Source organism: Gigantopelta aegis, chromosome 3, assembly GCF_016097555.1.
Source record: "Gigantopelta aegis isolate Gae_Host chromosome 3, Gae_host_genome, whole genome shotgun sequence".
NCBI lineage: Eukaryota > Metazoa > Mollusca > Gastropoda > Neomphalida > Peltospiridae > Gigantopelta > Gigantopelta aegis.
In genome coordinates, this window is record NC_054701.1 from 45,753,272 (window position 1) to 45,825,360 (window position 72,089).

At 35.7% G+C, this 72,089-nt stretch overlaps 1 protein-coding gene across 1 annotated transcript; it reads left to right on the forward strand.

Annotated features, from left to right (window-relative positions):
- Window positions 1–918: 918 nt before the first annotated feature.
- Window positions 919–58,249, forward strand: LOC121368117 (breast carcinoma-amplified sequence 3-like). The gene is made up of 21 exons (XM_041492690.1): window positions 919–1,075; window positions 6,499–6,553; window positions 8,064–8,139; window positions 9,080–9,180; window positions 9,983–10,064; window positions 10,598–10,661; window positions 11,219–11,329; window positions 12,099–12,175; window positions 12,686–12,762; window positions 13,394–13,477; window positions 14,178–14,345; window positions 15,504–15,828; window positions 17,314–17,457; window positions 18,064–18,351; window positions 23,529–23,688; window positions 24,398–24,498; window positions 25,334–25,434; window positions 26,078–26,274; window positions 27,286–27,422; window positions 28,379–28,552; window positions 57,741–58,249. Exons 1-21 carry the CDS (start codon window positions 1,008–1,010, stop codon window positions 57,884–57,886), a joined length of 2,736 nt encoding a protein of 911 aa, XP_041348624.1. The 5' UTR covers window positions 919–1,007; the 3' UTR covers window positions 57,887–58,249.
- Window positions 58,250–72,089: the final 13,840 nt, after the last annotated feature.

A 72,089-nucleotide genomic window follows, 5' to 3' on the forward strand; every position in this document is an offset into this window, starting at 1 on the left:
ATGACCGAAGACACTGTCTAAAGAATATTGGTATAATACAGTATTAAAATATTTAAAGTCACATCAATCACATCAAGGTTATACAACAGAGCAGAAATAATATATTTACCAAAGTCCAAACGGACTAACGTTCCCGGGAAGCCTTCCTTGTTTGGTTCTCCCCGATATCTCTAAAACTCTAGCTATTTATTATAAAATCGAATATCGCCTGGGGGTACATCGCGGCACCGAATCTTATCATGTGAGTTTCCACCACGACCACGCCGGCATATTTTTCTCAGATGGTCAGACTCAATGACTAGTGCCCAAAATCACGGTTGTAAAAACCGCACTCGCGGAGGTATTACGTAACTACTGGCCACAAGGCCTCCGCACCTGCGCTAAGTGCATATTGGAATGTACGGTCGCGCGAAGGTATTACGTAACAAAGTGTCCACCTGGGCTTAAGTGCTTATGGAACTGCACACGGCCCTCTAACACAATTAATATCGCCACAGGCGGAAACAAAATTACGAGCATGTTCCGTCACAAGCTGCCACAATGATGGTTGGATTTTTACACTAGGACTGACAGTAAAATTATCAGTGTCATATTTGATAAAACTCAGAAGAATGATTAAATTACTAGGAATGCACACACCGATTTGAAAGTGCATTAAAATCTAGTATTTGGCAGGTGAATACAAAATATTTATTTGTTTATAGTTGTTGACATGGAATTGATTTGGTGGTTCTCTGGAACACTGCCACTAACATTTATATTAATTTTAAGATAGTGTTATGGTCCGTGGGTTAGGCTCAGCCAAGTCGATTTGGTAGAATTATTGATTAGAGTTAGTTCCCCTATTGCAGGTGCTCTTTCGTAAACATTTTTACCAAAGCAAAACATTTGACGTCACATCCTAAATAAAATCAGCTGCTGTCAACACTGACAATGGAATCAACATAAAGCCCAGATTTATCTGTATATAGCTTAATTAATTTGTTGTTTAAAACCATTTTGTTAGAATGGCGGCTGAATCTCCTCGAAGAGGAGCCCGTTATACCTGCGTTTCTGTTAGACCACAAGCGTACAGGTATTTTTAAAAACAATTATCAAGTCACTGTCAGTGTCACAGTGTGACTGTCTGATCTCACTGTCTCAGTGTCTGATCTAAAATTATGTCGCTAAATAGCAACAGATGACAAATGATGATAAATAATTGACTTAGCATTAGCCATAGGCATGTCAGTAAACTGAGTAAATATTGCTGTAGTTCCAGGATGGGAAAGCAGGGCGTCTATAAGTTTTTATAAAATCCACTAGCCATGGGATCAGTGATTTACAACATTTACTAGCCACGATTAAAAATGCACTAGCCCTACTTTACTTAAAGTTAATATAATTTTACTAAATACTAGTAATAATCAAATATGTTACCTTAGAGCTTTAAAACACTAACATTGGGGGGTTGGGGTGTGGATGAGATATTCATATTTACAAAATAGACAACTGCAACATTTGACCAAAAAATTCACTAGCCGTCGGGGGTGGCAATAGTAGTTATTTACTAGCCCAACATTGAATATCACTAGCCATGGGAGTGGGGCTACCATAATCTAGAAGCCCTGGGAAAGAGTTTGACCCGTACCCCTCTATATCAAAGTCTCTAAGACTAAGCCTAACCTTAAAACTAACCCTAAAACTAACCCTAATCATTGAAAGGGGGTATGGGTCGAACTCATGCCCAGGATGTGTTAATCTTTCCTTTTTAATTGTTTAGTTGTGTTTTAAATTCTAACAGTAATTGTCAAATGATATACAGCCATGTCCACTCCAGTGTATTGGGGCATCCGGTGATTCGGTGCAGTCGGTATTTTGCTTAAGTACGCTTAGGAAGTTGTCAGTGTATTTAGCGAATTAAAGCTCAATTCCTTTTTCAAGTATCAACATATTTATTATTAATGGTGCAATTAAACATTATTTGAATTATCAATAATTATATCATAATTTGAAGAAAAAAATTTAACGTGTTTTCATATATACATATAAACGCGAATTAGTTCAGCCTTACTGATATTAAGAATGTTAAAACCAGTCTGAAAAACACCTTTCACTGCATTTTTTAAATTATAGTAAACGATATAATTCTTTTTTCAGTTATTTTTATTTAAACTGAAAAGGAAAATACATAAAACTGCAAACAAAACAAAAGTTTTAACACCTTAATTTTACTTGACAGTCAGTCCAGTTCACAATTGTCACATTGTTACAAAAAATAAAAGTGAAATAAGATCCACGTGTGTGAACAATCTACCCAAGAAAAAAATCCATGTCGGGATCTCAGGCATACATGACAATTAACATCCATCTGCAGTACTGTACCACTAAAGAAAACGATTCTGAACTTAGCTTAGTAACTAGTTTAACGTGTCCATATATCACTAGCGTTTTGAACACGCCTATCCTGAGTCCGACCTCCAATAGGATCAGGGGTCTGACTCTGGATAGGGATAACTTAACAAATACGGTCAATTTAGAAATTTTGAATATTAACACCAAAAGTATTTTTAAAAAAGGGAAAATTGGGGTTAATATATTTTGACTGCACCCTTAAAGAGAAATATTAACATTCCTAACCTATATAAATTATTAATATAATATAATTTCAGTGCAAATTTAGATGGGCTGATCTAAAATTAATAATAATTATTGAACAGTATTCATTAAGCCCATGGGAGGTTAGGAGGAAAGGCTATAAAATTGGCACAAGTATGCAAAAAAAAGAAGATTAAATTAATTTTGGAAAAGGGGCTGCCAATCATATTCTAAACATTGGTGTGACCAGGTGAGGGTCGGGAGGGAGGGGAGTTCTGAAACCGATCTGAGATGTGTCATGTGTGATTGTTAATTTTCACCAGGGTATGACAATTTTTTTCAAAAGTCACTAGCCACAGGGCTAGTGGGTTTGTAAATTCCACTAGCCCACCAAAATAAAGCACTAGCCCAAATTTCTGATCAATTACAACACTTTATATAAGGCTGAAAAACAATGTTTCAAGGACCTACAGGTATAGTACCTAAAAAAAATGACTGACCTGTTTTCTTCTCCTTTTTTATGTACATGAGTATAACATTTTAATTTTTAAAAATATTATTAGTATAAGTATTATTTAGTGTTAATTTATCTTGACTTGTAGAGGTGAATTAAGTTTAAAAAAAAAGAGAATAATTTAAGTTTTTTTTAAAACTGCATGACCTATCCTATTTTGTCACGTTTGATCCTAAACCATTGTCCCGTTTTTGCTTTTGCAACCCCCCCCCCCATCCCCACCCCCTCATCTGGAGTGGGTAAGTAATTTAACAAACTCCTCTCTAAGCACCCAAAACAAAAGAATTTAATGCACAATATAACGCAACACGATTATACATGGTCTTGTTCAGTGTATTCAGTAGTGAATTGTCACCAGGAACGGTGATGTTAGTTGCTCAAGTAGCCTACAGGGCAATATATCCATTGTCAGACAGATATCAACAAATATATTGACAAGATTTAACTTGTTAATTGATAGAAAAAAAAAGAGAGTATTATCTTGTACAGATGTGAAACATTATTCAAACTGCTACACAAGCCGGCTCTGTTATTGCATTCCCAGATTGCCAACATCCCTATTGCAAATAAGCAAGGCATTAAATTAGAAGACAATAGATAAATAAGACAAACACAGTAATTCTAAACATGACTGGGGTTGTACTTCAGTTATACTAGCCTTTTAATTAATTGGGACAAAAACAAAACAAAAAAGTGCTAAAATAATCCTGGGACAACAGTGTAGCGTTTATGGCCTACAAAGTGAGGTCATGGACAGTCTATAAATAGTGAGGTCACCGGGCCACATCTAGTATGTTCTACTGCACCGAATCACCGGACATGCAAATCATTTTTGGTATAAGGGGTTGCCTACATTTATGCACAATTTTAAAATGTTTATTTACTACAGACATAAAACAATTTGTAGTGTATTTCAGATTATGCACTGCTTCATTGGTAAGAGACACATTTTATTAAGTATTTCACAGTGTTCACATAGAAAATGGTCTTTCAATGCTTAGGTGAGCCAATACACAAACAGAACTGTAATGATTATCATTTTGATGATGAAAGGTATTATCATCTATGGTAATGTTTGTTTTCTTTGACGTGTATTTGCTGAGATTCGAACCCTACGATCTCGGCTTGTGCTTTCTTTGCACTAACCACCACACTTTAAATTTTAGAAAGTAATGATTCACAATATAACCAATTAAGGTTGATGACAGTCATTCTTTGCACCCTTGTTTTGGCTTCGTACACAATAAATATAACATATTCAATGGTAATGTTTTGATATGATTTATTTGGCAAAAGGTATTTTTATTCCTTTATCTTTTAAAGTTAAACATAATATTTTGTCCAGAATTATGAAAAATAAAAACATACCGACCTGTAAACAGCATTGCCTGCTGGTTAAAGAATTTTGACAGGGGTCAAGGTTAGTAGACCAGTTTATTTTTAATTTGGCGAAGCATTGTAATTATACAGCTAATTTTGAATTTGAATGACGTCCAAGAACACTAAACTGGGTACATGATGTTTCCGTTTTCAGAACGCTTGAAAAATTCCAATGCAAAATTGATATTGAAATTTTGTGGTTATAACACATTACTAATGCACCTGGATGTGTTTGAAAAAAATCTTGTCATTAAAAAAATTGTACCATTTACGAAAGTTGGATTTCAAGTACATGTGAGATATGTTATATTTATTGTGAACGAAGCCAAAACAAGGGTGTGAAAAGTGACTGTCGGTGACCTAAGTGGTGCATGTAAATTTGAAGTTGTGTAACAGACACGCAAACAGAACACCAGTTCACATGAGATATTGTACTCTGTGGCATAATTTTAACTTTAGTGTCATCAAGCCATATTCTGTTTTATGAGAATACAGCAACATTGTGCTTAGTGTTAAAAGTAGTCCATTTTGAAATTTGTGATGACCAAAGGATCATTATGTACCATACTGTTTCTCAAATACATATATAGCTTCTTAAATCTGATGTCACAAACCTTTTCTTTTCAGCTGGTTTTGGATAGGGGTGTCAGGGTTCGTCTTGTAGTGTTTGTGTTAGTCACCAATTAGTGGGTTTAATGTTATGGCTAAATTCGAAAAGGATCAATCCAATGGTCTGTGGTGTCAGATTTAGGAAAATATATGTATATTAGACTATCTGGTAACTTCTGTTTGTCAAAAATGGACATTCTGTTGCATCTAGAGTATTTACACAACACGGGTAGAGAAAACTTGAGCTAGCATAGAGTTTAAGCCATTTGTTCGATGGGTGATGTTAGTCGTAGGTGTTGGATTAATATCTGTCTGTGACAGAGCACAATTACTAATGTTCAGTGAAAGACATGTTGTGGTGGTGGTGGAATTACACATCCCAACAAACTTCTTTAAATAATACACACGTAGATAGATCATGCATTAAAAAACGTTTTGAAGAATGCGCAGTATTATTTTGTTGATATTTATAATGCAAATCACTGATACAATAAATAGAGAATAACTAGTTAATGATGTCGGATATCTGTTTTATCCTGTGAATGTAAGAATGGGAAATTTCTCATGCGGTCTGAACAGGATTCTGGATAAAGCTGATATCTGACGTCATTAACTAGTTATCTTTATCCTGCATACCATAAAAATTAAGGGGAAAATCTATTATTTCTGTTATTTCAGCCACATTGTACAATGACCTAGAGGTCAAATGACTGATTTTATAATGTAGCTAAGCGTGTGATGTCAAAAGTCATATCCTGCTACTATACGTGTATAACTTTGCTTTATTCATCATTGTAATCAGTTAATAAAAATGGTGCTTGCACTTTAATAGTCGGAGAACTTTTTGTTCAGTATCGAGTCCCAGTTTGCTTTCAAAATTTTCAGAGATCACTACACAATCAGGGCTTCTAGAATTTTAATAAAATCCACTAGCCATGGGATCAGTGATTATTTTTTTTTACTAACCACAATTAAAAATTCACTAGCCATACTTTACTTTAAGTTAATACAAGTTTACTAAATAAAGTAATAATCACATATGTCACCTAAAGATGGAGATAGAGCTTAAAAACACTTACATTGGGGTCAGGATATTCATATTTACAAAATAATTTTAACTGCAACATTTGACCAAAAGCACTTCACTAGCCGTCTGGCATGGCAATACTATTTATTTACTGGCCCAACATTGAATATCACTAGCCATGGGAGTGGGGCTGCCATAATCGAGAAGCCCTGACAATTTTGAAATGTTGAATAGCAGATGCTAATCAATTTACAACTATTGCCTGCTAATAATGTCACAAGTTTTGTTTGTCAGCTATCATTTACTTTTTATTTTTATAGCATTCTGAGGTACCTATAACAATTACATACAGGTATCACTGCATAATTATATATTTCGTTTTCTGTTTCAGTGACAAAACTGTTGTGGAAAGTGTTGTTGATTTCATCTCAGATGTTGTGCCACAGGTATAGATCATAGACTAGAAAGTCTTAATTTATTCAGTAATCTGCTAATAATGCTTTGTCTAGTTTAGTAGACTATATAACAATCGGATAAACCACAGTAATACTAATAAGGCAGGGCTCAAAACTCGCCAAAAAATATGGTGGCCCAAAAAGTAATAATGGATGTTGGCAAATTAAGGTAAGCAAACCATGAACCACGAGCAAGATTTTAATGTGGAATAAATATATCTAACACAAATATTAATAGTGGCTCATATGTTATAACTCTAAAAGAAGATCGCCCAAATAATAGTATTTGGGCAACTAATTCCATTATTTTTTAATATTTAAGTCGCCCAAACAGGACATTGGTCGCATTTGTCGACCTGGCCACAGGCCGTTTCGAGCCCTGTTAGGAAATGTCAGGCTATAACAAGTCCGTAATAATGATGATTATAAAATTAATCTACATTATTTACAATAAACTGAACATTGTGTACCTGTACAGATTATATTATGACACTAACTAGTAGCTTTTAAAGATTTTAAGTTTATTGTTTATGTAAATGATGTTTTATTGAATAACAAAAAAATAAAACAATAAGAATAAATGTTTGTTTTGGGGTTTTTTAACAGTATAAGGGAAACAATTCTGTTTAATGTCATGAAGGGACTTGACAAATTAGTGATTGACCATGTTTTTGTATTACATTCATTGTGTATTGATGTAATGTTTGTAATAAATAACGCTATGTGGATAATAAATAAATGTTACTCTTACACACAAATAAGTCGGACACAACATTTATGGAACTTATTTGGGAATTGTTTTATTCCTTTTGCTCGAGAAATGAAAATTTTAAACTCATTCAGTAAAGATTGTATGACACTCCCCCTTATTTAATAATCTATGTATATCACAAGTAACATATTAACAAGAGGAAACGGTTAACCAGAAACTGCAAAATATCTATGCCTTAAAGAAAAAACTTTAAAATCTGAATAGCAAATACCATGGCTATTCTTAAAATTATTTTCTGTAACCCTGTCAACTTTAAAATATTAATAGATACAGCTATATTGAAGAATTGATACATTAAGAACATTTATCTGTTTTGATTTCAAAATGTTTGAAAACCTGATACAATGTGTAAAATCATCTAGTAGAATCCTAAAATGTTCAACCCAAGTGTTAAAATGATGACTCATCTATTAATGGGAAGTAATTGAGCAAAACAATTTTTTGTAAATGTATGGAAATAATAGTGTATTGATACTGGTATATAAATGGATATATAGAAATTTGTGTTGATCAGAAATATTTAGGTTAAATGCAGAAATTCATATTCTAGGCGAAAAAAATAAGTATGGACATTTTTTTTAAATTATTAAAGTTATTCAAGATATATTTCAGAAGAAAACTATTTATGCTCCAACTAAGATTTGTTTTTTCATTTTATTTTCCTTTTATTGTTATAACATGTTTTGATATATTTTACACGTATTTTGAAAAATTTGAATTCCTTTTCAGGCTTACAGTGGAAACCAAAAAGCCGAAGATAAAGAAAAAATTCTTTGGGTCAAATTTGAAAAATGTGATGTAAATGGTAAGCATAATTATTTTAAATCTAATGAATATAATCAGGGCTTTTCTCACTTCTCCATAATAAAAGGCTACTTGACAAATTTTAATTATGAAAATGGGACCTTAATAAAAATGGGACGTTATTTTCTCAATGTTACAAATTAATGTTTTGTATTTACTGGATCATGGATGTCAGGGGCAGGACATTGTTTGATTTGTTATCGGTTTGGAATCGATTCCTACCGGTGGGCCCACTGGGCTATTACTCATTCTAGCCAGTGCCTCACAACTGGTATATCAAAAGCATTGATGTGTGCTGACCTGTTCGTATGAAGGTGCATATAAAAAATCCCTCGCTACTAATGGAAAAATGTAGCAGGTTTTCTCTGAAGACTATGTCAGAATTACTAAATGTTTGACATCCAGTAGCCTATGAATAATTAATTAATATGCTGTAGCGGTATCATTAACACCACAACTGGTATATCAAAGGCTGTGGTATGTGCTATACTGCCTGTGGGAAGATGCATATAAAAAAAATCCCCTGCTGCTGATAGAAAAATGTAGCCGGTTTTCTAAGATTATTATGTCAAAATTACCAAATGTCTGACATCCAGTAGCCGATGATTAATAAATCAATGTGCTCTAGTGGTGTCTTTAAACAAAAGAAAACCAAAAACTTCCAATAGGCTATGATTAATAAATCAATGTGCCCTTGTTGTGTCGTTAAGCAAAACTTTAATTTTCCCCCTAAAGACCATGTTTCTGAATTATGAAATGTTTTGTGATCCAATAGTCTGTAACTGTGTTGATAATCAAAACCATCTTTAACTTTTTCTAAGTGATGTTATAGGATGGGGAGGCTAGATTGCAGCTTGAAGTCATTTTATTTGTTGCAATGTTTTATCTCTGTTAGCTGTGACTCTACCTTTTGTGAACGTTATAAATCTTTTCCTTTACAGATTTATCTATCAATCCTAACTTCCAAGGCAGTGACCACAAAGGTGTTCCACTGGTTGTTATTCTTGGATACAGCAATGGGGTTCAGATATGGCATATTACGGTGAGCATGGTTTGTTGAAATATCAAAACCTCCACGCTGACCAATGAAATGTATTTTCTTGACCTTACTTGATGACCTATCAGGCCTCTGAGAATTGAAAATCTGTTTGACCCATTTATTGGTTACGCAGAAATAAATCCATATAACCCATTTCATTTTTGCATAACCCGTTACATCCATGTAAAGGGTGCTAAACATTTTGCACGAACAACAAATATATTATGCAAAATTAGATTTGTGCGAGCAACACGCGAACAAAATGACCATTCTTGCAATTTTCAGAGGCGTACATATTATTTGATAACACAATCCAGGAGTTCTTTTCTTTCTGAAAAGAGGAAAATTTACTATGGCTGAAGTGTTTTTCATTTTGATTACAATTACTAGTACAGAAAATGTGAATATTGTATTTAAATTATCATTATCACTGTCATCTGTTTGTCAGGAAGTGTGTTTTTTTTAATTGAATTTCGGATTGGTTGTTGGTAAGATCATTTTGTACCTTTTTATTCTTAACATTAAATTGATCATTACACAATTTTGTTACAATACAGAAACAAAATAGTGACATATTGGGAGATTTTAATTTTTTTTTTTTTTACTGATTTCCTTCAAGAATACATTGTTGAGTTTACAGGTAATTTATAATGGCACAAAAATTCCCGTTTTTTTATTAACAGTGTTTATTGACAGATTACTGATTAAATATTGTATTATACATTGTATACATGTATGTATATAATTATATATTATGTTGTGGTTAAATATCGTTGCTGTTACTATTATTATTATTATTTCACAGCACAATGGTGAAGCCCAAGAAGTGTTGTCACTCAGACAAGGCCCTATACGAGTTCTCAAAATTCTGCCAACGCCAACTCCAGGTAAAAAAAAGAAGAAGAATCATGTTATTATAAGGCCTAAATAGTACTGTAATCTTTATGTATTGTATATATTTCGTAGTCTACGGTCAGCATATAGAGTTCAAATTTAAATTCTAAAATAACACATTAATTTTACAATTGACCATAATTCATTTTATTTGTATATACATGTAGTTAAAAAAACGTAATTTGTAACCTTTTAGAAGTATATTGGGATTACTAGTATATATTTATGTCCTTTTTGGTCAAATATAAGGGCAGCATGCTGCCTGCTATCACATTTTGTTTCTTTCATTCATTACTGTTTCTTTTCTTCATCCTCACTATTTTGAAATGTGCATAAACTGAAGATTATTTTAGAAACTCAAGCATTCGGATTCAAAAGCATACTTACTTTAACTAACATAGGTATAAAACTTGTTTATTTCTAACACATAAATAACAAAAATGTGTTTTATTTGTGACTTTATCATGTTTCGAACCGAATGAATATGTTTGTTAAACAGTGTTTTTGAAATTTTCCATATTTTCAGTGTTTACTGAGGCTGATAGTTTTGTTGATAAAAGACCACTTGTTGCAGTGTGTGACTCATCCAGGTATTTTATGAATATTGTTTCATCTTTAGTCATTTTGTTTGTTTTGCTTTGATAAATTCAAGAGGTGACATATATATGTAGATATTACTTTTTCGATGTCAATGGTAGTGGCAGTTAGTGGCATAGAAAAAGTACACCCGAGGTGGTGGAAATTTTGACCTGGAACGAGGCTTGCCGAGTCCCATGGTCAAAAATTTTACCACCAAAGGTTTACAGTGCTGTGTATATGCAGCTTTTGGTCTCGACAGTCTTCAGATATTTTACAATTATTTGCAGTAAACGAGAGTGTTCTGGACAGGACAAAAAGGAGACCATTACAAGAAATGGCCTAGAAGCATATTTAGAATATTACTGAACCATTTCTCAACCACGGCTCAATTAGACAGACTTCTAACCTTGATATCTGAATTACAATAATTTATAAATGTCACCGTTAGCTTTTTAAAAAAATAACAATTCACAATTTTTTATTTTCATGTCTTATTGCAAAAAATATTATTAAATTTTTTTTTGCCAGATTTTAATATGTGATTTGATATTTCTTTAATGTTTCGTAGTGCTGGTCAGCCATTCTGTTCAGTGAAGTTCATCTCTCTGAAGTCTGGTGATGAAGTACATAATGTGTGCTTCAAAACTCAACCTGTTCACAACATTGAAGCGAATAAAAGGTAAACATTAACAGATACGATCTCACCTCCCCATCTTATAACATTGTTTACCAGTGAAAAATACAAACACAGTGGTGGTGAGTATGTTCTGTACTGTGATACGTTAATTCCATTGTTTTATGGGCATCAAATAGACAATTGCACCCACAAATTTAGGGATGTCATTAGAAAGTGAGGCCAGGCCATGTTAACTGTTCACAGGTCTGTAGTTTTGCTTGTAGCCAGGTATTTCAAGAAAAGCTTCAGTTTACAATGGACAATGGCCTTTGGTCTAAATGACATTTGCGGGCATGAAATAGACCATAACACCTGCAAATCTAAAAACTCCAAATGGTTATGTCCTAATTATAAACTTGTGTGTTTTCACAATGAATGGATATTGCCTTTGTGTAACATATACATTACACTGCTTTGTATTAAACAATTTAGGGGCATCCCATTGTGAATGAATGCATATTATATTGTCTTAAGCAAATTTAAACATGTTTTGCACTACCATATCCATTCAAGATCAGGCATGTTAACCCTGGATACATACTGACTGTTCACATATTCCAGGGCAAATATTATTTTTATGAAAGCAGCTAGATTTACCTATGTCATCTGTTACAATTACTTACAGATTGCGGTGAGCTGAGGGAGGGTGAGGGCAAGATGTCCATTTTTTAATAATCAACAGCAAATCTGTGGGGGTTTTAAGCTAAACAAAAGCTTTTCTTTGTAATGTTTTGTTTTATTGAATGCATATATTTTCTTGTTTTTCTTTCAGATTTCTTGTGATAGTTTTCAATGAACAAATAACCGTTTTCGAGACTTGCCAGTTTAGAAAACTTTTCCGAATTTCAGGTATATTTTTTTGGGGAAAAACTATTTTACTACTTTTGCTGTCATGTCAGCACTGCAAAGCGTCTTACAAAATACCTATGCTAAATGTTCCAAACATTATTTGAAAACAAGGATGACTTATTGTTATTTAAATGTGATGTCATTCTAGATCATTTTTAGTATGTGTGGCAGATAGGGAAAATCACACAAATTGTGTCATTCTTCAAGGGAGTTGACTCATAGTCATCCACCCCTTTAACTCCCCAAAAAGAAGATTTTAATTCTGAATTTTCAATAATGTTTATAAAATTAAAATAACCTTTATTGGAAATAAAAACATGTATAATGTCATTTCCTGATATTTCACTACAATATGGCATAAAAAAAATTTGTGGTTTGATTTTAACTTTACTTTATTTACTTTAAGGTCCAGTTTATTAATAGGACAGCAATGCTTGGCTTACCCCTTGTTTTGAGATTTGTTAAGTAACAGATGAGACATTTTGCACAGCAGTGATGTTTTATTTTCAGACTGCTACCCATGCCCAGGGCCAAGTGTTAACCCTGTTGCACTTGGTACGCGATGGCTGGCCTATGCAGACAAAAGAGTAAGTATATTTTTTTCTTGCCTTAATGAAGTCAGAAGGTGGTGATGATGGCAACAGCATCAACTGTTGCATTTAGCTTCAGTGTTAAGATTTCCCATTTAACTCACAAACTGTAAGTCCTATAGTCCTTCCCAAAAGGAACGCCTTTTTTCATACTGTGGAATTTACTATAAATTATTTACTTTTCTTAGCCGATTGTTTTATAAATTGCACACAAAAATAGTAAAAAAAATTGTTATTTCTAAAACACTTTAAATTTACTCTCTTTTATTACGTGAAACCAAACTGAAAATATTTACGAAAAACATATTTATAGCAGGATGAGACAGACTATAGACCAATTAAACGTGAACCCAACCAATCGATTTTCGACTGGTATGTTGTTACACAAACATTTCCTTCCTTTATGATAGCAGTCCTTGAAATTTAAATCGTGTGATTGCAGTTTAGTACAAATAATAATAAAGTAAATACCCAATAAAGATAAAAATGCTTTTGCTGATCAATTTTACAACAGCTTTTTGCAGTGGTATTGCTGATTGATATCACACATTTTGAGGGCTCTAATAGGGTGTTGCTGTATCATCACTTAGTATCTATAATCACAGTATTACACTCGTTTCTGTTTCAGCTGGTGTCGATGCACCAGTCCTGTGGAGGGATGTCGGGGGATGGCGCTCAGTCGTATGCTGCCACTGTCATCAGTGCAGCCAAGGTTTGTACAACCAAGATCTGCAGGGCCAATACTTATACAATTTTAGAGTATACACTCAAATCTTTAGTGACATAAAACTAAGGTAGTTTTGTATGCATTGCCATAGTCCTAGATTCTATTAGACTCTAAGAGTTTTATAAGTACGGGGCTTGGACCAAAACTTATAAAATGTAAAATCCTAAACTCTAGCTTTTAAGATAGAGTAGCACAGCATTTTGGTTATTAATGGCTAAACAGTATTGTCTGAAAATGTATACATTTAATTTGTACTGAAAATACTTTATTCATCCAGCTACACAGTCATAATATTCCTCTTGTTACAATCAAGTTTGAATTTCATGGTGATTTTCCCATTTTAGACAGAGTTGTGGCCCTTGAACTTAGGAGATTTAAAAAAAAAAAAAAAAAAATCCAGACTTTTTTTTAGAAATTGCCTATGATGGCAGCAGGTTTCTTCTTCTATTGTCTGGATCAAATGTCACATTGACCATATTAGATTCTAAATAGCCTTACTTTTAAAATGTGCTGATATTTAATTCTTTCATTTAGTTTTCTGTATGTACCCCACACCTCCAGCCCCACTCCACCCTCATTTGAATCTGCATACAGGATGCCTCTAAACAAGTTCTGTTACATTTGAGTTGCCGATATGCGAGGTTGTGCTACAACAGGGTTAAAAGAACTGCTATTAACTTAACAGGGAGCATTCAAAGGTCTGACGATGTTTGGAGAAGCCATGATGAGCAGTGTAACGGGAGCCAAGCCCAGCTCGGCATCCAAGAAAAGCGAGCCTGCAGTGCAGACTGACAACACGTACAGACCAGGCATCGTCTCCGTTGTTGATCTGCAGAAGGTCAATGGAGACCATGTAAGTGTTTGTGTGTAAGGCGAATTTCATATACAGCAAAAAAAAACATAAGTCGGGATTTATGACTATACCAACCATTGGATCTGGTCAGAGAAATTTCTTGTCTGAGTTTAATGAAAGTAATACTTACATATAGGATCCAATTGAAAAAAAAATGTAGCTAGTTTCCTCTGAAGACTACGAGAGAAAGTTAACAAATGTTTAACATCCAATAGTCGATTGTGAATAAATCATTGTGCTCAAGTGGTGTCGATAAACAGAGCACACTTTACCCATTACTGGCATGGTGGTTAAGCAAAACCATATACACTGAGCAACAAAAGAAATGCCAATATTTTAATATGTTTTTGTTTTCGTGGTAAAATTAATTCGTTAAATAGACCTAAAATGTTCGCAAAACATTTAATTATTATAATAGACACACAAATTAACGCAATTGAAACTGAATAATTTGAAATAAATTGCAGAAAACTGAATTAATATTTTTGTATTTCTTTTGTTGTTCGGTATACGAGTTGTACACCAAACAGCCATAGTTTATAATGTGCTGAGGTGTTGTTAAACAAACATCGGTTTTCTTTCCTAACACTTGTTTAATCTGTCTCTCTATAGTTTTGGGGGTGGGACGTAGCCCAGTGGTAAAGCGTTCGCTTGATGCACGGTCAGTCTAAGATCGATCAACGTCGGTCAACCCATTGGGCTATTTCTCGTTCCAGCCAGTGCTCCACAACTGATGTAACAAAGGATGTGGTATGTACTACCCTGTCTGTGGAATGGTGCATACAAAAGATCCCTTGCTGCTAATCGAAAAAAGTAGCCCATGAAGTGGCGACAGTGGGTTTCCTCTCTCAGTATCTGTGTGGTCCTTAACCATATGTCCGACGCCATATAACTGTAAATAAAATGTGTTGAGTGCATTGTTAAATAAAACATTTCTTTCTTTTTTTCTCTCAATATCTGTGTGGTCCTTAACCAAATGTCTGATGCCTTATATAACTGTAAATAAAATGTGTTGAGTGTGTTGTTAAATAAAACATTTCTTTTTTTCTCTCAATATCTGTGTGGTCCTTAACCAAATGTCCGATGCCATATAACCGTAAATAAAATGTGTTGAGTGTGTCGTTAAATAAAACATTTCCTTCTTCTGTCTCTCTATAGTTTTACGTGAATGACGATCTCGACTGTGAAGGACTCATAGGTCACTTCCACGCTCACGCTAACGAACCTGTCGCTGCGATGAGTTTCGATCCGAGTGGAACACTGCTGCTCACCGCCTGCAAACTGGGACACAACTTTCACCTGTTCCGACTGATGGCACACCCCTGCAGCTCCTCCCTGGGTGCGGTGCACCACCTGTACACCCTACATCGTGGAGACACAACGGCCAAGGTCGTCGACATGACTTTCACGCTAGACAGCCGCTGGGTGGCGGTCAGTACACATCGGGGCACAACACATGTTTTCCCAGTTACACCTTACGGAGGTACAGATTAAAATAGGTTTTATTTTATAAAATTCAGTTAAAGACTGATTTTGCTGAATTAATGTTTGTTATAAATTTAGATTTCTGTTATAAATATTGCTAGGAAGTTAGATTTCTGTAATAAATGTTGCTTGGACAATATAATTTAAATTATTAACTATGTATACCTATATTTTCTATGGTCTTTGCATGTTCAGTTTGTATGATAATCAGCCAGAAAATTAATAGGATGAACACTGTTTTAAAAGTAACATTTTAACTATAATTCATTATAGATGTGAATATTCCATCTCTGAGTCTTGAAAATCCATCAGCAAAGAATTGGTTATATTGGTTGCAAAGTAAAATATAAATTCCAAGCTAGAGATTTCCAAAGCTATCTTAGTTCCACAATATTGCAAAACCATTATAAGCTACATGTATGACATACCAATGATGCATGTCATAGCCTACGGCGGTTTTACAATATCGCAGCGCTAAAATAGCTTTGAAACTTTGGAACCTGAACATCCAACATGATTATGATTACCTGTATTTTACAAAATCCAGAGATTAAAATTTAGATTCTTTTACATTTTATAGAATAACCTCAAAGTGAGCTTTCTGAAGCATTAACATAATATTACAGAAAGTAATCTTTTTTTAGTTTTTAATTCCCACTAAATTCCCTGTATTTTTGTAGAACATTTTCTAAATTTTGAACTCAAAACTTGTATGTTTCCAATTTTAGCATTCCCTTGATACGCAGTTGGTCTGGGATCGATTCCCATTGGTAGGCCCATTGGGCTATTTCTCATTCCAGCCAGTGCACTAAGACTGGTATATCAAAGGCAGTGGTATGTGCTATCCTGTCTGTGGGATGGAGCATATAAAAGATCCCTTGCTACTAATGGAAAAATGTAGTGGGTTTCCTCTCTAAGATTATATGTCAGAATTACCAAATGTTTAACATCCAATAGCCAATGATTAATAAATCAATGTGCTCCAGTGGTGTCGTTAAACAAAACAAACTTTAACTTTTTAACTTTGTTTCCCATTTTATGAAAACTCTCTGATATTGCTAGATTATCATGCATTGTGTATAATATTTTATGTGTATAATATGACTGTGTATTTTAGGTCAGGTGAGCATGTGTATAATATGACTTGTGTGTATTTTAGGTCAGATGAGCATGTGTATAATATGACTGTGTGTAATTTAGGTCAGGTGAACATGTGTATAATATGACTGTGTGTATTTTAGGTCAGGTGAGCATGTGTATAATATGACTGTGTGTATTTTAGGTCAGGTGAGCATGTGTATAATATGACTGTGTGTATTTTAGGTCAGGTGAGCATGTGTATAATATGACTGTGTATTTTAGGTCAGGTGAGCATGTGTATAATATTACTGTGTGTATTTTAGGTCAGGTGAGCATGTGTATAATATTACTGTGTGTATTTTAGGTCAGGTGAGCATGTGTATAATATGACTGTATATTTTAGGTCAAGTGAGCATGAGGACTCATTGCCACTCACGTGTTGTGAACCGAATGAGCAGGTTCCACAAGAGTGCGGGTCTCGACGAGATCGGGCACACAGCTCCGGGTCGACACAGTCCCGTTCTGTCGGGTAGTCCAGGATCTACAGGTTAGTCATGAACATAGAGGTTTTAACATATTACTAAGAAACCATGAGTAGGCATAAGGAAAACAACGAAATGTATCTGTTTACTTACGTATGTATTCAAATTCACATATGTGGAGATATTTTGGTAGACTTTAATTATTGACGTATTCAAATTCACTTACAATGTAGAAATTGGCAAAGACTTTAGTCAGAAGCCATAAGTATGATGCCCTATAAAATACTAACCTATTATCTAACTGCCTCTAACCTTAGTCTTTTTTTAGTCATGGGTAATAGTTACTATAATAGTTTTTTCCATGGTCTGTTTATGCCATTTTATACTTTCACAACATGCATGGTCCATTGTCTACTAATCTTGTATAAACTAGGCTCTGAGATGTAAATTTTAATGTCAGCCATTGTTAGCACATACAGTATTTGAAACCATAAGTTTTCAAATTATGGCAATCCATGTAGTAAAATATAGGTTATAGTTTGGGTAGTATGAGTTCAAGTACATTCCGAAAACTTAGTCTTTATAAGAATCGTGCTGACTTTATATATGTTTTATTTGTTGTCTGTTTTTGAAGAAATTCTTTTCAAATTTTGTCTTTTTTTTCACCCCAGGTGTTCATGACCACTACCCCAGTCTGATCAGACACAATGCTCTGAACAACAACATGGGCAACCCCCGCCTGCCACCTTACCCACACCCCACCACCGTGTACCCCCTGGCACAGCTCAAGCCACAGCTGTGTCTGCCAGGCCTGGGAACGGGCGTGACCTCTGGGGTCCAGCAGCACAGCCCCACCCACACGACGACGGGCAAGGACAAGGTTTACAGTGTGTCGGCCTGTTTCTCAGCTCAGAGACTCTGGGTAGCCGGAGCCCAGACCCTCACTGTTGAGAGAAGAGGTAAGATATATGCCTATCCATCTGATGACGGTCATCCATCGACTCAGAACGGCTGGACTTAGATGCAGACGCCCGTACAATGGTAACGTCATGACACTGTGACATTGTAACCACCTACCATACACCCCTACTACCGGAGGTCGTTTCTCAGCTCAGACCCTCACTGTCGAGAGACGAGGTAAGATATATAAGCTTATTTACAGTGTGTCGGCCTGTTTCTCAACTCAGACCCTCACTGTCGAGAGACGAGGTAAGATGTATAAGCTGATTTACAGTGTGTCGGCCTGTTTCTCAACTCAGACCCTCACTGTCGAGAGACGGGGTAAGATATATAAGCTTATTTACAGTGTGTCGGCCTGTTTCTCAGCTCAGACCCTCACTGTCGAGAGACGAGGTAAGATGTATAAGCTGATTTACAGTGTCGGCCTGTTTCTCAGCTCAGACCCTCACTGTCGAGAGGAGAGGTAAGATGTATAAGCTGATTTACAGTGTCGGCCTGTTTCTCAGCTCAGACCCTCACTGTCGAGAGACGAGGTAAGATGTATAAGCTGATTTACAGTGTCGGCCTGTTTCTCAGCTCAGACCCTCACTGTCGAGAGGAGAGGTAAGATGTATAAGCTGATTTACAGTGTCGGCCTGTTTCTCAGCTCAGACCCTCACTGTTAAGAGACGAGGTAAGATATATAAGCTTATTTACAGTGTGTCGGCCTGTTTCTCAGCTCAGACCCTCACTGTTGAGAGACGAGATAAGATATACCGTATAACCAGACATTTTCGTGGTCTTAATTTTTCGTGATTTGGGGTATAAAAACATTTCAAGGTTTCTTATTTTCGTCGTTTGCCAAATCTAAATTTAAAGTGATTTTATTTTCGAGTTTTAGCAAGTCTAGTTGCAAGAATACTGTAAATCAGAAAATGTTGGCGAGCATAAAATATTCGCAAATTTAGCGAAGCCATACAAAACGCTAATATTTCATGACGCTAAATAAAAACTAAAGTCAGATTAAAACAAAAATCAAACAAGTCTTAAAACGTATACATATTTAATAACGATTTGAACAATGAAAACGAATTGTTACAGGCTTGGTAACTACTGATCACTGGTAAGCTCAAGTGCACCAACAATACCGGCTTTTATCCAACCTCTACGAAGTGCATCTCTCTTGTTTCGCAGCTTGTTGAAACTTTGCAACAACCAGTTTGCATGTAGTGGTTTTAAAGTTGATAGCTTCAAATCCAACTTTGATTTTTCCACCCCGCTCTCAAGATCTTTCTCAACGCATCCGGCATACCAGTCTGAGAAATGGTTTTTCAAACTTTCCTTCAACTCGCCATTTCCCGACAGATCAAGTGGCTGTAATTCACCTGTGCACCCAGCCGGGACGAAAACAGGACTAGCGTTAATTTCTCTCACCTTGTCAATTACGCTCTCTTGTTGGTGGGCTTTGAACACGTCAAAAATCAACAAGGCAGGGTAATCGACTGGCAATCCAAGCTGTTCCCGTGCTTTTCGTAGGTAGGGATCAATTACAAAGTACCGTAGCATTGATGCAGTATTCGACCAGTGATTAGCAGTGTGGAAGATGTCCCAGTCGTCGGGAAAATTAAAATTTGGATGACATCTCCCTGTCTTTCCCTGGTACAGCAACTGAGGGGGAACAAGTGACCCATCCATAGCACATCCCATGACAACTGTTATTTGGCGTTTGTCTTCCAGTCCAACAATTTCAACTTGCTTCGACCCCTCTTGCTCTAAAGTCCAGTTCGATACAGGAACAATGCTAACACCTGTTTGAGCAAAATTCACTATCAGCTCCTGGGGGATCTGTTTTTCTGTCACAACTTTAACAATTCGATCCAGAAACGTTGTTTTGATTTCTGTGAAATCAGTCGGCACTTTTCTGGCTGCTTTCATTCCTTTGCGTTTGACCAGTCCTAAACGTGATAAAATTGAATTGGCCCATCCTCGTGTTACCTCTATAGTTCCACCGTGTTCTTTAAGCAGGCCCCTGTTTCGTTGGGAAATCACCCCTTTGACGCTGTCGCCATTAATATTTGTCGATTGACAATACCACCTGCCATTCGCACAGCTCTGATTCTGTCAATGATTTTTTGTTCAAAGTTCTGGAGCATTAGCGGACGACCCAATTTGGCTTTCGGTAGTGCTACGATTTCTTCTTCTGGGTTGGCCTTTTTCACTTTTAAGTAAACACGTTTCATGTTTCTTACAGTACTTTCTGAAATCTTCTTATTCAGTACACCAGAGAAATGTCGGGCAGCTTTAGTGTTTCCGTTTTCAACTGCATAACGAGCAATTTTTGCCCTCTGCTCATCGTCATAGTTTTCATAAGTTTCTCTCTTTCGTTTTCTACCTGTAGCACCATTTAATGGTTTTAGGACCTTTTCGATCTCGGCGTTCACAGTAGCGCATTCTCTAGCCTCATCTTGTGACGGACAGGTGTTAGGACTTGGGAGTCCTGGACCCGGTTCAGGAAATTTTATCATTGGGTTAGTACGTTTTAACCAGTTGTACATCTTGCCGACTTGCTGTTCAACAATAAAATGGAAGAATGGTAGTCGGAACTTGGTACACATTTACTAACAACGGTATAACGGTCATTAACACTAAAACATTGTTTTCTTTATTTGACAAAGTGAGAACAGTACCAGAGCATAGAATACTAGTACGTCTCAGTGGAAAAACAGCTTACGACCCCTGTACGCACAATAGACTACTCCGAAAACATGTTTTCATTGGACTGATTATGTGTGGTTGTTTCGTTGGCGATTAACTGGACAACAACAGGCTATAAATTATGCAATAACTACAGCAAAAAATAGTAATTAGTTTAGATGTATAACACTGTAATGTTTTTATTGAAATTAAGTTGGAGACAAGCAGCGTCACTTGGATGTTTGAGGCTAAATTTCGAACTGGAAATAGTGCGCATTGCATAGCATCAAAAAGTGTCGAGTGTTCTTGTGACCAGTCAGCCGTCAAAACCCCCCAAAAACTGGCTTACGTTTTTTTTTTAATGTTTGATATGCCGACCTCGCTAAAGTTTTATGTCGTTAATATGTCACTGATATGGATTTCCCTAAATTTTTAGGTCGCTAATATTTTCTGATTTACAGTACTTGTTACTGTATATTAAAGTTTCACCTCGGCTGCCAGTTGTTCGATACCACCGACATGTAAAGTTAAACAATAGAACACTCAGCTGTAGCCTAATTGGCCACTGACCACTATTCGCCAGACAACTGATCACAGTCTTTGATTTTGTGTAAAGCCAATTATGACGTATGTGTGAACAAACCACTTAAGGACGCCATGAAGTCTGAGTTCACCACATGGTATTCAAAGCAGGTTTCCCTGGCTGTGAAAGACGGCGAAGGTGTAACAGACATCAAGATGGAAATGCGTACTTGGGCGATAAAACCAATTAATGCAAGGTGGATTATGAAAGTTATGGAAGAATTGAAAACACGCCAGGAAATGTTGAAATCTGCATTCATCCACACCGGAATCACTGATGCAGTGCAGGCGGTCATTGACAAAAACAATATACGAAATTTAAAAATATTTCATTATATTCTACACACAGTGAGATTCACACAATACCTTTTTTAAAATTCTAACTTGTTGTCTTGACTATACTATTCTCTTGTCGTATCCGGTGGACTGCGCATGACAGGAAATAAAATTTTCTGGTAAATTGTCAGTGTGTTATGGTTTTCACAATAAATATTTTAGATAGAATTTGTTGATGTTTTCAAATATTTTCAAGGATTTATATTTTCGATGCTGACTACTTACCCTCGAAACCCACGAAAATAAAAATCCTCGAAAATTTCCAGTTATACGGTATGAGCTTATTTACAGTGTGTCGGCCTGTTTCTCAGCTCAGACCCTCACTGTCGATAGGAGAGGTAAGATATATAAGCTTATTTACAGTGTGTCGGCCTGTTTCTCAGCTTAGACCCTCACTGTCGAGAGACGAGGTAAGATATATAAGCTTATTTACAGTGTGTCGGCCTGTTTCTCAACTCAGACCCTCACTGTCGAGAGACGGTAAGATGTATAAGCTTATTTACAGTGTGTCGGCCTGTTTCTCAACTCAGACCCTCACTGTCGAGAGACGAGGTAAGATGTATAAGCTTATTTACAGTGTGTCGGCCTGTTTCTCAACTCAGACCCTCACTGTCGAGAGGAGAGGTAAGATGTATAAGCTTATTTACAGTGTGTCGGCCTGTTTCTCAGCTCAGACCCTCACTGTCGAGAGGAGAGGTAAGATGTATGAGCTTATTTACAGTGTGTCAGCCTTTTTATCAGCTCATAGATTCTGGGTGGCTGGAGGTATGTATGTACAAACTCTTCAAAATATTGTCTATTTATTTACATAATTTGTCTTCTTCATATACAAATTCTTCAAATATTATATATAATTTAATGTATTATTTCTTGTAAATATAAAGCAAAACCATCAAAAGTATAAAGTTAAATAACTTATAGTAGTTCTAAAAGATTTAAATGCAATGAAAACAAAACTGAGTAGGAATTGTCGAATTGTCATACATGTAGTTGTGTAGTGTTGCAACACGGGATGTAGCTTAGTGGTAAAGTGTTCGCTTGATGCGTGGTCGGTCTAGGGTCGATCCCCGTCGGTGGGCCCATTGGGCTATTTCTCATTCCAGCCAGTGCTCCACAACTGGTGTAACAAAGGCCCTGGTATGTACTATCCTGTTTTGGAATGGTGCTTATAAAAGATCCCTTGCTGCTAATCGAAAAGAGTAGCCCATGAAGTGGCGCAGTGGGTTTCCTATCTCAATACCTGTGTGGTCCTTAACCATATATCTGACACCATATAACTGTAAATAAAATGTTTTGAGTGCGTCGTTAAATAAAAAACATATCCTTTGTACTTTGTTTTCATAAAAAGAGTAATGACCGGTGGAAGGTCATAGTCCCTTAAAGGTTATTGCATAAGTTAAGAATATATGCATCAACAATATAATTATTTCAATCATATATATCTATTTTTTAGAATTAGTGCTTGTTTACACATAGATAAAATCTAAATTGTCAACTTATATTCCTGTAGAATCCCATTAATTACACAGGTCCTACAAAGTACATCATATTTTATTCTAATATTTTTTTTTTTTTATACATATAGAAACTGGAAAGAAACCCATTGATTCGCTGTTTGTGGTTGGACAATCGGGTGTATTGTTGGAGTACAACTTGGAACCAAAGCATCGGACTGGAGACAAAACCTCAGAAGAATCACCATTAGATCTCGCAGTGACTGGACGACTGCAGTGGTTACTACAGAGGTACACATATATAAGTATTCAGTTACAGCCGCAGTGGTTAAGCCATCGGACTACAGGCTGGTAGGTACAGGGTTCGCAGCCTGGTACCTGGCTCCAACCCAGAGTGAGTTCTTAAGGGCTCAATGGGTAGGTGTAAGGCCACTACACCCTCTTCTCTCTCACTAACCAACTAACAACTAACCCACTGTCCTGGACAGACAGCCCAGAGAGCTGAGGTGTGTGCCCAGGACAGCGTACTTGAACCTTAATTGGATATAAGCACGAAAATAAGTTGAAATCAAATCAGTTACAGTGATGCAGTGGTTACTACATAGGTAATAATATTTCAAGTATTGCTTATAATAGGGATACAGTGGTTACTACATAGGTAATAATATTTCAAGTATTGCTTATAATAGGGATACAGTGGTTACTACATAGGTAATAATATTTCAAGTACTACCTAAGTAGTAACCACTGCATCACTGTAATGAATATTTCAAGCATTGCTTATAATAGGGATACAGTGGTTACTACAGAGGTAATATTTCAAGTATTTGGTAACATTGTTACTTCACAGGCAATATTTCAAGTATTTTATCACTAATTTAAAGATAAAAGAATGTAAGAATGCCCGTGTTCCATGGACATTTTCCAAAGCTAAGTAGATTTATATACTAAAGAATGTCAGTCACTTTGTTGATTAGTTGTTTTTTTTACCTTCTTTCAGAACAAAAACGTCTCTTGAAGTCCAGCCTCCTCTACTTAGCAACAACCCTCTTCTCCTAGCAACAGAGGCAGTGGTTACCCAGCAACCGACGTGCAATCCAGGTACAGTATTAACCAATAGGAATGATTTCAGTTTAATTTAAGGGTTACCTAAAAACAAATTGCCTTCATGCTAATAATTTATGTGTCATGTAGATGTTTAAGAATAATTTTAGATAAATAAATACTGGGAACGCCCATTGCACATTGATTTATTCATCATCAGCTATTGGATGTCAAACATTTGGTTATTTTGACATATAGTCTTAGAAAGAAAACCCGCAAGCCTCGTCCCAGGTTGAAATTTCTACCACCTTGGGTGTACTTTTTCTATCCCACATGACCACATATGATGGAGTCTTTTAATATATGACACCATTAGTGTGAGGAGGTGTAAAACCATATGCAGGAATTTTTTTTTTTTATTATTAAAGGCTATATGATGGAGTTTTTTAATATATGACATCATACAGCCTTCAATAAATGATTAAATAAAAAAAAATTCTGCATGTGGTTTTACACCTCATTAATCCTAATAACACTAATGAAACTTGTGACAAAGCTGTACCTATGGGTGTTCATTACAATGCATGTGAAAATTTTAGTTGATTATTATTTATTTTAGATATAAAACTATAGTCCATCCCTACATAAATGTTTTTTGTAAATAACAGTTTGGTTTGACGTAAGAACAAAAGGAAAATTGTTTCGGAAATAAAAATAAAAAGCTGATACTTGTGTGCAATTTAGAAACTTCGGCTCAGAAATAAATAACTTGTAGTAAATTCCATAGCATGAAAAAAGGCGTTCCCCGTTGGAAGGACTATAGATTACATGGACTCATAAATTTTAACTGTCTTGTTTGTGTAATAAATGTGTAAGATTATCTGATCGACAGATCAAACCGAATCAGCGCCAGTCTCTCGTCATGGATCTAAAGACAGCCTTTCATCTGACCACAGCAACAAGGATGATTATGATGCTCAGTGGCTCTCACAGGTTCGTCTTCCTCGACTTCGTTGTTCAAACAGTTGTTATCCTAACCAATGGATATTAGTGATGTTCCAGTGATCATTTCTAATTGATTGGTTTGGCTCAACTGAAATTTTTTGTTGTTATCAAATTGTAGTCAGATATCAAGAGATGACATTACATATATACATTGTATTTTCATTTAATAAAGGCTATTTCAATTACCGTTTTTTTTTTTAATTATTAAAATGCTGCATTACAATTGCTTTTTGGCTAAAAGAAAAAAGGACTAGTGATATGATTCATGAGGATATTTCCTGACTAGCTGTGTGATGACATACCGAAAACGATCATGAATGATGACACATAATGAATCCTTTTTTTTTTTCGAATCAAGTTTGCAATGTTTAGTATAGGTATTTTGTAAGAAAATTTGCAATGCTTACGTGAAAGGAAAAGTAGGAAAAACACTTTTTACTCTTTATTACAAATAGATTTAAACTGTACAGCACATAATTAATAATTTTATTATAAATTTAAAGGTTGTGTTCCCGATGGAACTAAAGGAGATCCTTATATAAATGACTCTCTGGGTAATTAATCGCCATTGATTAAAAGACTGTGCTGAGCTATCATTTAACAGAAACCTTCCTTTTCTTTGTGTCGTCAGGTTGAAATAATAACGCACATAGGTCCTCATCGTCGTTTGTGGATGGGGCCCCAGTTCTCGTTCAAGACGTACCAAAACATGCAGAACACGACGGTGCTGTCGTCCACATCATCGGCGCTGCTGTCACATAGCCCCGAGTCAAACATCGCCACCATGGACTACGTGTCGGACGACATCTGTGAACTGGAGAGCCTCAAGTAAGTTGTAAATAATTAAAACGACTCTCCCGAGTTTGCTACCATTATTTTTTGACGAACCGTTCCAAATCATGCGTCAAAATTACCTCGGGAAATTGCACAAACTATTTTTATCTTTAGACTCAATCCGACAGGACATTTTCAAATTCAGTAACATCACAAACACACCTGCTACCTGCTACTGACTATGGTCGGCCTGCTTATGCTCTCTTGCACATGCCAAGTGTGGGCAGTCCCCTTTCCCACTCACCGCAACCTCTTTCCTGTCTTGGATGGAGGAGCTGGCATATGTCGACACCTGCACCTATGACAGGCGTATGCTACAACAGCTTGCTCTGAATTTGCATGTTAAAACCTATCAGCTGACCTGACCTGACCAGTTTGCTACCATTATAACATATTTACAACACAAGGAGCATTTTTAAAGACTAAACTTGCGTGTTAATCATATTTTCTTGTTTACAATATCAGTGTTTGTATAAACAAGGTGTTTGTTGTCGTTCAAATGTCTGTAATAGCCCAAACCAGCTTTAAACTAGAGGTATAATGATGCACCTATCTCACGATACGATACTTATTGCGATACGTAGCCCATGATATGATATGGATCACAATTCTTGATTCATGGTGCTTTCCCCGAAAAACAAAAGGCTGAAACAGAGGTGAAATTATTTCAAAATAAAAAATAAACATGATACTGTTATAGATCAAGTTTGATTTTTATGACGATTTACCCATTTTTCACAGAGTTGTGGCCCTTTAACGTAGGAGATAGAAAATTTATTTTCATGACTTTTTTGTTCGGAATGCCTCGAAATAATGAGCTGACATTTTGTGCATAGCTTTACCATGTACTGTTACAGATCAAGTTTGACTTTCATGGCGATATACCTATTTTTTTCACAGAGTTATGGCTCTTGAACTTAGGAGATAAGAAAATTTGTGTCCAGCCCTGTAGGAGACATTTATTGCTTTGTCACTTTAGCAATACCCTGAAAATGCTTTTTTCAGACTGCACCCTGCTCGGTCCAGCCCAGTGGCCATAACGTCCGCTAGGCCAGCATATCGGAAGTCATCGTCTAACGAGTACACCGCGTCACCAGACAGACGGGGTCAGTGTGCCATGGGCCAGCTACTCATTGAGGCGGGTGAGAAATTTAGACTCTAAGTTTTATTGATGTGACTTAACTCTATGTTATTTTACCACTTCACATTTTTCCTTCCATATTTTTGTCATTCTTTCTTCTTCATTTCTATTCTTTCATTGTTGTGATTTTTTTTGCTTTTATTATCCTCCTTTATTTGTTCTTTTCGAATATTTTCTTCTGTTTCTTCTTTTTTATCTTTTTTCATTTTTTTCATTAATTAATTAATTAATTCATTAATTCATTAATTCATTCATTCATTCATTCATTCATTCATTCATTCATTAAAAAAATCATTAAAAATATTCTGTTCAATCTTCTTTTTTCTTTTATGTATTTTTCTTATTTTTTCCTTTTATTTATTTGTTTATACATTCATTTTGTCTTTCTTTCCTCCATTCCATGCATCCATCCATCCATCCATCCATCCATGCATCCATCCATCCATCCATCCATCCATCCATCCATCCATCCATCCATCCATCCATTTAGGGCTGGGGTGTAGCCTTAGTGGTAAAGTGCTAACTTGATGTGTGGTCGGTTTGGGATCGATCCCCGTTGGGGGGCCCATTGGGCTATTTCTTGTTGCAGCCAGTGCACCATGACTGGTATATCAAAGGACGTGGTATGTGCTATCCTGTCAGTGGGATGGTGTATATAAAAGATCCCTTGCTACTAATGGAAAAATATAGTGGGTTTTTTTTCTACGGCTATATGTCAATAATACCAAATGTTTTGACATCCAATAGCCGATGATTAATAAATCAATGTGCTCTAGTGGTATCATTAAACAAAACAAAGAAACTTTCATTCATTCAATTCATTCATTCATTCATTCATTCATTCATCTATTAAAAAGATTTCTCTTTAATCTTTTCTTTTTTCTTTTATCCTGTTTTGCTTATTTCTTCCTTTCATGTCTGCACACAAAACATGTATCACTATATTAAATATTTCAGGAAGTTTTGACCAGTCACCCAACCTGAATGATGTTCTGTGTGGCTGGGCGGAATCTAACGTTGCGCGGCAGCCCCGGGGCAGTGAAGAGGAGGAAGACAGACTGAAGGAGACGCTGGCTGACGCGATGGTGGAGTCGCCCATGAAGGACTGCGGCCCAGACAGTATGCGAGAAGGTAGAGTAGTTCACAAACTAATCATCTACAGATAAACATAGGGGGCCGAATTTAAGAAGCCTGGTTTTCTTAATCACAGGTGTTTAAGCATTGTAAATGTATGTAGTTACAAACGCAGGTGTTTGAGCATTGTAAATGTATGTAGTTACAAACGCAGGTGTTTGAGCATTGTAAATGTATGTAGTTACAAACGCAGATGTTTAAGCATTGTAAATGTATGTAGTTGCACACGTGAAAGACCTAAACAGGCTTTGTAAATTCAGACCATGTTTATTATCTTGTTTATGTCCAGTGAAAAAAAAAAAATTCATACAAATATTGAATTGATTTCTATTTGCAACAGATAAATAGTAAATACGAATTAAGATATACAGTGTCTTTTGTTCCATAGAAAAAAACACCCATCTTCCAAATTTAATTTATTCCATTTTGAAGTGGGGCGAGATGTAGCCCAGTGGTAAAGCACTCGCCTGATGCACTGTTTGGTCTAGGATCGATCCCCATCGGTGGTCCCATTAAGCTATTTCTTATTCCAGCCAGTGCATCACGACTGGTATATCAAAGACTGTGGTATGTGCTATCCTGTCTGTGGGATGGTGCATATAAAAGATCCCTTGCTACTAATGGAAAAAGGTAGCGGGTTTCCCCTCTCTGACTATGTCAAAAATAACAAATGTTTGACATCCAATAGCTGATGATTAATAAATCAATGTGTTCTAGTGGTATCGCTAAACAAAACAAACTTTATTTATGTCCCACAAACAAAAAATCTGCATACAAAATTGAATTTATTCCTTTTTTACAGCAGAGAAAAAGAAACAAAAATTGACACATGCAGGTTCTGTACATAAACATGATAGTAGTTGTGAAAGTTTATTCTTTTTATTAACCAGATTGATCATGTGATACTGTAAATCTTGAAATTATTAGTGTAAGATATTAATGCGAACAATGTGTCCGATGTATTGGGGCAGTAATTACTTGATGCATTATGATTTTAAGCAATATCATCTCCATTCTGAATTTTTTAAAAAGAAGAAAAACATTCCCAAAAACAAATGATAACTTAGCTGATGTGTGCATGGTTAAAATGATAACTCAGCTGATGTGTGCATGGTTAAAATGATAACTCAGCTGATGTGTGCATGGTTAAAATGATAACTCAGCTGATGTGTGCATGGTTAAAATGATAACTCAGCTGATGTGTGCATGGTTAAAATGATAACTCAGCTGATGTGTGCATGGTTAAAATGATAACTCAGCTGATGTGTGCATGGTTAAAATGATAACTCAGCTGATGTGTGCATGGTTAAAATGATAACTCAGCTGATGTGTGCATGGTTAAAATGATAACTCAGCTGATGTGTGCATGGTTAAAATGATAACTCAGCTGATGTGTGCATGGTTAAAATGAAAGTAAAAGGTTTATTTTGTTTAACGCCACCACTTGAACACATTGCTTTATTAATCATCGGCTATTGGAGGTCAAACATTTTCTTATTTTTGACTTAAGTCTTAGAGGAAATCTGCAACATTTTTCCATTTGTAGCAAGGGATCTTTTATATGCACCATCCCACAGACAGGATAGCACATACCCCATCCTTTGATATCTTTTATATGCACCATCCCACAGACAGGATAACATATACCCCATCCTTTGATATCTTTTATATGCACCATCCCACAGACAGGATAACACATACCCCATCCTTTGATATCTTTTATATGCACCATCCCACAGACAGGATAACACATACCCCATCCTTTGATATCTTTTATATGCACCATCCCACAGACAGGATAACACATACCCCATCCTTTGATATCTTTTATATGCACCATCCCACAGACAGGATAACATATACCCAGACCTGTCAACCCTCCCGGATTCCGCAGGAGTCTCCCGGTATTTGATCAAATCTCCTTTCCCCTGTGCGGGAGACAGTTTCTCCTGTTAAATGACATTTTTGTAAGCATAAAAAAAAAATCGATCCTCTTTTGTCAAAATAACATAAGGGAAGTAACTCTACCTTTTTTTTCTCATTCGGAAAATGTCGACTACTTTCGGTTTCTGAGAATGTAACAGGCCGAATTGTCCCGACTGTTTAACCTTTGCCGAAGTGAGAATTGTGGGATAGCCTATTTATATTGTTAAAAAAGCACATGAGAGTTTATAAAATGACGTGTTATTATAATGTTTGTTGTCATCGTAATGGCTACGAAGCGTGTTGCCGCTAATTCAACAGGCTGTGTATTGACATTCAGTGTTGCATATATAAAAAAAAAAAACTATCCAATTTAGTTCTAATAACACCTCTGAATTGTAAAATGTCTTCCCACTGGATTACATAATGCAACTAAGAATAATGCAACTAAGAATCTGAACTGCCAGTCTCCGAGTTGACAGCGATACACACGATGCATGTTAAAATCACATGTCACAGCAAGACAACGAAAAGACCAATTAGCTGTATAAACATACTTGTGTCAGTTAATTTTGTATGTTTGTGCAGTAAAATGTTGGTTATACGGGTACTCTTCAAGAAATAATTTTTGTACAATTAAAAAATGTTGTGTCTGACATTGACATAAAGTTACTCACGGAAATGGGTATAATTCCGGTATATTTCACGCGATGTCCGTAATGAGGTTTTACTTATGATTAATGAAAATACAATGTTTATTGCATCATTATAATGATTTTAAATAAGTACCACGCCACCGTTCCTCATTATAGTAACAACTGAATATTAATTTATAAGATTTATATAAATTTGTCTTTGGTACACTAACCACAAATAATGTAGCGCAACCTGTAACTGTAAGTGTAAGGCTGTAAGTGTAATACCGTAAATGTACTAATTAAATTTTTTATTTCTTGTTCATGTTCTTAACATTTTTGGATAAAATATTATAATTTTTTAAAATATGTATTAAATCATAATAATATTTAAACTTTAAAAAAAAAAAAAAAAAATTAATATTTTAATTTTAATTTTAATTTTTTTTATGCCAAGATCTAAGGTTAAGAAGTATATATGACATTATATAGTATTCATATAACTTATTGTAATAATGTTTTTTTTAAATCTTGCGATTTTGGGTTAAATTGTGTGAATTAAAAAAATCTCCTGCTTTTTGACAAAATCTCCTGCTTTTTCAACACACACCTCCTGCTTTCTCTTGACTAAAGGTTGACAGGTCTGCATATACCCCATCCTTTGATATCTTTTATATGCACCATCCCACAGAAAGGATAGCACATATCCCATCCTTTGATATCTTTTATATGCACCATCCCATAGACAAGATAACACAAACCCCATCCTTTGATATCTTTTATATGCACCATCCCAGACAGGATAGCACATACCCCATCCTTTGCTATACCAGTTGTGGTGCACTGGCTGGAACGAGAAATAACCCAATGGGTCCACTGATAGGGATTGATCCTAGACTGACCACACATAAGGTGAACCATGTTCCGTCCCTGTTTAGAATGAAAGTACTATTCTATGTCATTACAAAGTAATCATGTAATAAACAAGCCTAAAAGAAATGCATTCTGAACAAGTAAATGAAACAGTCCATGAATACTTGTTGTTGTGCACACAAAGCAGATTTATTGTTTTACTACCAACATAAATGGCTACAGCTTCCACTCTCCCATCCCTAACTATGCAAGACAGACCCATTCCATGAGGTCAGCCCATATGGAATAAATCTTGTATAGACTGTGACATCATTACTTTTAACTTGGGACGTAATACGTCGTTGGTAATATATGACATCATATTAATGCGAGGTGGTTAGTTTTAGATCAATATTTTGTTATTAAAACCTTCATTATAAAAGCTATCTTGTTAATTTGTAGTGTTAAATTTTATTTAACACATGAAAGAGATACAGCAAATGTTTATTTATGATAAAATGGTCAAATGAAGAGGTTACTTTTTCAGCTATCTTTGTTTGTTCGTGTAAAATAATGGTTTGTTTATCGAATGGATGGGAGAAAAAGACTCCATCATATGCGGCCATGTGGGATAGAAAAAGTACACCCTCGGTGATAGAAATTTCCACCACCTCAGGTGTACTTTTTCTATCCCACATGACCACATATGATAGAGTCTGTTATTGTTTTGTTTAATCAATGTGAGATGAAGTAACTTAGCATTTTTTTTGATTGAACGTTGCATTTGCTAGATGCATGAATAAAAATACACCTTTTTGTGCATACCTCTCAACTAAGATTGTGATGCATTATTTTACTCATTTCCAGTACATTGTGGGGCAGATTATATGCTACACAAACATGCATGCACACACATTATAACACTAACAATTTTACAACTCAGTCAGATGTGTCTTTTTGTACTTTTTAATGCATTCTTTGTATTTGTCCATTTGTAAGAGTTAGTTCCCTTATACTGTTGAATATCGAGGCAAATTTTTAATAACGTTAAAGTTAAAGTTTGTTTTGTTTAACGACACCACTGGAGCACATTGATTAATTAATCATCAGCTATTGGATGTCAAACATTTGATAATTCTGACTAGTAGTCATCAGAGGAAACCCGCTACATTTTTCCTAATGCGGCAAGGAATCTTTTATATGCACTTTCCCACAAGACAGAAAAGCACATACCACAGCCTTTGTCCAGTTGTGGTGCACTGGTTGGAATGAGAAAAAACCTAATCAGCTGAATGGATCGACCGAGGTGGTTCATTTTAATAAAGAGTAATAAAGATGTTGTTATTTGTTAATGCAAACCTGTCAGTTGTTTGTCAGTAGCAACAACAACAAATGTTTTCTCAACAACAGATTTCACTGGATTTGCACAATGTTGTTAAATTATTCTAAACTTTCTGAAATGAAAATTCATGTACTGGCATCAGTGTTTACAACTCAGTGTGGAGGTATACACCCACAACACTTACTTATCTTTCATTATTTCATTTGTGGGCTCAAATATCAAGGGTAATATTTTTATGATAATTGCACAGTGTGCAGATTGCTTCTACAGCTGGCTGGGTTAAAACTGACAATGGTTGGTTGGTTGGTCCCAACGACAAGGACTTCACGTTCATTTATTTAATGTTTTTATTGAGATATATAGAAAATAGTTGGCTGTGAAAACATTGCTGTTATACAGTTGTGTCACTTACATTACATCATACAGTTCACACACAGGAATATGTGTGAATAAATAGCTTTCTTTAGAGGGATTTTTGTACTCAAAAACAGCTACAATTGACAATGGGCAATAAAGAGAATATCCAACTCACTAGGAGAAGTTTCAAATTATCTGTCCTTTGTGAATAAATGGTGCACGCCCTTGCCGAAGACTCAGGGGCCCTATTTTCGAAGCCATCTTAGCGCTACGAAATCGTAAAACCGTCGTAGGTTGTGACGTCACTACAGAGCACGCCATAGTGACGTCATAGCTTACGATGATTTCACGATTTCGTAGGCTAAGATAGCTTCGAAAATAGGGCCCCAGGTTAACAACATTCATTTAATCGGGACAGACTATATGTAGCTCATTAGTTAATTCATAATTAACCATCCATTAATCCCTGCCCTGGACTCATTCTGAAATCAGTTTTGATGAATGATATTAAGACTTACATTAGATTGAGGAAACAAACTAGTACAGGTATTTATATCTTTGGTATTGGAAGAAAGACGCTGATAGAATGTTTTCCTGAAAACTGTTTAAATGATTCGAATAAAGCATATAACTTAAGTCTGCCATTGAAATAATTTATTATTGCAAAAATGGTATGAGGTGGGACAATTATTTTCTAGAATTAAATAAGAAAAATGATGTGATTAAAATTACAAAATTTACATCAAAATGTTTTTGTTTTGTTTTGTTTTATCAAATTCATTTGTTTTATCAGATTCATTTGTTTTGTTAGAGATAATCAGCCCTCAAAATTTGCTGCAGCAGTCTGCAATGCTGCCACAAAGGAATCTGAGCATAATGCCAAAACTTGATAATCTAAATCCTATCACTGTAGCTACATTATTCCATTTATATAGGTGTTAAAGAGTCTGGAAGCTAATGTTAATTTGTAGAGCATGGTGATCATGTCAACTTGCATTTGTATTTCAACTTATTTTCGTGCTTATATCCAGTTAAGGTTCAAGCATGCTGTCCTGGGCACACACCTCAGCTAGCTGGGCTGTCTTTCCAAGACAGTGGGTTAGTTGTTAGTTGTTAGTTGATTAATGGTTAGTAAAAAGAAGAGTGTGTAGTGGCCTTACACCTACCCATTGAGCCCTTAAGACCTCGCTCTGAGTGGGAGCCGGTACTGAGCTGCAAACCCTGTACCTACCAGTCTGTAGTCTGATGGCTTAACTACGACGCCACCGAGGCCGGTGCTGTCAACTTGTTGAATGTTGCATTTTTACATTTAAGTCTGCTTTTCCTAGACTTATCCAAGATTAATGATATCTGGATGATAGTTGCTCCTCTGCATGTTCATCTTAATGTGTGTTGAAAAATTGTAATTAAATAATTTTCATTTATAGTAAATGGAAAAAAACCCCAGAAAAAAATGTTATGAATAAAACTGATTAATCAGGAATTCTACATCGTAAATTAACAAATTTTATTTGTTTATTTTTGGTTCACTATTAACTAGTTTATGGTAAATGAAGGAAGGAAGGAAGTGTTTTATTTAACGATGCACTCAAATCATTTTATTTACGGTTATATGGTGTCAAACATATGGTTATGGACCACACAGATATTGGAGAGAGGAACCTGCTGTCACCACTTCATGGGCTACTCTTTTCGATTAGCAGCAAGGGATCTTTTATATGCACCATCCTACAGACAAGATAGCACATACCACAACCTTTGTTACACCAATTGTGGAGCACTGGCTGGAATGAGAAATAGAGAAATAGCCCAATGGACCCACCGACGGGGATCGATCCCAGACCGATAGTGCATCAGGCGAGTGCTGTACCACTGAGCTACACGTCCCGGCCCCTATGGTAAATGAGTCAATTAATTCCACATAATTTTTGCCAGACTTTCAGATTTTATCAGCATACAGGTACATTATGTAATTGGCATGTGCTTCAATTAAAAAACAATAAGTTAATTAAAGTAATGCTTGAATCAATGACTCAATCACATCTATTGTATTTTAGCAGCGTGAAAACACAATTGATAAACCTGTTCTAATTCCTGCATGTATTAATAAAAATCGTATTCTAACATCTGTTGCATACATTTCATAAACTGAAAAAGGCTTCACATTATTGATATTTTAACTTGAGTGTTTCTTGGTAGACTCTGTTGGCTATTTTTCAGTGCACCTGTATATCTGTAGTATGTTATCAACCAGAATTTTGCTGGAAAAACAACATATGATGAGGCAAAACTGGTTTACTTCAGCTAAAATATACTTCACCTTTGCATTTGTATTTTAAATGTCTAACAGTATCTTCTTACGATAATATGCATCAGCAAAAGAAAAGAAAAAAGAAAGAAATGTTTTATTTAACGACACACTCAACACATTTTATTTATGTTTATATGGTGTCGGACATATGATTATGGACCACACAGATATTGAAATAGGAAATCCACTGTCGCCACTTCATGGGCTACTCTTTTCAATTAGCAGCAAGGGATCTTTTATATGCATTATCCCACAGACAGGGTAGTACATACCACAGCCTTTGATATACCAGTTGTGGTGCACTGGCTGGAATGAGAAATAGCCCAATGGGCCCACCAACGGGGATTGATACCAGACCGACTGTGCATCGAGCGAGCGCTGTACCACTGGGCTACATCCCACCCCCAGCAAAACAAATGTTGATGTTAATAATTTTTTGACTTCAGTACAACCTTTACATCAGAATTGCTGAACACTAAAGCCATTTGCAAAAGCGAACTGTCCTTTTTGTGGGAAAGTGCATATAAAAGATACTTTGTAGTAACAGCCTCATTGGCTTAGTTCTCAAACTCTACACTAAGCCCCAAAAACACACCGGATCTGGGTCTGGGACTGGGTCTGGCGAGCGTGGTACCAGTCGAAAATAAAACACACTGAATCGAATGTGACAAAACACACGGCATCTGTGCTGGCATGAACTACAGATCTGGCAACAGACATCATAGAACATGCGCTATATTTTCACATTGCCAGACTGGCAGCTGTACAATGTTTGAACCTTACTCTTTAATTTTTCTTAATAAAAATAGGAAAGGTATATATTAATCAATATGGATTTATTAAAGGGACATTCCTGAGTTTGCTGCAATTTTTAAGATGTTATCGACTAACAGAGACTTTTTAACGATTGTAATTACATATCAAATATATTTTCTGCATCAAATATTATTGGCTGTATATTACGGGGTAAATGTGTTTCTGATCATTCTGATATTTGTACTAGGTTAAATTTCATTTTATATCCTAAAATATAGTTTTTTTGTACGTACGAAATTATTTGAAGACAAATTCCAGGTTGGGCTACTTACAAATATTAACACGACCAGAAACACATTGAATATACAGACATTGATATTCTAAACAAGAAAATTTATTTTTAATATGTAACTTGAATCGTAGAAATATTTTATTAGTCAGCAACATCTTACAATGCAGCCAACTCAGGAATGTCCATTTAAGTAAATTTATCTAAATACTGTATATGAACACATCAATATATATTGATAACGCATAACAGTTAAGATCCACACATAAAACTACACCAGACATGGTGTATTTGTCACACACACTAACTTAGACACAGCTTTGGTGAGATTTGGGCCTAAGTGAGATAGTTACTTTATGTTTTTACACCTACAAGTTGACTTGCATTAGATCAGGGATCTGTGTCATGGTATGACCTGGGCCTAATTCACAAAGTACTCTAGGCTCTGCTAGACAACAAAGCATCCTCTTTGCAAGGGTTTTTGCAAAGTTGTCAGAGTTTAGTGAATTAGGTCCCAGGTACACCATGGAGTATTTATGGACAATAAACAAGTGCACTGCTGCTGAATGATACTATGACTATTTGACCAAATTAATAGTAATACTATTATATCGCACCGTCATACAATTTTGATCGACATATGTTTTCGATACTTTGTTTGTAACTGCATGTATCGCGAAATTATGTGAGATATTACGTCACTATCAGCCTGAACATAAACAATGAAGTGTCTTTTTTCTCTCAATATCGAAAATGCTTCAAGTCAAGCTGCCAACTTTATGTTTTAACTATAATACCATAAATAGTGTGCATGTTATCAGTTTTTCGTCTGCAACACTGACATCTGACCTGCCAAAGTTAGACGATATGCCACGTGATCCTTACACTGAACAATAAAATCTATGGAAGGCTGGTTGGGTTACCTCATATGTCATTCACAGCAAAGTTCTTTTCGGTAATTCTGGTGGGGGGCATGTTTACATGTGCATTTACATTTACTACAAATAAAGGTGGTTTGGTGGAATTAGATATTTTGAAAATATATAGTTCTGTATCACTGTCAGAGTACTTCAGGTGACAATCTGAATTTTGGTGCTGTTGATATGTATAACAAGATGATTAGACATTAACCTATGACAAAAACCTAATGTAAATATGTTTTCAGAATGAATGAATGAATGAATGAATGAATGTTTAACGACACCCCAGCACGAAAAATACATCGGCTGTTGGGTGTCAAACTATGGTAATGCAAACAAATAAGGTGATGATCAACATCAATATAAAAACTCAAGATTTAAATAAAAACAGTATAAAGAACTGTGCAAAAACACAAATATCACAGATAGATACCGACTTTTACTCAAAATTTCAATTTGTTCTGTATTGGCCATTCTCAAAGAGAATGTTACACCCCTGCACCATGGTGAGGTTACAGCACGTGCAGGGGATATGTTTTCAGTTCAGTATTTTTAACGAGTTACAAACATTTTATGATTATATTTTCAAAAGAAGGTTTTTATGTAAATTATTGCATGGAGTATAGACTCCCTACTACCATAAAAAGGACAAAAATAGACAGCCAATGAAACTATCAAAGACATGACGTTTGTGAAAATATAGTGGAAACACCTGTACGACTTAGCAGCTAGGTTTTTTTTTAGTGAAACTTGGCGTTTATGGGACATTATCACTGTTTTTCACAATAAACTAATGTGACTTGAGAAAGATAAAGTATTATTGTATGTACAAAGTATTGTTTTTATTATATTTTAGTTTTTTGCTTATCGTATCGAAAACATATGATGCCAGGATATGTGATCCTTAAATAAATATACTTTTATTTGGTAGACAGTTCTAATTCTGTGCACACAAGTCACTAGTGCTTCACAAAGCCCAGTACAGGGTACAGAAAAAATATATACAACTGGACTTTTCTGCAAAAAACCTGAGTTATTACGGTAATAAAAGTATTCTTTAAATCTCTTAAATGCCATGTGATGTCCCATTTTCTTACAGGTGCATTAAATATTAAATGCCACATGCTTTATATGTGTTCAGCCTTCGTGGGTTGCTTATTTCACGTTTATTAGAAAATGTTAACATTACTGCCTGTGACGGAACATGCTCTTATCTTTTCGCCTGTGGCGATGTTAATTGTTTTAGAGGGCCGTGTGCAGCTTGGTTACGTAATACCTCCGCACGACCGTGCATCCCAATATGCACTTAGACCAGGTGTGGAGGCCATGTGGCCAGTAGTTACGTAATACCTCCGATAGTGCGGTTTACGACCTGGTATTTCTAGCGAACTGGCGACAGTAAGTCTGACCATCTAAGAAAAAATACCGTCTCTGGGAGTTGTGGGAATATCACATGATAGGTGAGGTGGCGCGTTGTGCCCCCAGGCGATATTCGCTGTCTCTCAGATTTTTGAATAAATAGATAGGATTTTAGAGATATCGGGGAGAAACATTGGAAGTATCCAGGGGAAACGGACGTCGTCCACTGAATGATCTATATAAGTTCAGTCCGGACGTGGTAAATATATTTTCTGCTCTGTTGTATAACCTTGATGTGATTGATGTGACTTTAAATATTTGAATACTGTATTATAACAATATTCCTTAGACAGTGTTTCCGGTAAACTGACGAAGTAAATTGTAGGCTTCACTGTTCTAAAAAGATAAAGCTTAGCCGGTCATCCTAGAGGACCTAGGTAAACTGTATGTTATTGTCTTTATTGTGATAGGTACCAGTATTAATTCTGTATTACAAGGTTACTGAATGAGTAGTTACGGGTTAATTAAAAATTAACCAGTTAGGAATAGAGTTGTAATTCCTTTATTAAGTAAGTTCCCCTGGCAGCGTTTCTCAATTATCACACGTGTGGGTGTTGTATCACGGTGAAGTGATTAGAATATTGTGTAAACTAGACACCTAGAGATTAACTAATTAAGTGATTAGTTCTGGGTTGTTATATTTTGTTGTTGTTAATTAACTACTGCGTCAATTACATTTGTCAGCGTAGTGTTAATACAAATTCCAAAGTGTATTGTGTTTTGTTGTGTTTTCTAGTGAACTAAACGTGCTATATATTATATATTTATATAAGATCTTATCTCTGATATACCTAGAGCCGAGCCACTCGGGTATTAGACTGCCCGATACAGAGAGATCTAATAGATATACAGTTAGGAGAGATATTTGGATAATCGAGTTTTATTAAGTTACGGGTATTATAGGATCCCCGTGACACTGGCAGTGGGAAATGATTTGGTTTAAAGAAACCTACATGTATGCAGTAATAACTGCTCATTTAAGAGAAAAAACTGTATATGTACTTAGTAAAATCAGACATTACACTGAACTAATTTTTACATATGAAATTGTTGAAATTGTTTAATAGTCTTATTAAATTATATTTTACATGTTGCACATTACACTGAAAACAGCATGATCACATAACTGTAAAATTAAGAATGTCAGTTTTGCACCTCCAGAAATAACTGACTGGTATGAGCTCTCATTAACTATTGGCAGTAATGGAGGGGGTCAGAGGTGAGGATCAGAGAGTGCAACAAGAGAAATTATTTCTAAATTTGCCTTTTATTGTGATTAATTCCTGTTCCAACCAGTGCTTCATGACTTGTATGTTAAATGCTGTGTTATGTGCTGTTCTCTATGGTGAACAAGTGCATATAAAAATAGGCTGTTTGGTGCTAGATTCACAACCCAGTTCCCTGGTCGGTTTGGGATCAATCACCATCAGTGGGCCCATTGGGCTGTTTCTTGTTCCAGCCAGTGCACCATGACTGGTATATCAAAGGCCGTGGTATGTGCTATCCTGTCTGTGGGATGGTGTATATCAATGATGCCTTGTTACTAATGGAAAAATGTAGTGGGTTTCCTCTCTAAGACTGTGAAAATTACCAAATGTTTGAAATTGAATAGCCGATGATTAATAAATCAATGTGCTCTAGTAGTGTCGTTAAACAAAAAACAAACAAAACAGTTCGAAATCTTTACTCGGAGTGAATGGTAATAGTCCATTGGGGGAAATGAACAGATATTACACTGAATTGTCTCTCATAAATAATTAACAAGTAACCATTAACCCCTGTTAAATTATAAGTATGTACATCATTTAAAAAAATAAATGAAATCTACATAGTATGTTGGCACTGAAAGATGCCCAGAACTGGAAGGGCCAGTTATGTATTAATTCGCCTTCCAATGGAACTGGGGGAAATATGCTCTCTTCTCCCTGCCCGCTACCAAACCTATGGAGTAGCCTACCTGTATGTGGGGCAGCAGATTTGTTCTCGTCTGTAAAGTACGTTATGGAATATGTACATATTAAACACCCAGCAACCACCTATCTAACAGTGTACTAAGTTTTTATTAATCATTCCTTCTAGTGTTAACTTATAGGTTTGAACTTAACGACGGCACCGATGGCAGCTGAAGTCATTGAGGTATGAATTGCCATAGGTAGAGATCCTCAACAATGTCAAAATGTATATACACCTGGTGTACATTATCTGCCAATATTTAACATCTGCACATTTGAAATATGTCTACACACAGCAAAATAACCTTTCAGTCATGTTTATTTGCTGCAAAAGTCACTTTAAAACAAATTGCCATGGGCAGGCTCAAAATTGCCATCAGTGGGCTGTAATACCGATGGCAATTTATTTAAAAATTGCTGTAGGAGACAAATTCTTAAGTTCAAGCACTGAACTTCTATATTCTTGACAGCCAGTCCAAACTCCAAACTTGAACCTAAGTTAGATATGAATATGCTAAATTTTTCTACCATGCCATTAATTGCAAGCCTCTTAATTTTTCTACCATTCCATTAATTGCAAGCCTCTTAATTTTTCTACCATGCCATTAATTGCAAGCCTCTTACTTTTTCTACCATGCCATTAATTGCAAGCCTCTTAATTTTTCAGTGGGGCGGGACATAGCTCAGTGGTACAGCTCTCGCCTGATGCCTGACGCCTGATCCCCGTCAGTGGTCCCATTGGGCTATTTCTCGTTCCTTCCAGTGCTCCACAACTGGTGTAACAAAGGCCGTGGTATGTACTTTCCTGTCTGTGGGATGGTGGATATAAAAGATCCCTTGCTGCTGATCGAAAAGAGTAGCCCATGAAGTGGCGACAGCAGGTTTCCTCTCTCAATATCTGTCCTTAACCATATGTCTGACACCATATGATATAACCGTAAATAAAATGTGTTGAGTGCGTCATTAAATAAAACATTTCCTTCCTTCCTTCCTTAATTTTTCAAGTGATAAAATGTTTCTGTTTTCTTTTTGGGAATATTATCGTAATAATTTTGTTAACAATTACAATTAAAAAAATAAAATAAACAGATTATATGTTTTGTAAAGTTTTACATTTTACAAACATTCATAAATATGATAATTACTTTTTTAAATATAGTTATTTAAAAAGAGATTATTTTGTAAAATGTCAGTTGTTAACAACACATTCCTTAATTATGTAACAGTAATTTTATTAATAATATTTAAAAAAATCATAAACAGATTATTTTTCAAAATTGTGAGTGTAAACACACATTCCTCAGTCATTCCCATCGACTATTAGTTAATTTCGTGAGACCGTTGCCGTTTTTAAGACTTTAGAATTAACATCACATCACCATCTATTACTCATTTTGACATCAATTTTGATATCAGTGGTAGCCGACAACCCATGATTATTAAAAACATAATTAAGGAAAATCACTCGACATCTGACTCCGTATTTGATTTTGCACTCGTGATTGCACACTGGGTAATTTGAAGGGATGCTGTGATGGTCTCGCTAGTTCTCTTCACAGGTTGGACCAATAGAAGGAGCTGACAATCAAATTGCCGGGGTCAATAAACAGTTGCTGTCAGCTATTGCTGGCTATCGACAGAATTAGTGAAGTTTTCCAACATAATTATAACTGAAATGATAAACTGATTTTGACATTTCTGTGATTGTATTCAACAAAGCCGCTTGTTAGTGAATCGCATTAATGTTGTTGATAAAAATGTATATATGGCACTTTAAAAACAAAAACTTCCTTTATTCTTTTGAAATGTGTTTATTGTTCCAGAAACATTTAGTAATGTCAGGGTTGGCACTCTGAAATCATTACTTACCAAAACATATTTCAAAAGATTTCTAGGTATGATATACCACTTAAACACAGGCACATGCATGCAAGTACATGTGCACGCACATACACACATACAGACAAATATACACACATACACACACAAACATACACACACAAACACACACACATACAGACAAACATACACACATACAGACAAATATACACACATACACACATACAGACAAACATACACACATACAGACAAATATACACACACACACACATAGACAAACATACACACATACAGACAAATATACAATCATACACACATACAGACAAACATACACACATACACACACAAACATACACACACAAACACATACACACATACAGACAAATATACAAACACACACACACACACACACATACAGATAAACATACACACATACAGACAAATATACACACATACAGACAAATATACACACATACACACACAAACATACACACACAAACACATACACACATACAGACAAATAAATACACACACACACACACATACACACACACACACATACAGACAAACATACACACATACAGACAAATATACACACATACACACATACAGACAAACATACACACATACAGACAAATATACACACATACACACACAAACATACACACATACAAATATACAAATACATACAGACAAATATACACACACACACATACAGACAAACATACACACATACAGACAAATATACACACACACACATACAGACAAACATACACACACAAAGATACACACACAAACACATACACACACAGACAAATATACACACACACACATACATACAAACATACACACATACATACAGACAAACATACACACATACACACACAAACATACACACACACACACACAAACACATACACACAGACACACACACACACAGACACACACACATATACAAACACACACACACACAGACACACACGGACACACACATATACAAACACACACACACACACACACACACACATACACAAACACAAACACAAACACACACACACAAACACACACACACACACACAGATACAGAGAGATAGACACAAATACTACACACAAATGGTACATACAAGACAGCCTAAATTGAAGAACGGAAAGAAGAAAATGAATGTTTATTTAATGGCACCTCAGCACATTTTAAACCATGACTTTGGTGTCTAGCATATGGTTTTTGCAACAGTTAGTCTAAGACTAAAAGAGAAGACTGATCCTGTGACAGGCTACTCCCACTGAATAACATCAAGGGATCTTTTTATAGGCACTTTTCCACAGACAGAACAGCACATACCACAGTCATTTACAAGTTAATAATAATAACAACAAAACACAAAAACAATAGGGTACATCAAGGGGTGTGGGTTGATCATATGACCCATTTGCACCTCAGGCAACAGTGTTCAAGATTAAAAATGGCGTAGCATTAGGTACGAGCTTGAAAATACTGTTACTTAACTTTTGCCTGTAAATGACGACTTTATTGTTTCAACGAAAAATAAAAATTACAAAGCAAAATTATATGGTATCCCGGCGGGATACTGGGTTCTTTGAATCTGGTATCCGAAATTAAAATCTGCTATCCCCGGGATATCGGGATACCGCTAATCTCGAACACTGGGCAATAACTGCCACTGAGCTAGATATTGCCAAAATGAAAAGCAGATGATCAGTTCTTAATAGGAAAATATAGCCTCAGATTGCAGCTGTAAATAATGTGTTGAGGTGTCAGTATTAAACCTTTATTTCCTCAAAAACACAAAACATGTCATTCTTTATTTATTACATTCCACATACAAAGGGTGACATAAAAACAGTACATTTTATTTTATGTCAATACTGGCTGTATCATGTTACTGGTTGTGTTCTTTTTTAACCCTGTATTCTGCAAAACAAGTCTGACAATGTGTTCTGTGGTTTTCTGATGTCCTTGAGGAAAAACTGTTAAAACTGCCTGCCTGTTACCATGTGTCATTATAGTTTGCCCAATAATCTATTATAACAAACTATTTTTAATTTGTTTGTTCGAATGTAATACCATGTAAGTGTTACCAAATTGTTTATTGTATAGTAAAATGGTTAAAGCAGGATTATCTCATTATAAACATATGTACAACTCTGCACAGTACAGGAATATTTTTATATATCTGTTTTTCTTAATTGTCAATTAAGATGAACAGTATATCAACTATGAAATATATATCAAATGGTGAACATTTTTACCTGCCTAGTATACTGATGGAAAGAAATAAAGGATCACACAGATAGCAACAAGAAATAATGACTGCATCAAAAATCAACTGATATTGTCAGACGTTGACTGGGAACATATAGGCAGCACAGTCAACACTACAGACATTCAATCCCACATTACAACTTGGTATGAAATACAGACATTACTATGCTAGTAGTGAATTAAATTTGGTCTACAATTCCATGTGTTCCCTTATTTCTTTCCATCAGTATATTTGATAAAAAATATTTCAATAACAGACCTTAAATACTACAATGTATTTTTTACTATTAGAGATATTTTTGATAATTGAACTTGGACATTACTTGCATTTTAATTGTTTAGATTACCCATTTTCATCTATATCCAAAGTGTTTCTAGTAAGCCTGGTGCTTGTAATACACAAAATTAATTTTATATAATTCTGAGAAGTAGCGGTTATGGAGTCGAGCTCTTGTCTATTTCAGAGGGTATTTCTCCATTTCAACATTACAGACTCGCGTTTTAATCTATTTAAACTTTATCCATGTGTGTTACAGGTTTGTAGATTAACAAAAAAAAAATAAAAAATTAAGGGTTGAAACTATGGTCTGCAGACTTTAAACTAAAATGGTTGTGTGAAGTTTTCTTCTTTTTTTCTCCCTCTTTTTCTCTTCTTTGTCTTTGAGCTGATGCCTTCCTTTTAGAGATAAAAAATATCATCACATTTAATTATTATTTATTTAAAAACAACTATAATAAATTATGTAGATCCTCCAAGAATTTTTATTTTCTCGACATATATTTTTTTAAAGATTAATCAAGTAAACTAAAGGAAAAATAGGATCCTTATGAAATCCTTGTTCACTTTTTGCTAACATTTATCATCAAATCCTGAGAAATAAATCTATGTCATAAGTCAACCAGGTACTGTGCTAAATGACTGGAAAATTATTGTGTTATATTTTCACAATGTCGCTGACAAGAAGTGAAAGGAAACCTCCACCGAATGCCTCGCCACCGATGTTCTGGTCGGCTGGCATGGATGTTCCGAGTGTTGTCGGTTCCTGTAGGGTGTGGAGAGGCCCGCGACTTGACACGTTATGTGCATTAGACGCACTTGGCGAGCCAAACAGCAAAGGTACAAAAACTGTTTTTCAAATATTGTCGGTAATTACGGTTTTCAAACACGTCCCAATCAATGGATCTGTAATGCCATTGTGACTTTTGTCCTCGGTGGCGACATGGAGGATGACTCCTGCTGAGTCCCACTCGCGGCGAGAGTCGCGCGGCGAGTCGCGGTCGTCTGAGGGCACGCCGTGCATCCAATTGTCGTCAAGTGTCACTGCCACAGTCACTTTACAAGCCACCAGGGTGGGGGGTGGGCATTTGACTTTCTGTAGTGCTCTCCGCCCCCCACCCACCCCATCCAACTCCCCAGATCTTATCTGACATTGTCTATTGCTGTATTGTACTTACTGTGAGATTCTGTAACCGCTCCCAATTAAATGTACCACAACTCTGAATGATGGGTGTATGGCATGGTATTTGTATAGCAGTGTTATGCTTTCAGGTGACTAGTACATATAAAAGATATCTTGCTGCTTGATGGGGGTGGGGGGTGGGGGCTTTGTCTTTCTCTAGTGGTCTACACCCTCCCATCCCCTCCTGGATCTTATTCAGCACTGTGTACTGTTTTATTGCAATTAACCTGAGACTCTGTACTGATCTCCAGTTGAATGCCCATTTAAGACATATCTTACTGCTTGAGAAGGGTCTCTTCATCCTTCTGTACTGATTTCTACCCCAACCCCAAGATCCTTTGTGACAATATGTTGCTTTTTAAAAATTTATCACCAATCTAAATGATGGAAAGTCTGTACAAGCCTGTAGAAACCAGGATGGGAGGCATTGCCACCCCCACTTGAGAACGAAAATGTATATTTTTTGTCCTACTCTATATCTCTATATAAATAAAGATAAAAATATGGCTTGTACCCCCCCCCCCCCCCACACACACACACATGAACTAGAGATTTCCCCTCCACTACAGATTGTACCCCCCACACACTCCAGATATTCCTACGGAACTGTTTTGCTTTATTTGTTAGAGCATCTAATGTTACATCACAGTTTTTCTTTTCTCAATTTGTGTGTTTTAACAAGCAAACATTGTACAGTTATTATTAATATAACTATGCTTTTAACATTAAAAAAAAAAATCACTTGGTTACTAGGCATTGAATTTTGAATTTTACTTTGGGTTTTTTTAGGCTTCAGCTGGAATAGTAAAACGTTATAATATAGATATTATGAAAATCCATCTCATTATCTTATGCTTATGACTGAAAATCTGTGATCTGTGAATCCTGCTAAATTCATAGCCTGGTTACATCTGTATAAAAAAGCTGTATTAGTTTAGAATAGTTTGTGCAGGATGAATTAATTTTCAGATGATTTTTCTACCATACACCAAAATTAGAATTAAACTAATTTATCAACAGGTGTTTTATATAGTATTTAGATTTTTTTAAATAAGTTATTTCTTAAATGTGTCATGCATGTGTTGTCATCTCAACAATTTGTTTTTCTCATACTTATTTATAGGTTATTAAATGAGCTTCTGTTTCATATCGTGTTTAAGCCTCAAGTGACAATGAAATTTATTTCATGAGGGACATAAACATGATATGAAATGGTAGCGAGTCTGATATCCTATTTATTACCCATGATCGATCTTAATTTATTTTATTCAACTCATTTGGCTTACATTCCTATAAGGTAGTGCCAATATATTTTTTACTATATGGGTAATAAAACTTATTATTACTACGGTGGTGATGACTTGTAAAAACTCATGAGTTTTAATATTTGTGTTTGCAGAAGGAATTGTGATCATGTTTATTCGGTTCTACACAGATTTATGTAGCTGAATTGATTAAGAATTAGTTTCTTCAAATTAAGTGAAAGGGCTTAAATAGCATATGAATGTAGATAAAATCAAATGTAGTTTTGACTTTACTTGTAGCACATTGACCATATATATTTCTTGCTCCAGCCAGTGCACCACAATGGGTAAATCAAAGGCCGTGGTATGTGCTATTCTGTATGGGATGGTACATATAAAAGATCCCTTGCTGCTAATCGAAAAGAGTAGCAGGTTTCCTCCCTCAATACCAGTGTGATCCTTGACCATATGTCCGACACCATATAACTGTAAATAAACACAATAATAATGTGGGTGTTTACAAAAATGTATGCTTGATTCAGTGTTGGTATTTTATTGTTGTGTTTTTTATCAATATAATTTATTCAGTTGAGACTTGATTCAATGTAGGTATTTATAAGTTTTTTGTTTTTTTATCAATATAATTTTTTTGAAACAAATGCAAAAAACTGATAAAGGTGGGGTTTTTTCAAACATATAATTTTTGACTATTAACGTTGATCTATATTCTGCTGTGTCTACCAGATAGTGATTTGATAGTAGTTTTTTTAAGTGCTCTTTAAGGTCAGGTAACATATCTTGGATACATTTTTAACTAAACTAATACAATGAAACCCCTCTAAACTGGACACCCACAGGACCAGGTAGAAAATCCTGTTTTGGGGTATCTGGTATAGAGAGGTTCTCTTGTGTACTGATATTTAAAAAGTTATTGTGAAAAAAATCTGGTTTTAAAGGAATTCTGCTTTACAAAGGGTCTAGTTTTCAGTGGTTTTACTGTACTCACCAAAGCATGTCAGTCATGCAACCTGCTGGAATTACCAAATGTCTGACATCCAAAAGCTGTCCATCGAAAATACTAGTCAGTGCAGAAAGTAGCCCAGTGGTAAAGCGATCGTTTGACACACGGTCGGTTTAGGATCGATCCCCATCTGTGGACCTATTGGACTATGGGGTGGGACGTAGCCCAGTGGTAAAGTGGGATCAATCCCTGTCGGTGGGCCCATTGGGCTATTTCTCGTTCCGACCAGTGCACCATGACTGGTGTGTCAAAGGCCATGGTATGTACTACCCTGTCTGGGATGGTGCATATAAAAGATCCCTTGCTGCTAATCGAAAAGAGTAGTCCATGAAGTAGTGACAGTGGGTTTCTTCTCTTAATATCTGTGTGGTCCTTAACCATATGTCTGACGCCATATAACTGTAAATAAAATGTGTTGAGTGCGTTGTTAAATAAAATTTAAGTTATTTTTCTTCTATTGGACTATTTTTCATACCTGCCAATGCACCATGACTGGTATAACAAAGGCCCAGGTATGTACTATCCTGTCTGTGGGATGGTGCATAATAAAAGATCCCTTGCTACTAATGGGAAAATGTAGTGGGTTTCCTCTCTAAGACTGTATGGCAGAATTACCAATCGTTTGACATGCAATAGCCGATGATTAATAAATCAGTGTGCTCTAGTGGTGTTGTTAAACAAAACAAACTTTAACTTTATAATCTTCATTGACATATGTTCTCTTTTCCGAAGCAGTCCCACTCATGAAAAAACTGGGCAATTGTTGAACCTTTTTTTTTTCTTTTTTTTTTAAATAATATATCCACCTATTTTCATGGACTTTGTCAATGAAGAGATCATACAAATAACAAGTTAACAGGGACATTATGCAAGACACAACTAGAAATGAAGCTTGACACGTTGGGACAAAGACACAAATTATGTTGCCAGAACTTGTGAGTGTAGTAAAAAGATAGTTTTGTGTATGGTACATAATGCAGTCAAGAGTGGCAGTTTGATTGACATATATGTCATGTAGTGCATTCAGTGGCTTTGGTGGCTTCGATGGCTTCGGTGACTCCAGTGGCTTCGATAGCATGGGGATCAAGAAATACATGGGCATGGACACTCCCTTTTTCCTTTTACCTGCAAACTCGTAATACTAAGCCTGCTGATTAACCAATGGGCTGGGGTGTTCTTTTTTTTTTTTTTTTTTTTTTTTTTTTTTTTTTTTTTTTTTTATCTCCTTGCATTGAAAGATTATTGTATGTGTTAGTGGGTGATGGGAGTGAACTTGACTTTGTTGTGAGCTTTCTAATGTGTCTATTTTTTGTGTGTGATATGTATTATTCTTGAAGTACTCTTATCATCACTGTCTTTATATCCAATGTGTTTCTGGGTGCTTTTTTCTCTCCTCCCATCTAATGTGTGTAGTGGTTTAATCTGGATTTCCAGCCAGTGCACCACAGTTGGTCTAAGGCCGTGGTATGTGCTTTTTTCTCTCCTCCCATCTAATGTGTGTAGTGGTTTAATCTGGATTTCCAACCAGTGCACCACAGTTGGTCTAAGGCCGTGGTATGTGCTTTTTTCTCTACTCTCATCTAATGTGTGTAGTGGTTTAATCTGGATTTCCAACCAGTGCACCACAGTTGGTCTAAGGCCGTGGTATGTGCTTTTTTTCACTCCTCCCATCTAATGTGTGTAGTGGTTTAATCTGGATTTCCAACCAGTGCACCACAGTTGGTCTAAGGCCGTGGTATGTGCTTTTTTCTCTCCTCCCATCTAATGTGTGTAGTGGTTTAATCTGGATTTCCAACCAGTGCACCACAGTTGGTCTAAGGCCGTGGTATGTGCTTTTTTCTCTACTCTCATCTAATGTGTGTAGTGGTTTAATCTGGATTTCCAACCAGTGCACCACAGTTGGTCTAAGGCCGTGGTATGTGCTTTTTTCTCTCCTCCCATCTAATGTGTGTAGTGGTTTAATCTGGATTTCCAACCAGTGCACCACAGTTGGTCTAAGGCCGTGGTATGTGCTTTTTTCTCTACTCTCATCTAATGTGTGTAGTGGTTTAATCTGGATTTCCAACCAGTGCACCACAGTTGGTCTAAGGCCGTGGTATGTGCTTTTTTCTCTCCTCCCATCTAATGTGTGTAGTGGTTTAATCTGGATTTCCAACCAGTGCACCACAGTTGCTCTAAGGCCGTGGTATGTGCTTTTTCGTCTGTGGAATGGTGCATATAAAAGAAGGAAATAAATGTTTTATTTAACGACGCACTCAACACATTTTATTTACGGTTATATGGCATCAGACATATGGTTATGGACCACACAGATATTGAGAGAGGAAACCCGCTGTCGCCACTTCATGGGCTACTCTTTTCGATTAGCAGCAAGGGATTTTTTATATGCACCATTCCACAGGCAGGATAGTACATACTACAGCCTTTGTTACACCAGTTGTGGAGCACTGGCTGGAACGAGAAATAGCCCAATGGGTCCACCGATGGGGATCGATCCTAGACCGACTGCCTATCAAGCGGACTCTTTATCACTGGGCTGTGTCCCGCCTCTGCATGTAAAAGAAGATCCCTTGCTGCATTGGGAAAAATGTGTCAGAATGACCAGATGTTTGACATCCAATAGCCGATGATTAATTAATCAATGTGCTCTAGTGGTGGCGTTAAACAAAACAAACTTAATTTTTTCAATCATGAAGAAGATTTCATTATTTTGAAATGGCACGAAAATCCACAATAGATATTAAAACTCGGAATTTCCAGTTCAAACTTATGCATCGCATTCTGACAACAAATACTTACCTACAGAAAAGTGACAATTTATGTACTTTTTGCAGTGAAGAAGGTGAGTCATTAGAACATTTATTTTGTCATTGCTCTCTTTCTCAAACGTTTTAGCAACAATTCAAAACGTGGTTTAAAGATAAAACAGGTTTGATTGTAAATCTTAATATTATCGATATATTACTTCGGAATCCTTTACAGAGTATTTTATTAAACCACCGGCCTCGGTGGCGTCGTGGTTAGGCCATCGGTCAACAGGCTGGTAGGTACTGGGTTCAGATCCAGATACCGACTCCAAACCCTGAGTGAGTGCTCCGCAAGACTCAGTGGGTAGGTGTAAACCACTTGCACCGACCAGTGATCCATAACTGGTTCAACAAAGGCCATGGTTTGTGCTATCCTGCCTGTGGGAAGCGCAAATAAAAGATCCCTTGCTGCTAATTGGAAGAGTAGCCCATGATGTGGCGATAGCGGGTTTCCTCTCAAAATCTGTGTGGTCCTTAACCATATGTCTGATGCCATATAACCGTAAATGCAATGTGTTGAGTGCGTCGTTAAATAAAACATTTCTTTCTTTTTATTAAACCACATCATTATCTTATGTCAAAAAAAATACATATATAGTTGTAAATATGCCAATCGAAATCCTAAATTTTCTGAAGCTACAAGTATAATAAAACATAATAGAAATATTGAAAAGTATATTTATGCAAATAATGACCATTTCCAAAACAAGTGGGATATATTGGCCATATAGATAGTACTTTTGATCTTTCAAAAATACGGTGCTATATTATGACAAAACCAGCCAAATATATAGGTGAATGTAAAGTACACTGTTGAGAAACCTATCAGCTGACAACGCTTGGGATTATTTATTTATTTATTTATTTTCATTATCATTTTTTTTTTTTTTTTTTTTTTTATTCGGTTGTTTTTTTTCAACCAATTATTATTATTTTTGTTTTATTATTGTTATTTTTTTTTTTCTATTTGTTTATTTTACTTCCATCTATTACTTCTTCTTCTCTCCCTTTTTGTGGTAACGTTTATTAATATCATAACATATTACTTGTATTATTATATAGTGTGTATCCTATAACATTAATGTAAGGTAGTGATACCAGGGCCCCCAAGCCTGGCATTACTGTATTTCTTTTCTGGGGACAATAAACTTTTGAAAAAAAAAAAAAAAAATTCATTATACAGAAACACATGTAATAACTGTATATTAAAATCAGGAGTGTTCTTTTAATAAAAATTAAATAATAATAAACATCAATGGAATGCCAACCACCCAATCCACTGCTGAATTAGAATAACAACAAACCAACCTCCCGTCGCACTTTTTTTTTCTCGAATGTAGCCTCATTAACAAAATGGCATTTCTTTAGACTTTGCATTTGCTCTTGCTCTTTCTATCATTAAACACAGTGATAAAAAAGAATCAATGTTAATTATGACTTATCACATCTCGCACTTGAAGCCTGTATGTAAACACATGTTTAGAAAATCGTTAGCTTGTATGGGGGAAAAGCTGAAAATTACTGCACTTAGTAGTGCTTTGACTTGTGAGTTCATTAGTGCATATGATTATGGGGTTCACACACAGTTCAGATAAACAAATTTTTTTTAATATTATCTTAGTTTGTTTGCCTCACACAGTATGTGACTGTATAGTTGAACCTATCTGTACCAGCCACCAAAATGCCCTGTAAAAATGTGGTCTTTGTGAACAGGTGGTCTAACTACAGAGGTAAATATGGTTGTATGTGTAGTACAGATGTACATGCAGTTATTGTATTGCAGTGCCTTTTCTCTCTCATATTGTTGGTGGTAATAGCAGATGCCTTGTTTAATTGATTTTACTGTAGTTTCCTCTTTATGTGTGGGTTTTTCGGACGTTTTTTTTTTTTTTTAAATTTTACATTAACCATAATGTGAAGTGTAAAGTCAGCTAAATCTTTGGCATGTTAAAAAAAAAGTAAAAAAGAATTTGTTGAAGATGTTAAACAATTTTGGAAGTGAGATATGACATTGCTTAGTGGTACAGCACTCGCTTGATGCAAGACCGGCCTCGGTGGCATCGTGGTTAGGCCATCGGTCTACAGGCTGGTAGGTACTGGGTTCGGATCCCAGTCGAGGCATGGGATTTTTAATCCAGAAACCGACTCCAAACCCTGAGTGAGTGCTCCGCAAGGCTCAATGGGTAGGTGTAAACCACTTGCACCGACCAGTGATCCATAACTGGTTAAAAAAAGGCCATGGTTTGTGCTATCCTGCCTGTGGGAAGGGCAAATAAAAGATCCGTTGCTGCTAATCGGAAAGAGTAGCCCATGTAGTGTCGACAGCGGATTTCCTCTCAAACTCTGTGTGGTCCTTAACCATATGTCCGACGCCATATAACTGTAAATAAAATGTGTTGAGTACGTTGTTAAATAAAACATTTCTTTCTTTCGCCTGATGCATGATTGCTTTGGGATCAATCCCTGTCAGTGGGTCCATTGGGCTATATCTCATTCCAGCCACTGCTCCACAACTGGTGTAGTAAAGCCCACAGTATGTACTATCCTGTCTGTGGGATGGTGCATGTAAAAGATCCGTTGGTGCTAATTGAAAAAAGAATAGCTCATGGAGTGGTGGCTGCAGTTTTCCTCTCTCATGTAAGTCATTGTCTGTGTGGTCCTAACCATATGTCTGATAACATGTAACTGTAAAGAGAAATCTTTTGATTGTGTCATTAAATAAAACGTGGTGGGACTTAGATCAGTGGTACAGCGCTTGCCTGAAGCGTGATCGATCTAGGATCGATTCCTGTTGGTGGGGCCATTTCTCGTTCAGCCAGTGCTCCACAACTGGTTTAACAAAGGCCTTGGCATGTACTATCCTGTCTGTCTGTGCTGCTGATTGAAAAGAGTAGTCCATGAAGTGGCGACATTGGGTTTCCTCTCTCATATCTGTCTGGTCCTTAACCATATGTCCTTAGCCATATAACCGTAAATAAAATGTGTTGAGAGTGTTGTTAAATAAAAACATTTCCTTCCTTCATTAAATAAAACATGTCTGTCTTTCTTTCATTCTTTCTTTCTATATCGTTCCAGCCAGTGCACCACAACTGGTATATCAAAGGCTGTGGTATGTGCTATCCTGTCTGTGGGATAATGCATTTAAAATAACATTTGCTATTAATAGGAAAATGCAACGGGTTTCATGTCTACGGCTACATGTATATATCAAAATTACCAAATGTTTGAAATCCAATAGCCAATAATTAATAAATAAATCAGTGTGCTTTAGTGGTTTCGTCAAACAAAACAAACTATAACTTTTTTTCTTTCTCTATGACATTGATAGTTGTCTTGTTTGAGATGCAGTGGTTTGCAGGATCAATCCTCGTCAGTTGACCATTGAAGCTATTTCCCGTTCCAGCCAGTGCTCTATGACTGGTATATGAAAGATACTGCATACATACACTGTTGTGTCTGTTAGACAGTGTGAATTAAAGTTCCCTTGCTGTTAATCAGTAGGAAAGGGCTTTGTGGTGATGGCATATTTATCTACAAACACTAAATCAAGAATCACAATATCTATAGCAGTTAGCTACTGATTAAACAATGTGCTGAGGTGTCATTAAACCAACAATCCAGTCCTTTAATTTTTTGTTTTAAATTATAGTGCCTTTTTTTTTTTTTTTTTTAATGCATTATTAGCTTGTTTAAGGTTTCCGAACATAAGTTAAGAAAATTTCTTTATTTCTAAATGGCTAATAACTGTAGTTTAAAATAATTATGCTAAGGTGCTGTTAACAAATATTTCTTCCTTTTTTCCCACCATTCTTCGGTTTTGAAAGTTTTGACTAAACCAACAAATAAAATGGATGATGTCAACAAGAACAAAAAAAAAAGAAGAAAAAAACAGTCGTAAAAACTCATTTTAATAGCATTTCACCACCATATTTATTTTGTAAAGCCCGATTAACAAGGATTTTGTTTAATCGTCGTGTTCATCAACTTGTTCCATCCGACGAACATAACGACGCTGGAGTCTTTAATTTATGACCACAGAATCATGTTGACAGTCTGTTCCGAGAGTGTTCACAAACACTCGTTATTTGACCACTCAAATGCCTTTGTGCAGTTTTAAATTGATGGCTTCACCTTTATCACATGGCAATAAGGCAATATTTCCCCCATGCACAACACCGCTGAAATTGTCGGGATCGACTTACGCAGGACAAGTGGAACATTTTACAGCTAAGTCGATTTCCCAGTTCCACTCGGTGACTTTATGAAGCTTTCGCATGATAGATGCCCATAGCTCAGCTCGGCACACCGTTTGTCGCACTCATTTTACGATCTCGTAGAATTAGTGATGCCAAATTGTTCCTGGTTAAATATTTGTCTGTTCTATGAAAAATCTGTAACATCATTCTCCTGTGACAATCATAGGATGGCTCGGCCATATTTGCAGAGGGTTAGCTTTTAAAAAAAACCCTCAAGCCCCACAAATGGGACTGATGGATGATTTCTGAGATTGGTTTTTATGACTGCCGTGGTCCGACTTCAATCAGTTGTTAGTTAGAGCTGTTGTAGTTAACACTAATCTGCTTACAGTGTTTTGGCCAACGCATGACGGCACACACACAACTGTTTCGGCAGTCAGCCGAATAATTGGAAACAAAAACGGTATAATTATTTGTCAAATCTGTCAATATGGCATTCGGGTTATTTTCATTAAAAGCTATTGTAGTGGGGTTTTTTTAAAATGTCTTTTTAAAAATATAGATATGTTTTTAATTGCTGCCCAAAGTGGAGATGGGCTGTTGGGATAACACCATGGATTTTAGTTTAGTTTACATCTCTGTAGACACATTGATATTTACTTTTCATGTGGATGTGATTAAGTGTCTGATGGAAAGACACCCTAGACTTTAGTTTTGTGATGTGCCATCAAATGCTGGTACAGTCAACCCAGTTTTTAAGAAACCTGAACACTGGACCCTCTTTATTATATGTCTTTGTATACATCCATCCATCCTTCCATCCTTCCTTCCTTCCTTCCTTCCTTCCTTCCTTCCTTCCTTCCTTCCTTCCATCCATCCATCCACCCCTCTATCCATGTATCCTTCCATCCATGCATTCATCCAAATCGTTTAAAACACATGAAAACACTGAATAGTTAAAATTAACTCAAGGTTGAAGCCTGTGTTGGGATACGAGCCCAGCACCTACCTCACATGAAACAAGTGACTTGACTGATGCACAACTGAAGCCTGTTCACACACTCCCATGATTCCCATTAGTGTTTTCGTAACTGTTACCTTTTATGGCCAGTGCTTTACATGGACATCAAATGTTTCCTGTGAAATTTCTTTTTTTTTCTTTTTCTTTTTTTTGTTGGGTATATCTGTGTTTGTGTAGCAACAATTTTTCTGTGCCATGTAGCAAAATATAAATGACTGTACAAGAAGAAGAAGAAGAAGAAGAAGAAGAAGAAGGAAAAAAAACCCCAAATCTGCAGCTTAATCAATTTTTTTGCAAGTTTTTAATTTCACTGAATCCTAAAAGAGTCGTGTCGGGTACGTTTTGATTATGGTCATATGCCACTAGAGCTTTGAACATGTCTGTCCCGAGGCCGATCTCTGGATAGACGGAAGTCTGTCCTGGGACAAAAAACTATTTCTTTCTTTTTTCTCCAACATTTATTATTATTTTTTCAGGTGTTCACCAATACTTTTATGATTTTCGTCCATCTCTTGAGGCATCTGATTAATTTTGTTTTGAATGTGTTATATTTTCAGATGTGTTCCACGGCAGCAATGAGACACTGAGCACGAGCTCTGGCTCCAGCAACTGTAACCTACCGACGCGGGGAGGGCTCACCGAGGGGGGAGCCTACAGCATCTTCCCCAGCAGCAGCACCGGATCTCCGGATCTCCTCGGTTGAATCCGGTTGCAGGATGATGGTGTCATACAAGTGTTTAATTTTATCAAAGTCCTACATTAAAACAATGCAGAAAATGATTTGATTTTTTTTAATGTAGCTGTATATTTTGTGGTTGATTTTGTATGTCAGATTTAAAGAAGAAATAGTATTTATTTAGCTCGAGTCTAATATTATACATGTATTTAGCAGAACATGAATTAACTTTGGAATTAAGTAGAGGTCATAAAATGGGGCTGTTTTTGGTCTGTTTGTCCATTTTAACCATATGGTTGGTATATCAGAAAACATGATGTGTATTTGTGTGACACTGACGGTATGTATCTAAAAGAACTCTTGCTGCTGTTTGAAACTCTCCCCCCCCCCCCCCAAAAAAAAAAAAGAAAAAAAAAAGAAGTTTTATATTATAGACCAGTGTGCAATTTTGAGGAGAGTCCTGGAGCCAGAGGCTCGCAAAAATCGTATAGAACTCCCGCATGGCTTGTAAAAGTTATTTGTACAAATTACATTGATTCTTCAAAATGACATGGCCAACCAGTCTTGAATAGCGATCTTTTCCATGGTTTCATTCAAAACATTTAGTGTATCTTCTGTTCTACTGGAGATGCACGGCAGGGTTCGCTGGGTTGGTGGTGGGCTCTAAAGATTTGCAAATAGGGAGTTCTTATGACACTTAAAATTGTTTAACCAAAATTGCACACTGTAGACCATGTGTAACAATTGCAAAACGTTTGTGACCGTGACCAAACGTTCCCTTCTACAACACTAATAAGAACAAGCACATTTTTAACACTTTGGTATACATAAACTGCCAACATGATACTTCCAGTTACATGAAATTCATATATCTACATAATGTTTATACAACTCTATTTTGTAAATTGTGATGGTTTCAAAATGTTGTTCTGGGATATGGTATGAAATTGAAACATTAATTCATGGAGGCAGTTTAATTCCATATGTTTCTGTCATACATAAACTATCTCAGTTTAAAAACAAATTTATCTTATGTTAAATTAAAAGGCTCTTTTGCATGTCTAAGCCAGCCAAGGTTTTAGTTTTTAAACAATCCAGAATTGTTATTGTGGTTCTATTACTACAATGTTAAAAAAAAGAGACTTAACATGCAAAATACACATATTTATAGAAAAGTCTTTGTCTTAAAACCATCAATGTAAAAACTTAAAACTTTGATGTGCAATATAAAACAAACATACTGTTATTAGAGAAAAACGGACTAGTAAGTTTATGGTTTACCGTAACCTAACAGAAAAATGACAGCATGTTTTCTTTCACTGACTTAATGACAGATACTTAACAGTCTTTACACTTGGTGAACAGAACTGCTGACTGGTCATTTCACAAGCCTGGGCAGATGCAGACCTTCCTAGAGAGGGGGTGCAATGTTTCAAAAGGATACCTCTTATATTTATAGAGGGATGCAACATTTAAATAGGGCAATTACCCGTACATAATTCAAAAGTAATCTGTTTGGTAATTTTCTGCAGAAATATCAAGCTGACTAAGATATTAGATGTTCTTGACGAAACACCGATAAATGTATAGTATTCATCTGCTAAACACTGAATTTTAAGGAGCACTTTGAATGTGCACCCCTTCCCCACTCCCACAGCACCTTCCCCTTATATCTGTGGCAGTCAGTAGGCCCATTGGGCTATTTCTCGCTCCAGCCAGTGCACCACGACTGGTACATCAAAGGCTGTGGTATGTGCTATCCTGTCTATGGGATGGTGCATATAAAAGATCCCTTGCTGCCAATTGAAACAGCAGGTTTCCTCCTTCAATATCTGTGTGGTCCTTAACCATATGTCTGACGCCATATAACCGTAAATAAAATGTGTTGAGTGCATCGTTAAATAAAACATTTTCCTGTGGCAGTTTTAAAAAAAACCTAAGTGGTTGAAAAGTCAGAATCATGAGTCATTTGTTGTACCATGCTGTGTTGAAAACCCTCAATGCTAGTCCTAGAATGTAGTGTAGTGGTTAAGCCACTGGCCATTACACTGATAGGTACTGGGTTCGCATCCCAGCTCCCGCATCCACACAAGAGTACATTTTAACAGCTCAAAGGGTAGATACAAGGCCACTACACTAACTTCTCTATCACTTACCTCAAACATCCATTAACCCCTGCTTTGGGTAATGGTGTCTGTCGGGGACAGCGTGCTTGAACCATAATTGGATATAAGCATGGAAGTAAATTAATTTCTATCAAATTACTGTGAAAAATATATTGATGAAATATTTTTACATTTTTTGTGTTTTATTATTTTTGTTATGGATTTAATTGACTATGTCTCTTTTGATCTCATTTGCAGTGCAGCGAATTACACATGAGTTGACAGAGAAAAATTAAAATAGAAACCTTCCATATTCAGATGATCCCTCCCCCACTCACTCCCCACCCCACCAAGGCTAAAACAGTTGTGGGGTTTTGGGTTTTTTTACAGTGCAATATTAGGCTAATGATCACTAAGTGTATTTATCTTGAAAAAAAAGAAGAAAAAAAAGAAGAAATAGTCAGATATATTTAACATGTTTTTAACAGGTCGAGTGTGAATATTATGTAAGTTCTTTTTAATGCAGTTTCACTTCATCTGACTTGAGGTATTCAGTCTAAAATTGTTCGGCGGTGGTCAAGCATCATTCATTTTGCAACCCGTAGGTCTCATCAATGCTGCGTCATGTAGGTTATTTCACTCTTGAAGACACTTGGTGAATAGTATTGATCGTCTTGATTGCTTTGTACCCGGTACATGGGCGGCACTGAAAAGAGGAAGCATTGTCTGAAATATTCATTGTGCAGAAAAAACACGTGAAGTAGGATGCACATGTAGACATGTGCATAACACAGTTGTTGACTGTCTTGAGTATGAAGGTTTGAAGGTATGAGAGACCATGCCATAAATGTATATATTTTTTTTATTATTGATTAATTAAATTAAATTAATTAATTAATTGCTCCCCTAACTTAGATTATGAAGAGCCATTTAAAAAAAAAAAAAAAAAACTTATTATTTAAAAAAAATATTTATGAGGAGCCATTTAAGACATTACCATAATGATACCATTTAAATTCATATGCCAAGGGGAGCTAAAAATTACTGGTACTATCCGTAAAATAATTTCGGAGAGAGTCATAGCGCCCCTTAAATAGTAGACATGTGCATAAAACAGTTGTTGACTGTCTTGAGTATGAAGGTTTGAAGGTATGAGAGACCATGCCATAAATGTATTTTTTTTTTATTGATTAATTAATTAATTAATTAATTAATTGCTCACCTAACTCAGATTATGAGGAGTTACGGGCGAGTGAGAGTAATAGCTCCCCTTAAATGGTGAGGGGAAGCTAAGCATTTACTGTCCTTGATGTTCAAGCATGCTGTCCTGGGCACACACCTCAGATATCTCAGCCGTCTCGAGGGAGTGATGAGGAGCGAGAATGATGGCTCCCCTTAAATGATGAGGTCCAGTTTGAGGTATCTTCAAACCAGTTCAGAGATTCACAGATGAGTTTAAGTACGAATGTTGTTTTGTCAATTAATACAAATAACTATGGTAAATGGAAATTTTATGACAATTTTGTCCTTGGCCCGTGTTTAAATACTTGATTAAAAATGTGGACTAGGTATTAGAATCTGGGTTGTGTAACAATATAATGATGGTGAAGTGCAGAAATGAAGTTTGATTCTGTAGTTTAGAAGTGTGAGACTTAACTTCTGGATTAGTGAGATATTTATACTTTAAATACCCTGGGCTTTAAATAAACTATTGCAGTCATTTCAAACTGCATACTTTTGGATATTGGATATTGGATATTTGGACAGCTCAAAATGAATGCTAAGTAGATTTCTTCAATAACTTTTTTTTTTTTGCACCGATTTAAAACTTGGTTTTGACAAATTTCTCTATGGTTAACTGTGACATGTACTGCCGGGCGAGCTGTTGGAACTACAGGTGTTCAGCTTCCTGAACATGCAGCAGGCCTGTAGCTGTGAATCCAATGAAAAGTAAATGTACCAGCCTCAGTGGTGTTATGGTTAAGCCATCAGACATAAGGCTGGTAGGTTCTGGGTTCATATCCTGGTACCTGCTTTCACCCAAAGCAAGTATTCGTGACTTAGTGGGTAGGGGTAAGGCCACTACACTTCTCTTTCTCTAACTACTAACAACTGTCCACGACAAACAGCCTGGGCCAGATAGCTGAGGTGTGTGCCAAGCACAGCATGCTTGAACCTTAATTGGATACAAGTACAAAAATAAATTGAAATGAAATAAGTGTAAATGTGTGTTAATTAGATCAAAACAACCTCATCAAAGTATGTTGTAGAGATGAAATAATTCTGTATGAGATATAGAAAAGTCGTATATAGAACGTTTGATTGAAATATATGTCCTTGTAATGGGTTTCTTTGGCACCCCATACCCCATGATTCTGCATTTGTCTGCTGCATTGGTGAAACATTTAACACTAAATGTCAGCTAACTTGGTGATAATCATATCAAAACTGAACCAAACTGTCATGTCATTAAATATATCTCCGTTGCACTTGGACTATATATTAACAAAAATATTACATTGTATGTCATAAAAGTATATATTTTTTGTATCAAATACAGGTTTGTCTACATTTAAATTTGTATTATATCAGTGTAAGGATATACTGACAAAAACTTTTTATCACATGCAGGTTACTTGGATGTGATAACACAACAGTATTGTAAAAATGTAATGTTACATTATGTATATACATAAATAATGTAAATATATATGTTGAACCTTTGCAAATGCTTCAGCTATTGTTTGAACATGTATGGGCTGTTCCATGTGCCCAAAATTTAATGACCATTTCTTTTCTTTTTTTTGACTTTGGCATTAGGCTACAATAAATTACCGTAAATGCTAGTATTTAGGAGTTTTTTAAAAATGGGGTAAGGTGTGTGTATTTTGTTTTCAGGACATTGGAAATTCTGCTTATCATATATCATATATATGTTTAAAGGTCAAAAAAGGTTTTTAGGGTGCCAATAAAAGTGTCTTTATCATCAGGGCAGGGAGAAATGACAATGTAGGATTTATTTTATTATGGTCCAAGAAAAAAATGTAAATAGATGTTTTTTTCTCAGATTATTAAATATTTGTATATTGTATCTTGTATTATGAATATTGAAATGATTCAGTGAGTATAAATAAACATCCATCTAGTCCAAAAATATGACTAAATTAGATTTTGTAGTTGAAATTATGGTATTTGTCTAAACCAGTTGTATCTATCCTATAACAAACTTTTGTGAATTCTACAAAATATTCTATAAGCCCTGTAACACATTTTGTCAATCCTTAGTCCCACAATCCTTTTTATGAGCTCTACAATACATGTTGTCCTTCCACCACACCCTTTGTCAATCCCATAACACATTTTATCATTTCCACAACACAATTTTGTCAATTCCACAACACATTTTGTCATTTCCACAACACATTTTGTTAAATTGAGAATATATTTTGTTAATTCCACAATAATGTTTTTCATTACCACAACACATTTTGTTAATTCCACAACACATTTTGTTAATTCCACAACACATTTTGTCAGTCACAACACATTTTGTCATTTCCACAACACATTTTGTTAAATTGATAATATATTTTGTTAATTCCACAATAATGTTTTTCATTACCACAACACATTTTGTTAATTCCACAACATATTTTGTCGGTCCCACAACACATTTTGTCATTTCCACAACACATTTTTAGTCAGTTTTGTCAATGCCATGTGAATCTGGTTAGGACAGATATCATAATATAATTTAGATCTGATAAAAAAAACTAAATCATCAAATTTTTAATTTACTGGTATCAAAAGAAATTCGAATTCTGGTTTCTACTCATAACATTATGCTGTGTATGTCAGTGTGTATGTCGATGTGTATCTTTCTATGTATATATATTCCATATATTATTATATTTATGTAATCTGTCAATAGCTTGTTATATTTACTTGTTATATTTCATGGACCTATGTAGATGTGTTTTAGAATTTCTGATTCTACTAGAAATGTATATAAACCAGTATAATGTATACACATGTATATGTATTCAATCAATAGCATATTGTATGTGTATTTACTTATATGATGAAGTTACGTAGTGGAATAAGATGTATCTCCTAATAATTATGCCGGAAATAATTTGATAACCTATTTCTATTACATATGTAGTCCTTGTTATGTAATAGCCTGTATGGTGTTTGTTGGTTGTTGGTTTCAGTGTACATGTTTATCAAATGTATTGTACATGTATTCCATGATTTTGATCCAGTATCTGCACTGCAAAAAAGTGCAATTCAAGTACAACTGTTATAGGCATTCCTAAATGGTTTTGGGTTTTTTGTTTATCAATACAGTTGCATTTAAAGAAATATGTAAGTGACATATGAATATTACATCTTGTGACTGTAGTACTGACTGTCGGTAAATGCATATAAAAGATCCCTTGCTACTATAGGCATTCCTAAATGGGTTTTTTTTTTTTTTTTTTTTTTTTTTTTTTTTTTTTTTTTTTAAATCAATGCAGTTGCATTTAAAGAAATATGTAAGTGACATATGAATATTACATCTTGTGACTGTAGTATTGACTGTCGGTAAATGCATATAAAAGATCCCTTGCTGCTATAGGCATTCCTAAATGTTTGGGGGTTTTTTGTTTATCAATACAGTTGCATTTAAAGAAATATGTAAGTGACATATGAATATTACATCTTGTGACTGTAGTATTGACTGTCAATAAATACATATAAAAGATCCCTTGCTGCTAATGGAAAAAAAGTAACTGGTTTCGCTGAAAACTTATGTGTAAGAATTGTCACATCCAATAACCCATGATTATTTCATTAATGTGCTCTAGTGGTGCCGTTAAACAAAACATACTTTGGAGTCTTTATGACTAAGTTCCATTATCAGCAAACAGATTTTAAAGATATTCAGCAAATATTCCGAATGCACTGTAACCCTAGTTATTAGGTAGTGTACAATATTTTTGGTTATTACAGCTTTTGGTTTTTTAGCTGTTAAATTATACTGTATACATTACTACAGCTACTTAAATTATCAGTGTTGTCAAATGTTTCAGATCATCCATGTGTTTGTATCATAGCTCCAAATGCATTTCATGCAAAACAGAAAAGGTGAGTATCTCAAACTAGGGCCAGTGGCTTTAATACTTATTTAAAAGAATAGGTGAGATTTAGCACATCAAATGTAATCATACTAGCCCAATCTGGGTTTGTGATAACTGTATAAAGATTGTGCAATTCTTCTGAATTTTACATGGACGTTGTGCATATTTGACGTACTTCCTTGACATGTTTAAATGATTTAATTAATTGTGTTAGTGTATGTGTTGATTCCTGAATATAACATTCAATTGAAAACAATATACAGGTAACCAAATTTACAGAATGATCTGTTCCCAGAACAACAATGGTGTATTATTTATTGTACATGTTGTTGTTTTTTGTTTTTTTTTTTACTTTTAAAATGAAATTATTTCAATATTATACATTAAAAAATGTGTAAATAAACTTGCCATACTGTAATGTTTCATAGTTGCACAGGAGAAGACTGATTTCAAAATAGCTGATAACTTCTGTTTTATGATATTTGAGGTCAAATAAACTACATTTATGAGACTTAATATGGTCACAGGGTGGTTAAAAAGATAGGCTTGGTGTCTGTTTGGTATGATGGGAAATATGCTGAGATGTGATAGTGGATTTGGTAGTACATGTATTACAGGTCTCTAAATTGTGATATTATTGGTGGTAAAAGTTAAACTAGAGACTTGGGTTTTATCACTAAAGAGTGATAATCCTGTAGATCTTTCAGACTTTATTTTATCAATGAAGACTGGTAAACTTGTACTCTTTAAGACTCAGTTTTATCACTGGTAAACTTGTAGATCTTTGAAACTTTATTTTATCATTGTAGACTGGTAAACTTGTACTCTTTAAGACTCAGTTTTAGGATGCTTGTATATCTTTCATACTTTATCACCAGAAGATCTGGGATACTTGTATCTTTAATTCTGAGATCACTGGTAAACTTGTAGTCTATAATGCTTGATTTTATCACTGAAAACTGATATACTTGGTTTATAATGCTTGATTTTATCACTGAAAACTGATAAACATGGTCTATAATGCTTGATTTTATCACTGAAAACTGATAAACATGGTCTATAATGCTTGATTTTATCACTGGGGACTGCTAAATGTGTATGTCTAGGATGCTTGATATTGTCACTGAAGATTGGTAAACTTGGTCTATGTTGTTTGGTGTTGTCACTGAAGACTGCTAACTTAAGAGTTCTGTAAGAAGTGTATAAACTTTAGATATTTGGTGCTTGATGTTATGACTTGAAACAGTTGAAGTTATAGATATGCGAGGCTTGTTAATATCACAAAAGACTTGTGATGCTATTATCATAGGAGACCAGTCAAGTTGTAGATGCATGATGCTTTGACTAGAAACAGTTGAACTTGTAGGTATGTGAGGCTTGTTAATATCACAAAAGACTTGTAAACGTGTGGCAATGTTATCATAAGAGACATGTCAACTTGTAGATGCGTGATGCTTTGACTAGAAACAGTTGAAGTTATAGGTATGTGAGACTTGTTAATATCACAAAAGACATGTAAACGTGTGGCAATATTATCATAAGAGACATGTCAACTTGTAGATGCGTGATGCTTTGACTAGAAACAGTTGAAGTTATAGGTATGTGAGGCGTGTTAATATCACAAAAGACTTGTAAATGTGTGATGCTATTATCATAGGAGACCAGTCAAGTTGTAGATGCGTGATGCTTTGACAGTTGAAGTTATAGGTATGTGAGGCGTGTTAATATCACAAAAGACTTGTAAATGTGTGATGCTATTATCATAGGAGACCAGTCAAGTTCTAGATGCATGATGCTTTGACAGTTGAAGTTATAGGATGTATGTGAGGTTTGTTAAAGGGACAGAACCTAGTTTTTAAACACTAGACCATATTGTTCACTATTAGAGCCGTTTATGATCACTGAAATCAAACATTAATTCTATTTTATTGTTTAGAGTATCCATTTTCGTAGAACCGAAGTGTTTCTGGTCATCCTGCTGTTTCTAATATCACAAAATGCATTTTTTGTATTTTTAAAAATGTAATGCATCTGAGAAGTAGCGGTTATTGGTTCGAGTTCTAGTCTATTTTTTAAGGAAATTTTTTTCCGGTTTTAACATCACAGACTCTTATTTCACTCTGTTGTAACTTTATCCGAGTGTGTTACAGGTTTGTAGATAACTAAACTTGATGTCCTTTTTTTTTACGAGTTGAAACTAGGGTTTGCGCCTTTAAAATCACAAAAGACTTGTAAACTTGTGATGCTGTTATCATAGGAGACAGGTCAACATGTAGATGTGTGATGCTATGACTAGAAACAGTTAAACTTGTAGGTATGTGAGGCTTATTATTTACAGTGAAGACTGGTCATATTAGATGTCCATATACTTAATATAATTTTTGTAATGCATTGTTGGATTCTGGTTATTATTCTGGTGCTAAATATAATGATCCGAATTTGCAAAGCCTGTTTTTGTCTTGCATGCATGCAACTGCATATTGCTCATGCCAACCAGTGCACCACAACTGGCCAAAGACTATGATATGTGCTTTCCTGTGGGAAAGTGCATATAAAAGATGCCTTTGCCGCATTAGGAAAAATGTAGCGGGTTTCCTCTGATGACTACATGTCAGAATTACCAAATATTTGACATCCAATAGCTGATGATTAACAAATCAATGTGCTCAAGTGGTGTCATTAAACAAAACAAACTTTAACTTTAATAATTAGAATGGTCAAACACTTGTATTTAAGAAAACAGGCTTCATAAATTCGGCACATTAATTTTATATTGACAAATCCACTGTAAACATTTACAAATTTAGCAAATTTCATGACAAAAATATTATGTTCTAAAACATTGTTGGTGCCTTTCACCACACAAAATATGTATCAATAAAAAAAATTCCTTTCGTAGCCTGAAACTATTTTCATCTTCTTCTTGTTTTAAAGCAGTGTTGTGGTTGCAGTTTATACAAAATATGTATTTTTATGTCTTAACCGGTTTGTACATAGGCTGACCTGCAATTTTTAATCATATATTTTATTTGGTTTATTGCATGTAGTTTTGTTTTACTATTGCCTATATTTTTAGATAGCTACACGGTATATGAGACTTAGCAGTTACGGAAAATGTGAATGTAGGCAATTTAGGGACCTGATGATTGATGAGGATTCTAAAAAAGGGAGGTTAGCATTCCTCAGTGGAAGTCCTGATAGTCATGATAATCTAGAGAATACTACATTGCTATAGTCCATCCCACAGAGAACGCCTTTTTTTCATACTATGGAATTTAGTACAAGTTATTTCATTTCTGAGCCGATTGATTTGTAAATTCCACACAAAAAAAAGTTTTTTTTTTTTTGTTTTTGTTTTTGTTGTTTCCAAAACACTTTTAATTTTCGTCTTACGTCAAACCAAACTGAAGTTATTTACAGAAACGTTTTTTTTATAGAATGATGGGACGGACTATAGTTTGTAAGCGAGAATTAAAAACTCCACATAAAACGCAAAGTCAATTATATCGGTGCTCTAATGAATATAAACTAGAAAAAAGGTGACCTGTCATCTCGATATGAGTGTGGGGGGAGGGTGAACCCATGTCCCCCTTATATATACCATTGCTATGTATACGAAAAGCTAATAGAATACAAATTACGATGTCTATTTTTTTTTTTAAATCAACCTGGGGCCTAATTCGTAAAGCAACAAATTGCCCAACAATGCATTGCCTTTGCAAGTTGTTTTGCATTGCACCGCAATGAGTTGCGAACATTTAGTGAATTAGGTCATTGTGTTCCATATTATTACAATAATTATTATACTTTTGCAAAACATGGATAATTTCATGCTATTTAAGAATTAGTTTCAAATTAGACCTATTTACATGTCCTAAGAAGGTAGTTATCTCTAAGTGGAATTATTGTTTTATTTTAAGGCTTATGATTAAAATGTGTATTTTATGTAATTTTCTTTTACCTCTCTTTATTTAAAACGGGTAGTGTTTTGCTAACTGCAGCACCAAACGGAACGCTGCAACTTTCAAACCGAATGTTGTTCATTAATATATTTATTTAGCTATTTGTTTGTTTTGTGAAACATCTGTGAAACTTGTGATGATGGTCAATTGTTTGGATGGGATGCAATGAAGATATTACGTGTGAATGTTTATTTGCAAATAAACCAATTCCTTACTTCTAAAATGTGTAGTTTTTACAGAAGTAATCAATTGATGTATTGTGTTCATGAATGATTCCCCGTCTGTGAGCATTATTATATACTAGTATATTGATATAGATAAACTTCTTTATCTCGATATTGGCGGGACCAAGCCAGCAAGCTCGAGATATCAATTGTTAGTGAAGATTGTGACAATTTCTCAACCTCGAGTTACCCTGGGCTGACAAGATAAAGGATGTCATGATGACTATGAAAGATGTTTTTTTTCTGCATATTGACGTTTTTTGAAAATAAACGAATACATGTACTATCAAAATATACGATATATACAGTACCTATGACAGTATATCACAATCTTGGTATATCCTCCTCCTTTACAAACACATAATTGGGGATACGGGTGAAGGCTTAATACTGAATAAGAGAGATGAAACAGGCGTAGGTGTGGATGGGTCCAAGGATAAACATTTCAAGTGGGTGGCCTTCAAAAACTTTTTTTTTAAATTTCAGCCCGTAATTTGGCTGGTTTTAACATATTAGTTTTCTCAAGTTCTTATTCTCTGAGATGGGTTATCTTGAACGCTTCTCTTTGAATCTTTTTCAGTTACCGCAAAAGTCAATAATTATATTTAAAGTAATAGGAGAATACACTGGTATCGGTAGTGTGTTAAACGATGAGTAAAACCTGTAATCGCGTAACATCCGGCTAGCGACCGTAAGATTGAAAGTTTGGGAAGGGGGTGAAGGGTAATAATTATAATTGACGGTTGGGTCTCGTTCCCAAGCTACAAATCCCACCTAACCTTTTGGCTATCTGATGTACTTCCTGGTAATCGGGCCATTTTGTAAACCCCGACGCACCTTAAATCATTTTTAGCCAGTGTACAGATGACTGCCAAATTATACATTTATCCAGCAGACCCCCAAATCAGTCTCATTACTGCTGTATTTCCAGTCGTAGCATGCCGTGACACGGGCACATTGAGACGTTCGGCTGATGTCGCCGTATTACAACAGGCGTCGACGTCGGTGCAACGGCACATAACCCTGACAGACTGTTGGTGGAAACTTTACACTTGCCTTTTGTCCCACCGGCTCTCGTCAAACAAATATCCCTGTCAGACGACAGACGGCCAAATTCCCGCCAACACTTTGGACAAACGGGGTCCCAGGTATGAAGGATTCAAACCGTCCATTATCCGATATCCGATCTACGAGTGTTCCGATAATGGCGAGAAGAACGGCTCGCTGAAGAGGTGATCTGACGACAGAACCACGTCTCTATAAGAGTCGTTCAGCGGTCCACAATGGAGATCGTTAAGATTGCATCAGCGTTTCGCAGATCTCAGAACATCAAGGGAGCCGCTTGCAAATTGATCGTAGGTGTCAGACCTTGTCTTTTGTTGCCAGTCGTTTGATGCAGTGGTGATACGTCTTATATTTTTCAGACCATGCTCTGCGTTTACCTTTTTCTCTGAATATTTCGTAATCGAGTTCTTAGTTAAAAGAAAGAAAAAAAAGAGACTAATCTTCCAATATGAGATTTTTTAAACACGAAAAACTGAAGGGAAAAAATCAACTACTAAATACATATATAATCCTTTTCCTATCTTGATCTTTGCAGAGATTGGAAACGACACGTCTTCAAAACAGATGTGCAATAAATAGTCGATGTTCTTTTTTCAAGTCGGACAGTATTACAAGTACTCTAACCATATTGATTTAAAAACTCTATTATCAGGCTTATAACATCGAAAACCTGATTGTATTAGAATAAATATAGGGTAGACATTTATAAAAGATAGTTGCTATTTTCAAGTAAGATTTCTCTTCTTGGATTGAAGATGCTAAAGGAGGCATTAGGTGATGATACACTTGCATTGAGATCTACCTCTGACCTGCAGATCACCTCGCTATTATAAAGTCAAATCCCCTTGACTGTTATAGAGGTTGATGAAAATAAGAACTTGTGAAAACTAATATTTTAAGACTAGCCAAAGTATAAACAAGAATTAACACAAAAACAACTTGACTAGATAAAAATAGCCTTGATTGTATGTTGCAGTTGCAAATTAATAACAGTATTACTGCCATTAATTTCAACATTTTGTCTTCTCAAATAAGCTCATCTGAATGCTTGCCATTGAGCTTGCATTCATTCTTTATAAATAGTACTAGCATAAGCGTACGAGAGAAAAAAAAAATTCGGACAAAAACGATAGAGATATCCGATCAAAATGAGCTGGCCTGAAACCATTTCACCATGTATTTTCATCAATCTACCCACAATATTAGTTGTAATCCAAGTAAAAATTCGCAGTGATTCGTTTGCAACCCTTTCTAGCCGTTTGGCAGTAATGCTAATATGAATAAAATATTTAATGTTGTTATCCAGATTCGGGCATTGTCCTTTAATTCGGGCAAAAATCAGCATGACGCATCCCTTCCCAATTTTTTAAATTTTTTTTAATGGAAGCCCGTACGCCTATGAGTACCATAGACCTTCCCACAGGGAACGTCGTTTTCTTACTTATGTGGTATATTTACTACAAGTTAGGGGCAGAACGTAGCCCGGTGGTACAGCGCTCGCTCGATGCGCGATCGGTGTGGGATTGATCCCCGTCAGTGGGCCTATTGGGCTATTTGTCGTTCCAGCCAGTGCACCACGACTGGTATATCAAAGGCCGTGGTATGTACTACCCTGTCTGTGGGATGGTGCATATTAAAGATCCCTTGCTGTTAATCGAACATAGTAGCCCATGAAGTGGGTTTCCTCTCAATATCTGTGTGGTCCTTAACCATATGTCTGACGCCATATAACCGTAAATAAAATGTGTTGA

Excerpts from the sequence above, each read along its gene's own strand:
- LOC121368117 (XM_041492690.1), top strand. The coding sequence starts at position 1,008 with ATGGCGGCTGAATCTCCTCGAAGAGGAGCCCGTTATACCTGCGTTTCT. Across the intron at positions 12,763-13,393 it reads TGGCCTATGCAGACAAAAGA|CTGGTGTCGATGCACCAGTC; the intron begins GTAAGTATATTT and ends TTTCTGTTTCAG. Across the intron at positions 17,458-18,063 it reads GGGTAGTCCAGGATCTACAG|GTGTTCATGACCACTACCCC; the intron begins GTTAGTCATGAA and ends TTTTCACCCCAG.